Here is a 70,666-nt window from a genome sequence, read left to right on the forward strand (position 1 = left end):
GGTGTGAGGTTGTGCAGATGTGAGGGTGTGGGGGCGTGAACGTATGGGGATCTGGGGATGTGAGGATGTGAGGATGTGGGTGTGCGGAGGGTGAGGCTTTGGGAGTGTGGGGATGTGGGGGTGTGGGGATGTGGGGGTGTGGGGATGTGGGGTGTGGGGGTGTGGGTGTGTGGGGGTGTGAGGGTGAGAGGGTGTGAGGGTGTGGGGGTGTGAGGGTGTGAGGGTGAGAGGGTGTGAGGGTCTGGGGGTGTGAGGGTGTGAGGGTGAGAGGGTGTGAGGGTGTGAGGGTGTGAGGGTGGGCAGATGTGAGGATGTGGGTGTGTGGAGGGTGAGGCTTTGGGAGTGTGGGGATGTGGGGGTGTGGGGATGTGGGGGTGTGGGGATGTGGGTTGTGGGGATGTGGGTGTGTGGTGGTGTGAGGGTGAGAGGGTGTGAGGGTGTGGGGGGGGTGGGGGGTGTGAGGGTGAGAGGGTGTGAGGGTGTGTGGGTGTGAGGGTGAGAGGGTGTGAGGGTGTGGGGGTGTGAGGGTGTGAGGGTGAGAGGGTGTGAGGGTGTGAGGGTGGGCAGATGTGAGGATGTGGGTGTGTGTGGGGCGAGGCTTTGGGGACATGGCAGTGTGAGGTTGTCCAGATGTGAGGGTGTGGGGGCGTGAGCGTATGGGGATCTGGGGGTGTGAGGGTTGGGGGTGTAGGGGTGTGGGTGTTTGGGGATGTGAGGGTGTGGGGGTGTGAGGGTGTGGTGGGTGTGAGGGTGTGAGGGCGTAGGGATGTGGGGCTGTGAGGGTGTGTGCTTTGCAGGTGTGGGGATGTGAGGGTGTGGGGGTGTGGTGGTGTGAGGGTGTGGGAGCATGAGCGTATGAGGATCCGGGGTGTGAGGGTCTGAGGGTGTGGGGGTGTAGAGGTGTGGGTGTTTGGGGATGTGCGGGTGTGAGGGTCTGAGAGTGTGGAGGTGTGGGGGTGTGAGGGTGTGTGGGTGTGAATGTTTGGGTGTGTGTGGGTGTGAGGGTGTGGGGGTGTGGGGGTTTGAGTGTATGAGGGTGTGGGGGTTTGGGGATGTGAGGGTGTCGGGGTGTGTGGGTGTGAAGGTTTGAAGGTTTGAGTGTGTGGGTGTGTGGGTGTAGGGGTGTGAGAGTGTGAAGGTTTGAAGGTTTGAGTGTGTGGGTGTGTGGGGGTGCGAGGGTGTAGGGGTGTGAGAGTGTGAAGGTTTGAAGGTTTGAGTGTGTGGGTGTGTGGGGGTGCGAGGGTGTGGGTGTGTGTGGGGTGTGTGGTTGTGAGGGTTGGAAATGTGAAGATGTGGGGGTTTGGGGATGTGAGGGTGTAGGGGTGTGAGAGTGTGAGGGTGTGAAAGTGTGGGGTTGTGGGGTTGTGAGGTTGTGAGGGTGGGCGGATGTGGGGTGTGAGGGTGTGGGGGTGTGAGGTTGTAAGGGTGGGCGGATGTGGGGGTGTGAGGGTGTGGGGGTGTGGGTGTGAGAGTGTGAGGGTGTGGGGGTGTGGGGGTGTGAGAGTGTGAGGGTGTGGGGGTGTGGGGATGTGGGGTTGTGAGGTTGTAAGGGTGGGCGGATGTGGGGGTGTGAGGGTGTGGGGGGGTGGGGGTGTGAGAGTGTGAGGGTGTGGGGGGTGTGGGGGTGTGGGGATGTGGGCGTGTGGGGCGTGAGTCTTTGGGGATGTGGGGGTGTTAGATTGTGCAGTTGTGAGGGTGTGGGGGCGTGAGCGTATGGGGATACGGGGGTGTGAGGGTTGGGGGTGTAGGGGTGTGGGTGTTTGGGGATGTGAGGGTGTGGAGAAGTGAGGGTGGGGGGTGTGAGGGTGTGGGGGTTTGAGGGTGTGGGGATGTGTGTGTGGGGGTGTGTGCGGGTGTGAGGATGTGAGGGTGTGATGGTGTGAGGGTGTGGGGGCATTAGTGTATGAGGATCTGGGGGTGTGAGGGTGTAGGGATGTGGGGCTCTGAGGGTGTGGGGGTTTGAGGGTGTGGGGATGTGTGTGTGGGGGTGTGTGCGGGTGTGAGGATGTGAGGGTGTGGGAATGTGAGTGTGAGGATGTGGGGGGTGTGAGGGTGTGGGAGTGTGGGGGTGTGGGGGTGTGGGTGTTTGGGGATGTGAGGGTGTGGGGAAGTGAGGGTGGGGGGGTGTGAGGGTGTAGGGATGTGGGGCTCTGAGGGTGTGGGGGTTTGAGGGTGTGGGGATGTGTGTGGGGGTGTGTGCGGATGTGAGGATGTGAGGGTGTGGTGGTGTGAGGGTGTGGGGGCATTAGTGTATGAGGATCTGGGGGTGTGAGGGTGTGAGGATGTAGGGGTGTGGGTGTTTGGGGGTGTGAGGGTGTAGGGGTGTGGGGGTGTCGGGGTGTGAGGGTGTAGGGGAGTGGGGGTGTGGGGGTGTGGGGGTGTGAGAGTGTGAGAGTGTCAGGGTGTGAGGGTGTAAGGGTGTGGGGGTGTGAGGGTGTGGGGGTGCAAGTGTGTGGGGGTGTGGGGGTGTGAGGGTGTGAGAGTGTCAGGGTGTGAGGGTGTGAGAGTGTGAGGGTGTGGGGGTGTGAGGGTGTGAGAGTGTGAGGGTGTGGGAGTGTGAGGGTGTGGTGGTGTGGGGGTGCAAGGGTGTGGGGGTGTGGGGGTGTGAGAGTGTCAGGGTGTGAGGGTGTAAGAGTGTGGGGGTGTGAGGGTGTGGGGGTGTGAGGGTGTGAGAGTGTCAGGGTGTGAGGGTGTGGTGGTGTGGGGGTGTGAGGGTGTGGGGGTGTGGGGGTGTGAGGGTGTGAGAGTGTCAGGGTGTGAGGGTGTGAGGGTGTGGTGGTGTGAGGGTGTGAGGGTGTGAGAGTGTGAGGGTGTGGGGGTGTGAGGGTGTGGTGGTGTGGGGGTGCAAGGGTGTGGGGGTGTGGGGGTGTGAGGGTGTGAGAGTGTCAGGGTGTGAGGGTGTAAGGGTGTGGGGGTGTGAAGGTGTGGTGTGTGGGGGTGTGAGGGTGTGAGGGTGTGAGAGTGTCAGGGTGTGAGGGTGTAAGGGTGTGGGGGTGTGAAGGTGTGTGTGTGGGGGTGTGAGGTGTGAGGGTGTGGGGGTGTGAGGATGTGGGTGTGGGGGGTGAGGCTTTGAGGATGTGGGGGTGTGAGGTTGTCCAGATGTGAGTGTGTGGGGGCGTGAGCGTATGGGGATCTGGGCGTGTGAGGGTTGGGGGTGTAGGGGTGTGGGTGTTTGGGGATGTGAGGGTGTGGGGAAGTGAGGGTGTGGGGGTGTGAGTGTGTGGGGGTGTGAGGGTGTGGGGTTTGCGGGTGTGAGGATGTGGGGGTGTGGGGGTGTGAGGGTGAGAGGGTGTGAGGATGTGGGGGTGTGAGGGTGGGCAGATGTGGGGGTGTGAGGGTGTGAAGGTGTGAGGATGTGGGTGTGTGTGGGGGTGAGGCTTTGGGGGTGTGGGGATGTGGGGATGTGGGGATGTGGGGTTGTGGGGATGTGGGTGTGTGGGGGGGCGAGGCGTTGGGGACATGGCGGTGTGAGGTTGTGCAGATGTGAGGGTGTGGGGGCGTGAAGGTGTGAGGATGTGGGTGTGTGGGGGGTGAGGCTTTGGGGGTGTGGGGATGTGGGGATGTGGGGATGTGGGGTTGTGGGGATGTGGGTGTGTGGGGGGCGAGGCGTTGGGGACATGGCGGTGTGAGGTTGTGCAGATGTGAGGGTGTGGGGGCGTGAACGTATGGGGATCTGGGGGTGTGAGGGTGTGGGGGTGTGAGGGTGTGGGGGTGTGAGGGTGTAGGGATGTGGGGCTGTGAGGGTGTGGGCTTTGAAGGTGTGGGGATGTGAGGGTGTGGGGATGTGGTGGTGTGAGGGTGTGGGGGCATGAGCGTATGAGGATCCGGGGTGTGAGGGTCTGAGGGTGTGAGGGTGTAGAGGTGTGGGTGTTTGGGGATGTGCGGGTGTGAGAGTCTGAGAGTGTGGAGGTGTAGGGGTGTGAGGGTGTGTGGGTGTGAATGTTTGGGTGTGTGTGGGCGTGAGGGTGTGGGGGTTTGAGTGTATGGGGGTGTGGGGGTTTGGGGATGTGAGGGTGTGGGGGTGTGAGGGTGTGAAGGTTTGAAGGTTTGAGTGTGTGGGTGTGTGGGGTGCGAGGGTGTGGGTGTGTGGGGGTGTGTGGTTGTGAGGGTTGGAAATGTGAAGTTGTGGGGGTTTGGGGATGTGAGGGTGTAGGGGTGTGAGAGTGTGAGGGTGTGAAAGTGTGGGGTTGTGGGGTTGTGAGGTTGTGAGGGTGGGCGGATGTGGGGGTGTGAGGGTGTGGGGGTGTGGGGGTGTGAGGGTGTGGGGGTGTGAGGGTGTGGGGGTGTGAGGATGTGGGGGTGTGAGGGTGTGAGGGTGTGAGGATATGGGGGTGTGAGGGTGTGGGGGTGTGGGGGTGTGAGGGGTGGGGGTGTGAGGATGTGGGGGTGTGAGGGTGTGAGGGTGTGAGGATATGGGGGTGTGAGGGTGTGGGGGTGTGGGGGTGTGAGGGTGTGGGGGTGTGGGGGTGTGAGGGTGTGAGGATGTGGGGGTGTGAGGGTGTGGGTGGGGGGTGTGGGGGTGTGGGGGGTGGGGGTGTGGGGGTTGGGGTGTGGGGGTGTGGGGTGTGTGAGGATGTGGGGGTGTGAGGGTGTGAGGATGTGGGGGTGTGAGGATGTGGGGGTGTGAGGGTGTGAGGGTGTGGGGGTGTGAGGATGTGGGGGTGTGAGGGTGTGGGGGTGTGAGGGTGTGAGGGTGTGGGGGTGTGGGGGTGTGAGGGTGTGGGGGTGTGGGGGTGTGAGGATGTGGGGGTGTGAGGGTGTGAGAATGTGGGGGTGTGAGGATGTGGGGGTGTGAGGGTGTGAGGGTGTGGGGGGGTGTGAGGATGTGGGGGTGTGAGGATGTGGGGGTGTGAGGGTGTGAGGGTGTGGGGTGTGGGGGGTGTGAGGGTGTGGGGGTGTGGGGGTGTGAGGGTGTGGGGGTGTGAGGATGTGGGGGTGTGAGGGTGTGAGGGTGTGAGGATATGGGGGGTGTGAGGGTGTGGGGGTGTGTGGGGGTGTGAGGGTGTGGGGGTGTGGGGGGTGTGAGGGTGTGAGGGTGTGAGGATGTGTGGGGGTGTGAGGGGTGTGGGGGGTGGGGGGTGTGAGGGTGTGGGGGTGTGGGGTGTGAGGGTGTGGGGGTGTGAGGATGTGGGGGTGTGAGGGTGTGAGGGTGTGAGGTTGTGGGGGTGTGAGGGTGTGGGGGTGTGGGGGTGTGAGGGTGTGGGGGTGTGAGGATGTGGGGGTGTGAGGGTGTGGGGGTGTGAGGGTGTGGGGGTGTGGGGGGTGGGGGGTGTGGGGGTGTGAGGATGTGGGGGGGGGTGGGGGTGTGGGGTGTGGGGGTGTGAGGATGTGGGGGTGTGAGGGTGTGTGGGTGTGGGGGGGTGTGGGAGGTGGGGGTGTGTGGTTGTGGGGTGTGAGGGTGTGAGGGTGTGGGGGTGTGGGGGTGTGAGGGTGTGGGGTGTGTGGTGGTGTGAGGGTGTGGGGGTGTGAGGATGTGGGGGTGTGAGGGTGTGAGGGTGTGAGGATATGGGGGTGTGAGGGTGTGGGGGTGTGGGGGTGTGAGGGTGTGGGGGTGTGAGGATGTGGGGGTGTGAGGGTGTGAGGGTGTGAGGATATGGGGGTGTGAGGGTGTGGGGGTGTGGGGGTGTGAGGGTGTGGGGGTGTGGGGGTGTGAGGGTGTGAGGGTGTGAGGATGTGGGGGTGTGAGAGTGGGCGAATGTGGGTGTGTGGGGGTTGAGGCTTTCGGGATGTGGGGGTGTGGGGATGGGGGGGCGTTAGCGTATGGGGATCTGGGGGTGTGAGGGTGTGGGGATGGAGGGGTGTGGGTGTTTGGGGATGTGCTGGTGTGTGGAAGTGAGGGTGTGGGGCTGTGAGGGTGTGGGGGTTTGGGGAAGTGAGGGTGTGGGTGTGTGATGGTGTGAGGGTGTGGGAGTGGTGGTGTTGGTGTGGGGGTGTGGGGTTGTGTGGGGGTGTGAGGGCGTGGGGGTGTGGGGGTATGGGTGTGACGGTGTGGGTGTGGGGGTGTGGGGGGGGAGCCCGTTCCCCCTCAGTTGGGGGTGTGGGGGGTGTGAGGGCGTGGGGGTGTGGGTGTGACGGTGTGGGTGTTTGGGTGTGGGGGTGTGGGGGTGTGGGTGTGACGGTGTGGGTGTTTGGGTGTGGGGGTGTGTGATGGTGTGAGGGTGTGGGTGTGATGGTGTGGGTGTGGGGGTGTGGGGGGGAGCCCGTTCCCCCTCAGTTGGGGGTGTGGGGGGTGTGGGGGAGCCTTGTCCGATCGGGGAGGGCGGTGCTGAGACCGCTGCCAATGGAGTAAATGACATTGTCGAGCTGCAGGGTGCAGTTTGGTGGTTATCCTCAGGCTGGACATCACCCTGAAGGCAAGGTCCGAATATTGTCAGGGCTCCATGAACACGAGATACAATCAGCCTGGTTTACATATCACTTTGAACACAAAATACACTGAAAGTGAGCAGTGTGATGCATCCTCAGCACCAGGCACAGGATACAGAGTAGTTTGGATATTCAGCCTGAACACCAAGAGAGATCCAGTATGGTTTATATAACAGCAGTGACCGTGTGCCCTGACCGTCAGCTGGGCAAGACTGGGTGCCTCCTCAGTGCAGTTTGTGCACTGAGAGTTAATGAGGGCTGTCTGTCTGTCTGAACGCACCGAACACAGGTACAATGTGGTCTGTGTATCCATCTGAATACAAGATATATTGCCGTCTGATTTTTATCTCAGGCTGAAGACTCGATACAATTAGTCACGCTGACATCGCCGCTGGGAAAGCAGGCAGTGCGGAGTCGATATCTCAGACTCAAACCCAGATTCAGCTGCAGCGTGGTTTGGGTATTCCCTGAAATATCAAATACTGTCTGCTTCTTTCTGAGATAAGAATAGAGTCCCTTCGGTGTGGAAACAGGCTGTTCAGCCCAACGTAAGACCATAAGAAATAGGAAGGGAAGTAAGGCCATTCGGCCCATCGAGTCCACTCAATCATGGCTGATGGGCATTTCAACGCCACTTACCCACACTCTCCTCATAACCCTGAATCGCTTGCGAGACTTACCTGATTGATGAGTCTAACAAGTCCACAATAATCTGTTGAAGAGCATCGCACCACACCCCTAGCCTATAGGCCTGCATTTCCCATGGCTAACACACCCTAACCCACACATCGCAGAGCGCTCTGGGGAAATTTAGCATGGCCAATTCAACCTAACCACATCTTTGGACTGTGGGAGGAAACCGGAGCACTCAGAGGAAACCCACACAGACACGGGGAGAATGTGCAAACTCCACATAGACACTCACCCGAGGCTGGAATCAAGCCTGGGACCTTGGCTGGGAGGCAGCGGTGCTAACCACTGAGCCACCATGCTGCCTAGATTAGCTTGAATGCAAGATACATTTGAAATGTGGCTCCAGTATTGGTGTTACTAGCAGATGCAGTGTCGGTTTGGTCTGTGTGAGTAATGATGACACGCAGGCAAATGGGGCTCAATCAATTGGTGAAAATGGGGCGGCATGGTCAAGTTGGGCCGAAGGGCCTGTTTCCTTGCTTTAAATCTCTGTGACTCAATGACTAGATATCACAGAACCCTGGAGCACTCACCTGAACCCTGAAGTCTCCCAGACACAGACCCTCTGGAAAGACTGATTCATGGGAACACCCTCCTGACACAGTCTCTGAGCTGCAGAGAGAGGCAGAAACTGACACCCAGGCAGGTGGGGAGCCATTGCAAACTGAAACCTGAAGCTCAAAGAAACCAAAAAGAAATCTCTTGCATTGAAGTAGCACCCTCCACCTGCTGCCTCAAAGCATTTAACAGCCATTCAAATTCTTTTGTAAGTAAGGTCATCACTGAAGGGACGCAGACACAACAGAATTCCCCATGACCGGCACACTTGGGGTTTTTGGGATGTTTCTTTATCCAATCAGAACCTGGGCTTTGTGAGTCAAGCCTGTCCCTGGATGTAGACTTTGTTTTGAAGGAGAGGTATTGATACTGGGATGCTGTCAATGACACCCCACTATCCTCATTCCACTCTGAGGGAAAGAAGGACACACCACATCTTTCCAATCCAAGTAGGAAGAAGGTTGAATGACTCATTTGGAATGTAGGACATCAGGAAGTGTGACACCGCACTGACCATCCGAGAATCCCTCAGAACTGACCCTCTGACCGTGCAGTACTCCATCAGCACTAACCCACTAACAGTGCAGCAATCCATCAGCACTGACCCTCTGACAGTGCGGCACTCCCTCAGTAATGACCCTCTGACAGTGCAGCACTCCCTCAGTACTGACCCTCTGACAGTGCAGCGCTCCCTCAGCACTGACCCTCTGACAGTGCAGCACCCCCTCAGTACTGACCCTCTGACAGTGCAGTACTCCCTCAGCACTGACCCTCTGATAGTGCAGCACTCCCTCAGCACTGACCCTCTGACAGTGTGGCACTGCCTCAGCACTGACCCTCTGACAGTGCAGGACTCCCTCAGCGCTGACAATCTGACAGTGTGGCACTCCCTCAGCACTGACCCTCTGACAGTGCATCACGCCCTCAGCATTGACCCTCTGACAGTGCAGCACTGCCTCAGCACTGACCCTCTAACAGTGCAGAGCCCCTTCAGTACTGACGCTCTGACAGTGTGGCACTCCCTTAATACTGCCCTCTGACAGTGCAGCACTCCCTCAGCACTGACCCTCTGACAGTGCGGCACTCCCTCAGCACTGACCCTCTGACAGTGCGGCACTCCCTCAGCACTGTCCCACTGACAATGTGGCACTCCCTCAGCACTGGCCCTCTGACAGTGCGGCACTCCCTCAGCACTGGCCCTCTGACAATGCAGCACTCCCTCAGCACTGACCCTCTGACGTGCAACACTCCCTCAGCACTGACCCTCTAACAGTGCAGCGCCCCTTCAGTACTGACGCTCTGACAGTGTGGCACTCCCTTAATACTGCCCTCTGATAGTGCGGCACACCCTCAGCACTGACCCTCTAACAGTGCAGCACTCCCTCAGTACAGACCGTCTGACAGTGCGGCACTCCCTCAGCGCTGACCCTCTGACAGTGCGGCACTCCCTCAGCACTAACCCTCAGAGAGTGCAGCGCTCCCTCAGCAATGACCCTCTGACAGTGCAGCACTCCCTTAGCACTGATCCTCTGACAGTGCGGAATCCCACAACACTGACCCTCTGATAGTGTGGCACCCCCTCAGCACTGATACTCTGACAGTGCGGCACTCCCTCAGCGCTGACCCTCTGACAGTGCGGCACTCCCTCAGCACTAACCCTCGGAGAGTGCAGCGCTCCCTCAGCAATGACCCTCTGACAGTGTGTCACTCCCTCAGCACTGACCCTCGAACAGTGCAGCACTCCCTCAGTACTGACGCTCTGACAGTGTGGCACATCCTTAGTAGTGACGCTACGACAATGCAGCACTCCCTCAGCACCGACCCTCCAACAGTGCAGCGCTCCCTCAGCACTGACCCTCTGACAGTGCAGCACTCCCTCAACACTGACCCTCTGACAACGCAGCACTCTCTCAGTACTGACCCTCTGACAGTGCAGCACTCCCTCAGCGCTGACCCTCTGACAGTGCAGCACGTCCTCAGTAGTGACCCTCCAACAGTGCGGCACTCCCTCAGTACTGACGCTCTGACAGTGTGGCACTCCCTCAGCACTGACCCTCTGACAGTGCAGGACTCCCTCAGCACTGACCATCTGACAGTGCGGCACTCCCTCAGTACTGACCCTCTGACAGTGCAGCACTCTCTCAGTACTGACCCTCTGACAGTGCAGCACTCCCTCAGCACTGACCCTCTGACAGTGCAGCACTCCCTCAGCGCTGACCATCTGACAGTGCGGCACTCCCTCAGCACTGACCCTCTGACAGTGCAGCACTCTCTCAGCACTGACCCTCTGACAGTGCGGCACTCTCTCAGCACTGACCCTCTGACCGTGCAGCACTCCCTCAGCACTGACCCTCTAACAGTGCAGCGCCCCTTCAGTACTGACGCTCTGACAGTGTGGCACTCCCTTAATACTGCCCTCTGACAGTGCGGCACTCCCTCAGCGCTGACCCTCTGACAGTGCGGCACTCCCTCAGCACTAACCCTCAGAGAGTGCAGCGCTCCCTCAGCAATGACCCTCTGACAGTGTGTCACTCCCTCAGCACTGACCCTATAACAGTGCAGCACTCCCTCAGTACATACCCTCTGAAAGTGCGGCACTCCCTCAGTACTGACCCTCAGACAGTGCAGTACTCCAGCAGCACTGACCCTCCGACCGTGCAGCACTCCCTTAGCACTGACCCTCTGATAGTGTGGCACCCCCTCAGCACTGATACTCTGACAGTGCGGCACTCCCTCAGCACTGATACTCTGACAGTGCGGCACTCCCTCAGCACAGACCATCTGACAGTGCGGCACTCCCTCAGAACTGACCCTCTGACAGTGTGGCACTCCCTCAGTACTGACCCTCTGACAGCACGGTACTCCCTCAGCACTGACTCTCTGACAGTGCGGCACCTCCTCAGTACTGAGGGTCAGTACTGAGGGATCGCTGCACTGTCGGAGGGTCAGTGCTGAGGGAATGCTGCACTGTCAGAGGTTCAGTGCTGAGGGAGTGCCGCACAGTCAGAGGGTCAGTGCTGAGGGAGTGCCGCACTGTCAGAGGGTCACTGCTGAGGGGGTGCTGCACTGTTGGAGGGTCAGTGTTGAGGGTGTGCCGCACTGTCAGACGGTCAGTGCTGAGGGAGTGCCGGACTGTCAGAGGGTCAGTGCTGAGGGAGTGCTGCACTGTCAGAGAGTCAGTGGTGAGGGAGTGCCGCGCTGTCAGAGGGTCAGTACTGAGGGAGTGCCGCACTGTCAGAGGGTCAGTGCTGAGGGGGTGCTGCACTGTTGGAGGGTCAGTGCTGAGGGAGTGCTGCACTGTCAGAGGGTCAGTACTGAGGGAGTGCTGCACTGTCAGTGGGTCAGTGCTGAGGGTGTGCCACACTGTCAGAGGGTCAGTGGTGAGGGGGTGCTGCACTGTTGGAGCGTCAGTGCTGAGGGAGTGCTGCACTGTCAGAGGGTCAGTGCTAAGGGAGTGCCGCACTGTCAGAGGGTCAGTGCTAAGGGAGTGCCGCACTGTCAGAGGGTCAGTGCTAAGGGAGTGCCACACTGTCAGAGGGTCAGTGCTGAGGGAGTGCTGCAATGTCAGAGGGTCAGTGCTGAGGGAGTGCTGCAATGTCAGAGGGTCAGTGCTGAGGGAGTGCTGCACTGTCAGAGGGTCAGTGCTAAGGGAGTGCTGCACTGTCAGAGAGTCAGTGCTGAGGGAGTGCTGCACTGTCAGAGGGTCAGTACTGAGGGAGTGCCGCACTGTCAGAGGGTCAGTGCTGAGGGAATGTCGCACTGTCAGAGGGTCAGTGCTGAGGGAGTGCTGCAATGTCAGAGGGTCAGTGGTGAGGGGGTGCCGCACTGTCAGAGGGTCAGTACTGAGGGGGTGCTGCACTGTCAGAGGGTCAGTACTGAGGGAGTGCTGCACTGTCAGAGGGTCAGTACTGAGGGAGTGCTGCACTGTCAGAGGGTCAGTGCTGAGGGAGTGCCGAGTGTTAGCTTCTGTTGTTCTGTTGAGGATGCCCCGGATCCAGGGTTGAGGGCGAGGAAAGGTAATTGATTATTGGTAATTTACTAATTGGTAATTTATTAATTAACATTGGTACACTGGTGATCCTTACTTTCTTACTGGAAGAGCCGGTAATTTGGTGAATGAGTTCCACTGCTCCCACTTGTCCTTCTGGTTTCACAGGGGAGCTGCAGCCTGTACGTGTCTCCATGCCTTATCTGCATTTGGTTCCTCCTGCGCTTTCCTCTGGGTTACTGGAAGCCGTGATCTTGGACTTCGAGAGTGCGAGAGTCTGTCAATCATTGCTTCCGAAACTGCCTTGGCAGCCAGAGGAGGGAAGCATTAACCAGGCACGTTGCAAAACTTGGCATCGTCCTTGCTGATGACCGAAAGAATTCGCCCGTCTGCCTCAGTGAGATCACTGCTTTCAATGAGTCATCACCAGGAACTCTGCTATAAAAGCAGGACTCGTCTGTTCTGTCACACACACAAAGCTCCTGCTCTGTCCTGGAGAATGCCAGCAGACACTGAGTGCAGCATCTGTTACTGCCCCTATGCCAGGGGCACTCGGAGTCCCAGGATCCTGCCCTGTGGGCACATCTTCTGCAGCCAGTGCCTCCTCACCCTGCTGTCCTCGGCGGAGCCCAGGAGCCCGGGCGTTTATGAGTTGCCGTGCCCGCTGTGCCGCCAGCCAGCCCAGGCCTCGCCAGCGGACGGCGAGCTCCCGTTCCCTGTGGACCCAGCCCTCGACCGCCTGGCGCTGACCGAACCAGGCTCTGAGCCGATCACCGAGCGAGGGCCCAGGCGGTGGGTGAGGAGCCTGAAGAGGAGGCTGGGACTTGGCAGCCTGAGACACCCGAGCTCTGACGGTGAGGATAAGGGGCTGGGAAGGTGTGGGGGTGCGGGGGTTGGGGGTGGTGAGGAGGGGGGGGGGGAGGGTTTGGGAGATGCGGGGTGCAGGTTTCGGGTCCTCGGCCCGGGCGATTGGCGCCCAATCCGTACAGGTGGGAAGCCAGCAGGAGATCAGCTCGTCGAGTGGACTAGAGGGGCCGAATGGCCTCCGCTCCTGCAGGAGGCAAGCGGCCGGGCAGCTGGCCACATCGACCGCGGTTTTAAGGGCGAGCAAGTCGGGGATGGCGTCGGCTGAGAGACTTGGGGAGAGGTCGCTCCCTATCCCACTTGCCCATCGGTCTCAGGGTTGTCACTGAGGTGTGGGGGAGGGGACTGAGCTGAACCAGCCAATGGGATGCTCCTACCTGCCCCAACCCCCACCCACCCACATTGAGATGATAGCGTGCAATGTTCACGCTGTTGCCCCAACCACTCCCTGGCTCCATCATGCTGTCCTTTGGACATCCCACTCTCATGACAACTCATCACGACATCTAACTGCTGCTCCAACTTGCCGAATGAATGGCGGGGTGAGCCACGTTGGTTTGGGGCGAAATCTATTACTTCCAACAACACCCCGTGTCCTTTACCAAAGAAACCTGATGTCCATCGCTGGGGACCGAGAAGGAGCCCCCTCCACCCATTTCCCTCAGTCAAAGACAGATCGAACTAACTCCACTGACACCACAGCTACAAACCCATCAAGGTTAGACTGGGCAGGGGCAGGAGTACTCACAGAAAGTGCGAAGGGAATGGCACTTCAGTTGACCAGGGTTTAGTTTAAAGTAAAAAGTGAGGTCTGCAGATGCTGGAGATCAGAGCTGAAAATGTGTTGCTGGTTAAAGCGCAGCAGGTCAGGCAGCATCCAAGGAACAGGAGAATCGACGTTTCGGGCATAAGCCCTTCATCAGGACCCAGATGTCTAGTTGGCAAAGTAAAATGGTGCCAGAAACGCAGGTTCAATTCCCCATTCTGACTGACCCCTCACACCTGAAGTGTGGTGATCTGCAGGTTGGATTATCATCGGTCCTCTCTCTCTCTCTCCCTGAGAGAGCAGTCGAATGATTCCCTGGGATTATGACCATCTCACCTCAGGAGATAGAAGGTGATTCGGGATAAATGGCACAATTTTACCGGGGAGCATGGGAAGAGGGACACCTCGGGGTGTACAGTCCTGAGAGAGGGCCAGCTCCAATTCAGCAGATTGTTCATAAAAAAGGCAGGAGGGAGCAACTGCTAGGTTTTCCACATCAACGCTAACTGACGGGACGCTACACAAAACCTCTTCTGCAACATTGGTTAGTCCCAAGTCAGGGAATTCCTTCAGGGAAGGCAGAGGAGGTGGGACGGCTGCTGCCTGGGGCAGAGAGGATGAAGAAGTGATTTAATCACTATCCTCCATAATCTGGGAGAGTTTCGATGGAGGGAACGGGCAGAAACTGTTTGTACAAACTTGGAGGAGCCGGTGTTGGGCTGGGTGGGTGGTGGGGTGTACAAAGTGAAAAATCCCACAACGCCAGGTTAGAGTCCAACAGGTTTATTTGGAAGCACTAATTTTTGGAGCACCCCTCCTTCCTCGAACGGTTGTGGATCATACTCACAGAATTTATAGTCAAAGGAGTCTGGCGCCATGGAGATGTGACACAGTAAACACTCGCAGATTAAAGCTTTCATCTTTCAGAATGGGATTGGCTGGTTTCTGTTCTTTGATATGTAAATCCCAGGACTTCTTTTAAATTCCATTCTCAAGATAGCTCAGGTTTGCACAGGTGGTGTTTTGGTAACCATGGCGACCTAGCTTTAAGATAGTCAGTCAGGACATGGCCTGGGGCGACCCGAGGGGAATGTGTATAACTCAGTGAGTTGTCAGGAGCTACAAACACGCTGCTTTGGAAGGGCGGTTTCAACAGGAGCTTTCAAACAAGGGAAAACATCACGGGAATGACACAATATGAAGGAATGGTGCTCTTGGGGCGGCACGGTGGCTCAATGGTTAGCACTGCTGCTACATGGCACCAGGGTCCCAGGTTCGATTCCAGCCTAGGGCAACTGTCTGTGTGGAGTTTGTACATTCTCCCGGTAAAAAATGAGGTCTGCAGATGCTGGAGATCACAGCTGCAAATGTGTTGCTGGTCAAAGCACAGCAGGTTAGGCAGCATCTCAGGAATAGAGGTGCCTGTGTGGGTTTCCTCCAGGTGCTCCGGTTTCCTCCCACAATCCAAAGATGTGGATTGGCTGTGCTAAATTGCCCAAAGTGTTTGGGTAAAAAATGAGGTCTGGAGATCACAGTTGAAAATGCGTTGAAAATCCTATTCCTTGGATGCTGCCTGACCAGCTGTGCTTTAACCAGCAACGCATTTTCAACTGCCCAAAGTGTTTGTTGTATTAGTCGGAGGGGAGTGGGTTACTCGTCGGTGGCGATTGGTTGGGCTGAAGAGTCTGTTCTCATAGCGTAGGGAAGCTAACCTAATCTGATCTCTGTTTTTCCAGCTGTGTGTGTGGACATGCGCGATATGGTTCTGATGGCGAGTTTTCAGCTCATTTAATGTGAGTCGGAAGAGAGCCGCGCCCCCTCCCCAAACACCCTGGGGTGAAGCCGGGAGCAGGAGCGGGTTGACTGACCAGAGAGCCCAGGAGGAGGCAAGGAGTAGTGGACGTCCGCTGCTCTCCTGTGCGGGGGGACTGAGCTTGTGCGGAAATCATGAACATACTGCAGGCGCTGGCGTCCAAAGTAGACAGACTGCAGGCCGGAAGAACACAGCAAGCCAGGCAGCATCCGGGAGGTGCGGAAGTTGTGAGAGCAGTCAACTTCCCACCCACCCACCAAAAACAAATCCCGAAACAACCTCCCCTTCCTGGAGAGGGTTTCCCTCCCAGCCAAACAGGCCGAAGACTGCTAGACCTCACTGTCAAGTGGGACTGTGGGAGCTAGATTTAGGCCTGGGGCCTATATTGCTTCACTCAGAACTGGGCCTGAGATGGCAGCGTTTATGTACAGTACAGAAGTCCTTAGAGGTGCCAGTTCAGCAGATTGTTCATAAAATGAGAGGAGTGCTCAGTTTCACACAAAGAGGAACGCAGTCTAAATGATGTTATGTGAAATCTCTTATGAAATGTTGGTAAGTCCCAAGTCGGGTTCCTGAATTCCGTCAGGGAAAGCAGAGGAGCTGAAAAAGCCCACACTGATGCTCTGAAGCTTATCCCACCCAGACCCATTATCCTATCACTCCACATTAACCCCTGATTGATGTATCTGACCTATACATCCCTGAACACTCAGGGGCAATTTAACATGGCCAATTTACCTAATGTTTTTGGACTGTGGGAGGAAACCCACGCAGACACGGGGAGAATGTGCAAACTCCACACAGACAGTTGCCTGAGGCTGGAATCGAACCTGGGCCCCTGGCGCTATGAGGCAGCAGTGCTAACCACTGAGATCATGCCCCTCCCCAACACTGTGGTGATCTTTCATTTTTGGGGTTTTGAGGGTGATGTTGAGTTCAGTGACCAACCCCTAGAGTGAGATGTTGCACCAGGCTTTATGGTGAGTTTAGGCCTTTCAATCTCACTTAGCCTGCGATCCACATTGAAGACTTTTAATTGCAGCTGTTTATTTTAAACGGTGGTGTTTTCCTGTTGGCATGGAACAGCCCACTGTCTGCCTCAATTTCATCAAAGCCGAAACTGTGTTGCTGGAAAAACGCAGCAGGTCAGGCAGCATCCAAGGAGCAGAAGAATCGACGTTTCGGGCATGAGCCCTTCTTCAGGAATTTCATCAAAATCATCAAATCCCTACAGTGTGGCCCTTTGGCCCATCAACTCAGCAGAGAACCTCTGAAGAGCATCCCATCCATACCCACCCACTATCACCCTGCATTTCCCACCTAACACTCTGGGCAATTGAGCACGGTCAATTCACTCAAACCTGCACATCTTTGGACTGTGGGAGGAAACCGGAGCAAACCCACACAGACACGGGGAGAATGTGCACACTCCACACAGCCAGTCACCCTCAAAGCTGGAATCGAACCCAGTCCCTGGCGGTGCGTGAGGCAGCGGTGCTAACCACTGAGTCCCCATGCCTTCTCGTGCGGCGTGCTTCCAAGTCTGTGAGTCATAGCCATGATGAAAGTGCTTTCCAAGCTGTCAGGGAAGACAACTTGTTAATGTTTAATCAGCTCTTCAGCTGCCCAAGTTGCCAAGTGCTACAGAGACGTGTGGGCGGCCCGGTGGCACAGTGGTTAGCACTGCTGCCTCATAGCACCAGAGATCCGGGTTCGATTCCAGCCTCGGGCGACTGACTGTGTGGAGTTTGCACATTCTCCCCGTGTCTGCGTGGGCTTCCTCCGTGTGCTCCAGTTTCCTCCCACAGTCCAAAGATGTGCGGGTCAGGTGAATTGGCCATGCTAAATTGTATCTAGTGTTAGGTAAGGGGTAAATGTACGGGTCTGGGTGGGTTGTGCTTCAGCAGGTCGGTGTGGACTTGTTGGGCCGAAGGGCCTGTTTCCACACTGTAATGTAATGTAATCTAAAAAAAATACACACTGGCTTTGGGGAGTCTGGGGTCTCCAATACCTGTGATAGATAGAGCCCGCCTGGTCACAGCAGACTGGGGCTGGAGGGGTGTGGAGTTGTGGGGGGGATAGGGGATAGGGGATAGGGGATGGGGAATGGGGGGGTGGTCCCGTCATACAGTAGGAGAGGGAATAAAAGAGATACCACACTCAAGTTCTGATGAGGAGTAGGCCGGCTTGAAATGTCGACTCTGCCCAACCACTCGAGCTTTTCCTGTTTCGGCAACAAATTCTAAAACTGATTATTGCCGGCTTACCAGCACATTATTTTTAATACCTGCTCCCTCCCCAGTTGTATGTGTACCTCTAACAAGCTGGTCAATCCTTAAGTAGTTAACAAACTGAAGAAACTCTTCCCCCAAACCAAACTCTGCCGCACCCCCCCCCCCCCCCCCACATTTTGTTTCCTTTTGATTAAGTAAAATCGGAATTGTGGTGGTGGGGGGGGGAGGGGAGATCCGTCATGGAGTCGCTGTCATCCTCCCAACTGTTTATATTCATGATTCGTCGGCTCTGGCCAGGGAAATCCCCCGAGTGGTTTCAGAGGAAGGCTCTCAGTTCCTCCCCAAGTAAACGACCAGCTCGGACGCAATTAAGGATAGTCCCTACTTGAATCTTGAGTCACTTTGCCATCCTGTGTGGTGGGAAACGGTTGGGTTCAGCCACTGCTTAGAAATGGACAAAAACAAGGAACCCAATGCGTGCTGCTACCCAAGGTCACATTTCACCCCATAACCGGGTGTGGAGTAGGTGGAGTCGGACTGTTCCAGCCTGCAATTTCCAATATTTTGTGTTTTCGAATGAATTGCTTGACTTTACCAGCACTGTAAATCATATCATATTGGTAAATGTACAGAATTTGTATGAAACTGGAAGGAAGTAATTATGTATTTAATTGTTATTTAACAAATAAAAAGGCACATTGTGAAATGAGTAATTTCATTTCAATTTTATTTGGTTTAGGGTGAGAGGGGAAAGGTATAAAAGGGACCCAAGGGCCAACTTTTTCACACAGAGGGTGGTACGTGTATGGAATGAGCTGCCAGAGGAAGTGGTGGAGGCTGGTACAATGGCGACATTTAAGAGGCATTTGGATGGGTATATGAATGGGAAGGGTTTGGAGGGATATGGGCCGGGTGCTGGCAGGTGGGACTAGATTGGGTTGGGATATCTGGTCAGCATGGACGGGTTGGACCGAAGGGTCTGTTTCTGTGCTGTACATCTCTGAGACTCAATTATCCCCAGCCCTGGTAGGCCATCTGGATGCTTGTTGAGGGCTGTTAAACATATTCCCCTCCTGCCCCAGCGCCATCCCTCTGATCACCCATCGGAATGCTCCCCAATTGGTCAAACGGCCTGAACTACCTGTGGCTTGAGCGGGGAGGTGGAAGATACCATTCTGCCACTGACCCGTTTGAAGTTCACAGGACTGAGGAGCCGGCCATTCAGCACCTTCAGCAGATTCTGTCCCCCTTTCTGCTATCGAAACTGATGTCACACTTTTCTTGATTAATCAAAAAAAATTTTTTTAACTTTACAAAAATATAAAGTTATTGAAAATACAACCGATAACAAATACTAGTGTAATAAAGAGGGGAAAAATACATGAATTACAATACAACTACTGTCTACTAAGTACTAACCTGCCCTATAATAAAAAGCAAAACCTAACACTGTGCAAATAGATCAAAAAAAAGGAAGAAAAGCAAAAGAAAACACAAAAAAACCCTCACAAAATACCTATGCTTGGCACAAAGCTCCAAAACCATAGAACGGGAGTGTTGTATATATACCTGCATTAACTCAGGAGTCCCCCCTCCACCAGGACCCAGAACTCAACAAACCTAACCAGCTGAGTTAGACAGACGCCCTAGTTAAGATAGCTGACAAATCTACATCCAAAGAATTCAAATTGGGAACACTTTGCCATGACTCCAACCTGTCACAACCGAAAATGGCAGAGTGTGCTGGGTTCCCCAATGTGAAATGACACTTCATTATTTTGCAAAAAAAATGCAATTCTGCTGGATTGAAAAGTCAGATGGTGACTGAGGAGGAACATTGGACTGGGAGGAGAGCAGCCAACCCCATGAGCTGATCCAGAATCCACCGCTGTTCGTGAAAGAGAGTTCCAAACCCTTTGTGTGTGAAAATGCTTCTTAATATCTCTCCTGAATGATCTGGCCTTAAAGTTCTAACAGATGAGGGGCAATGCTCTTAATATTTTTGTGTCTGAACAAATGTGTGGCTGTTTAATGAATTGTTTAAACTCAGCAGTAATAGTTTGAACGGCTGTTTTAAAGTAGACAGAGTGCACAGGATGAAAAAGTGGTTGTTTATCAGCGAAACTGGGAGTGTTTGATCACAGAGTCACACTTTCTCAGTAGTGGATCGACCTCAATGTGGTAACAGCATAAGCGAGTTCAGTCTGAAGTCAAAGTTTATTAAAACTGTGAGCTAATTCTCCTCCTGGCAATGATTAACAAATCCTGATGAGGTGCTGACCATGGGGGTTGGCACATTTGTCGTTTGCGTCAGTGGTCAAAATTGCCACGCTGCTGGAAGTGCATTGGCTAATTGAGGGAATAAAAGCTGACAGCTCCTTCCTTGTGTGGTCTCCAGTCTTGGCTGACCAACGCCATCCTGACCCAGTGAGCACAGTGCCAGGTCCACTCGAGGGGGGGGGGGATGGGGGGGGGCATGCAATGAGAGTCCTTCAGGGGCTGATCATACCCCCACTGCCTGGCACAGCAGCTCTTTTCACAGATTGGAATCCCCACTGTGTGGAAACAGGCCCTTTGGCCCAACAGGGCTACACCGACTCTCAGAAGAGTAACTCACCTAGACCCATTCCTGACCGAGAATCCGAAATCTACCCCTAACCTACACATCCCTGAACACTATGGGGTAATTTAGCATGGCCAATCCACCCCAACCTACACATCCCTGAACACTATGGGGCAATTTAGCATGGCCAATCCACCCTAACCTACACATCCCTGAACACAATGGGGTAATTTAGCACGGCCAATCCACCCTAACCTACACATCCCTGAACACTATGGGGTAATTTAGCATAGCCAATCCACCCCAACCTACACATCCCTGAACACTGTGGGGCAATTTAGCATGGCCAATCCACCCCAACCTACACATCCCTGAACACTATGGGGTAATTTAGCACGGCCAATCCACCCCAACCTACACATCCCTGAACACTATGGGGCAATTTAGCACGGCCAATCCACCCCAACCTACACATCCCTGAACACTATGGGGTAATTTAGCACGGCCAATCCACCCTAACCTACACATCCCTGAACACTATGGGGTAATTTAGCATGGCCAATCCACCCTAACCTACACATCCCTGAGCACTATGGGTAATTTAGCATGGCCAAACCACCCTAACCTACACATCCCTGAACACTATGGGGTAATTTAGCATGGCCAATCCACCCTAACCTACACATCCCTGAACACTATGGGGTAATTTAGCATGGCCAATCCACCCTAACCTACACATCCCTGAACACTATGGGGCAATTTAGCATGGCCAATCCACCCCAACCTACACATCCCTGAACACTATGGGGTAATTTAGCATGGCCAATCCACCCTAACCTACACATCCCTGAACACTATGGGGTAATTTAGCACAGCCAATCCACCCTAACCTACACTTCCCTGATCACTATGGGGTAATTTAGCACGGCCAATCCACCCTAACCTACACATCCCTGAACACTATGGGGTAATTTAGCATGGCCAATCCACCCTAACCGACACATCCCTGAACACTATGGGGTAATTTAGCATGGCCAATCCACCCTAACCTACACATCCCTGAACACTATGGGGTAATTTAGCACGGCCAATCCACCCTAACCTACACATCCCTGAACACTATGGGGTAATTTAGCACGGCCAATCCACCCTAACCTACACATCCCTGAACACTATGGGGTAATTTAGCACGGCCAATCCACCCTAACCTACACATCCCTGAACACTATGGGGTAATTTAGCACGGCCAATCCACCCTAACCTCCACATCCCTGAACACTATGGGGTAATTTAGCATGGCCAATCCACCCTAACCTCCACATCCCTGAACACTATGGGGTAATTTAGCACGGCCAATCTACCCTAACGTACACATCCCTGAACACTATGGGGTAATTTAGCACGGCCAGTCCACCCTAACCTACACATCCCTGAACACTATGGGGTAATTTAGCACGGCCAATCCACCCTAACCTACACATCCCTGAACACTATGGGGTAATTTAGCACGGCCAGTCCACCCTAACCTACACATCCCTGAACACTATGGGGCAATTTAGCACGGCCAATCCACCCTAACGTACACATCCCTGAACACTATGGGGTAATTTAGCACGGCCAATCCACCCTAACGTACACATCCCTGAACACTATGGGGTAATTTAGCACGGCCAATCCACCCTAACCTACACATCCCTGAACACTATGGGGTAATTTAGCACGGCCAGTCCACCCTAACCTGCACATCCCTGAACACTATGGGGTAATTTAGCACGGCCAATCCACCCTAACGTACACATCCCTGAACACTATGGGGTAATTTAGCACGGCCAATCCACCCTAACCTACACATCCCTGAACACTATGGGGTAATTTAGCACGGCCAGTCCACCCTAACCAACACATCCCTGAACACTATGGGGCAATTTAGCACGGTCAATCCACCCTAACGTACACATCCCTGAACACTATGGGGTAATTTAGCATGGCCAATCCACCCTAACCTACACATCCCTGAACACTATGGGGTAATTTAGCATGGCCAATCCATCCTAACCTACACATCCCTGAACACTATGGGGCAATTTAGCATGGCCAATCCACCCTAACCTACACATCCCTGAACACTATGGGGTAATTTAGCATGGCCAATCCACCCTAACGTACACATCCCTGAACGCTATGGGGTAATTTAGCATGGCCAATCCACCCTAACGTACACATCCCTGAACACTATGGGGTAATTTAGCACGGCCAATCCACCCTAACCTACACATCCCTGAACACTATGGGGTAATTTAGCACGGCCAGTCCACCCTAACCCACACATCCCTGAACACTATGGGGTAATTTAGCACGGCCAATCCACCCTAACGTACACATCCCTGAACACTATGGGGTAATTTAGCACGGCCAATCCACCCTAACCTACATATCCCTGAACACTATGGGGTAATTTAGCACGGCCAGTCCACCCTAACCCACACATCCCTGAGATATGTGAGTGCGGTTTGGTAAGGCACGCCACAAACTGCTCGGGTTCGTGGGGAAAATGCCCAGAAACCACCAGCTCACAGTCAGGGGTTACTCGAGGTCAGGAGTAACACTTCTGCACACTTCTGCTGTGAAGGGAGACATGCTTTCCTGTACACACACCCTCACACACACACCCTCACACACACCCTCACTCACACCCTCACACACACCCTCAATCACACCCTCACACACACCCTCACACACATCCTCATAAACCCTCACACACACCCTCACACACACCCTCACTCACACCCTCACACACACCCTAAATCACACCCTCACACACACCCTCACACACATCCTCATAAACCCTCACACACCGCCTCACTCACACCCACACACGCACCCTCACACACACCCTCACACACACCCTCACACACACCCTAAATCACACCCTCACACACACCCTCACACACATCCTCATAAACCCTCACACACCGCCTCACTCACACCCGCACACGCACCCTCACACACACCCTCACACACACCCTCACACACATCCTCATAAACCCTCACACACACGCTCACTCACACGCTCACACACACCCTAAATCACACCCTCACACACACCCTCACACACATCCTCATAAACCCTCACACACACCCTCACACATACCCACACACACCCTTAATCACACCCTCACACACATCCTCATAAACCCTCACACACACCCTCACTCACAACCTCACACGCACCCTCATACACCCTCACACACGCCCTCACACGCACCCTCATACATCCTCACACTCACTCGCACACACACCCTCACACACACTCACATTCACACACATACTCACACACAATCACACACACACACACACACAGTCTCACTCACACGCACACACTCACACTCACACTCACACACTCACACACTCTCTCTCTCAGACACACACATACACCAGCTCTCACTGACTGACTCCATCCTGAAACCCTGAGTGAACCTGCGGCTGGCCTTTCTCAGTAATGTTTGAGTGCTGTCATGTGCAGACAGGCATTCGGGAAGGAATCATCCCCACAGCAATGACTCACCAGCAAGTGAGCTCTTCAAGGCTGATGGTTAACCTCACGTCCCACACATTTGGTGAAGAGGGTGGGGTGGGATGGTGCATTGGTCGGGGGGCGGGAGGGGCTTACTGTTTAACCTCACTATGGACACTCAGTAGGATTTGTTCCAAATGGGCCAGGAATGTGACAGATCAGGGCAGCTAGGCACTGAAATTATACAACATCAGAAAATAGGCCATTTGGCCCACCAACCCTGTACTATCTCTCAGTCAGGGTTGTCCACTCTCTCTCATTCTTAGGCTCCCCAATCCACGCTCCATTTCAGTTTTAAATGTCTGTTGCTTATTCTCTGAACGCAAAGGAGGATATTTGGCCCATCGGGTGGGTGCTGGCTCTCTATCAGAGGGATTCACCGTGGGCCATTTCCCAGCTTCGCATTGTAACCCTGTGCATTTATTGAACCGTCTCAGTGCCAGTGGGAAATCTCAGTCCAAGCTGCCTAATCTCCGGACGCCAGTGTTGGACTATGGGGGTGTGGGGGAGGGGGGATGGGTTGGGGGAGGGTGGTGGTGGATAAAATTAAAAATCACACAACACCAGATTTTAGTCCAACAGGTTTATTTGGAAGCACTAGCTTTCGGAGCGATGCTCCTTCATCAGGTGGTTGTGGAGAATAAGATTGTAAGACACAGAATGTATCGCAAAAGTTTACAGTGTGATGTAACTGAAATTATATTTTGAAAAAGACCTGGATTGTTTGTTAAGTCTCTCATCTTTTACAATGATTGTGCTGATTCATCTCAGGCAGTGCATTCCAGACTCGAGCCACTCGTGGTGAGAGATGGGGTGTCTCTTTTCTGCTGGCCTTGCCTGTCTTGTCAAATTACTTTGAAGCCGCAGTCTCTCCACCCTCCCAGCAGCCAGAAAGGTTTGTCCCTGTCTGGTCAGAAGCCCCGTGGTGATGGACATCCCCAGGGTGAAAGTGAGGACTGCAGATGCTGGAGACCGGAGCCAAGATTAGAGAGTGGTGCTGGAAAAGCACAGCAGGTCAAGCAGCATCCGAGGGGCAGGAGAAGCGAGGTTTCTGGTCGGAGTCCTTCATCAGGAATGAGGCAGGGAGCCTCTTGGGGTTGGAGAGATAAATGGGAGGGGGATTGGGACTGGGGAGAAGGTAGGTGAGAGTGCAATAGGTGGAGGGAGGTGGGGATCCTATCCCAGTCTCCCTGAGAGCTCTGCTCAGTTTTCTTTGAAAAGTTCTTTCACAAGATGGGGGTGCTTCTAGCTGGGCCAGCATTTATCGTCCATGCCTGATTGCTCAGAGAACAGTCAGCCACATTGATGTGTGCAGTCTCTCTCCAATTCAAGCTAAAATACAGTAGCAATGAGGATCTGTGATCCACTGTGACTCCTAAACATTCACCCAGTCCTTTGGATGGAATCAAAAGGTGGGTGGCACGGTGGCACAGTGGTTAGCACTGCTGCCTCGCAGTGCCAGGGACCCGGGTTCAATTCCCGCCCCAGGTAACTGTCTGTGTGGAGTTTGCACATTCTCCCCGTGTCTGCGTGGGTTTCCTCCCACAGTCCAAAGATGCGCAGGTTAGGGTGGATTGGTCTTGGGGAAATTGTCCTGTAGTGCCCAGGAATGTTGTGAAACTTGAAAGGGCTCAGAAAAGATTTACAAGGATGTGGCCAGGGTTGGAGGGTTTGAGCTACAGGGAGAGGCTGAACAGGCTGGGGCTGTTTTCCCTGGAGCATCGGAGGCTGAGGGGTGACCTTATAGAGGTTTACAAAATCACAAAGGGCATGGATAGGATAAATAGACAAAGTCTTTTCCCTGGGGTGGGGGAGTCCAGAACTAGAGGGCATAGGTTTAGGGTGAGAGGGGAAAGATATAAAAGGGACCTAAGGGGCAACTTTTTCACACAGAGGGTGGTATGTGTATGGAATGAGCTGCCAGAGGAAGTGGTGGAGGCTGGTACAATTACAACTTCAGGGATGTGTAGGTTGGGGTGGATTGGCCGTGCTAAATTGCCCCATAGTGTTCAGGGATGTATAGATTAGGGTGGGTTGGCCGTACTAAATTGCCCCATTGTGTTAGGTGCATTAGTCAGAGGGAAATGGGTCTGGGTGGGTTACGCTTTGGAGGGTTGGTGTGGACTTGGTGGGCCGAAGGGCCTGTTTCCCCACACTCCACCTTCCAAATCCATGCCCTCCTGACTCCCTGTCCACCATCTACCAGGCACAAGTCAGGAATGTGAGGGAACACATGGATGAGTGCAGGGCATGTGGGGAGCAACACCTGAGAAGCCCAACACCATCCCTTCCTGAGGAAGGGCTCTTGACCGAAAGGTCGACTCTGCTGCTCCTCGGGCGCTGCCTGACCTGCTGTGCTTTTCCAGCACCACACTCTTTGACCATTCAGGACAAAGCAGCTCTCGCTTGATTGGCACCACATCCACAAACATCCCCTCCCCCCGCCACCAAAGCACAGTAAGATCAGTGTATACTCTGAGATACAATGCAGAAATTCACAAAGGATTCTTAGACGGCACCTTCAAAACCCTTGGCCACCTCCAAATGGTAAGGTCCTAGGGAGTGTTGCTGAACAAAGAGACCTTGGAGTGCAGGTTCATAGCTCCTTGAAAGTGGAGTCGCAGGTAGATAGGATAGTGAAGAAGGTGTTTGGTATGCTTTCCTTTATTGGTACAGGAGTTGGGAGGTCATGTTGCGGCTGTACAGGACATTGGTTAGGCCACTGTTGGAATATTGTGTGCAATTCTGGTCTCCTTCCTATCGGAAAGTGTTGTGAAACTTGAATGGGTTCAGAAAAGATTTACAAGGATGTTGCCAGGGTTGGAGGGTTTGAACTACAGGGAGAGGCTGAACAGGCTGGGGCTGTTTTCCCTGGAGCGTCAGAGACTGAGGGGTGACCTTATAGAGGTTTATAAAATCATGAGGAGCATGGATAGGATAAATAGACAAAGTCTTTTCCCTGGGGTGGGGGAGTCCAGAACTAGAGGGCATAGGTTTAGGGTGAGAGGGGAAAGATATAAAAGAGATCAAAGGGGCAACTTTTTCACACAGAGGGTGGTACGTGTATGGAATGAGCTGCCAGAGGATGTGGTGGAGGCTGGTACAATTGTAACATTTAAGAGGCTTCTGGATGGGTATATGAATAGGAAGGGTTTGGAGGGATATGGGCCGGGTGCTGGCAGGTGGGACTAGAATAGGTTGGGATATCTGGTCGGCATGGACAGGTTTGACCGAAGGATCTGTTTCCATGCTGTACATCTCTATGACTCTGTGACTCAATGGCAGCAGATATATTACCTTCGTTCATTCCGTACCCTCATTCACCATCCCAACTTCCCAACTTCATGACAGCACATGGACTGCAGCTGTTCAAGAACACAGCTCACCATCACCTTCTCGAGGGAGAATGAGGGATGGGCAATAAATGTTGGCCAAGCCTGTGTTAATCAGTGAAAGAAGCTTTAAAAGTTGACATTGGCTTCATTCTCGAACTGCTCTCGTCCTTGAGATGTAGAGACACCCACAATACCATAAGGAAAGGTGCTCCATAACTATGACCCAGTGACAGTGAATGAATGTTGATATGATTCAGTTGACTGACTGTCTGGCTGACAGTTTTAAGTCCACAATTATCTTTTGTTGTTGAAGGATGGTGCTGGAAAAGCACAGCAGGCCAGGCAGCTTGTGAGGAGCAGGAGAGTCAATGTTCCAGGCATAACCCTTCATCAGGACTCAGTTATCCAACATTGCTGGTGTTGAACACTAACACATTTCCTCCAGCCCTGAAATGTACGTCTCAAACACCTCCATCTATCTCGCTTCCTTTAACTGATAGAAGAATAGAAGGAGGCCATTCAGCCCCTCAATGCCTGTCGATCATTATTGTTCTGGATGCTAGCCCATTGACATGGCTTGGGTCAATGGTCCAATAAGGAAATGACCCCACACATTTTGATGTTCTTCAGTTGTCGCCCAGCCTCAACAGTGTTTTGAGGAAGAATATTTTCAGAAGCTGGTACATTCATGCCCAAGAGGGCGACCATCCAAGAAAGAGTCCATTCTACCCATCGTGCCAGTTCTGTCTCTTTAAAACGATCAATCCACTTAGTTCTACTTCCTCATCTGCTCTTGCCCCCCACCCAGGTCTCTGCACATTCCTCCTTGAGAAAGTTCCTCATGAATCTGCGTTCACCGCCCTTTCAGGGCAGTTCGATGGGGGTCATGGTATTCCCACTGGACTGTTAGTCCAGAGACCATAAAGTGTGACACTGGAAAAAACACAGCAGATCGGGGTAATTCAGCCAATGTTGCATCAGGATTATTAATCCAGAGACCCAGGTAATGGACTGGGGTCCCTCGTCAGATGGTGGATTAGGATTTAATAAAAGTCTGGAATTAAGTCCATTGACAGATGTTGGAAAAACCCATCTGATTCACCAATGTCCTTCAGGGAAGCAAACTGTCCTCCCTACCCTGGTCTGGCCTACATGTGACTCCAGACCACAGCGATGCGGTTGGCTCTTCACTGCCCTCTGGGCAATTAGGGATGGGCAATAGATGCTGGTAGAGCCAGGGACGCCCTCATCCTGTGAATGATGTTCCAGATGACAACACGTCACTACCTCATAAAACAAACTCCGCTCCCCCTCGCATTCCCCTTGGCTGACTCTCTGTTGTGTTCCCTCTAGTGACTGAGCAACCCACCCCCAGAAACAGCTTCCCCTCAATCACTCGATCGAAACGCCTTTGTGATTTTGGACACCTCGATTCAATGTTCCCCCTTAGCCTTCTCTGTCCCAATCCCAGTCTCTGCAGTCCTGCCGTGGTCCTTTTCTGGATGTTGACCTGATTGGCTCAATACAGGAGACTCTTTAATAATGCCAGGAGCTAAGAAAGGCACAGCACTACAAACAAGAGCTGTTTGCACTGTATCTACTGATGTGCATTAACAAGAGGACTCGAGGGAATGGGAGGTGTGGAAAATCACAAGCTCCTGCAGGGCAGGGAATTGTCCCAGAGCTGTCACAGTCACTGCTGAGGTCTGGATTGAGAAGAGCTAATCCTGAGCTTGAGATATTTCCAGGTGGACAATTCCTCCCTTCCTTCTGTGACGAGGCACCAGACGTTGACTCCATAAGCATCCGAAAGTCCTGTTTAATTGAGGATACTCCCGATACAGTGGCAACACCTGTGGAAGGTAAGCACACAGTGACAATGGCAAGTTGTGTCTGACATCTCACACTCCTTGTAATCCCGAGGCTATGGGAATGATTCGGGATGGCTGATGCTCAAACAGGCTTATGGATCAGGACAGAATGGGGAGGGGTTTAGGCTTTGGGGGGCTCAATGCACACACGAATTAGGAGCAGGAGAAGGGAATCCAGCCCCTCTTCTACCATTCAATAAGCTCGCAGTGCTGGCTCAATGCCAATTTTCCTGGAGGTGCCGGTGTTGGACTGGGGTGGACAAAGTTAAAAATCACACCGCACCAGGTTATAGTCCAACAGGTTTATTTGGAAGCACACGCTTTCGGAGCGACGTTCCTTCATCAGATGGTTGTCTCCTGATTGTCAATCACCTGATGAAGGAACGTCGCTCCGAAAGCTAGTGCTTCCCAATAAACCTGTTGGACTCTAACCTGGTGTTGTGGGATTTTAAAATGTTCCTGTCTGATCCCCCTCCCCAACCTCCTGAAACCCTCGCTCCCTGACCAATATCCAGATGACAACAGGCTGTGAATCTGACAAATTCAACCCTCACTACATTCAATGATACAGGCTCCCCTTTCGCCCAGGTTGGGGCTGGTTGTAAGATTAGGGGGCATTTGAAAATGAGAGGAGAAAGATTTTAAAAAGACATGAGGGGCAATTTTTGTTTGCACAGAGGGAGAGGTTTGTATGCGGAAAGATCTTCCAGAGACTACAGGTACGGTTGCATTTAAAAGACGTTCAGATTAGATTCCCTAGAGTGTGGAAACAGGCCCTTCGGCCCAACCAGGCCACACCGACCCTCCGAAAAGTAACCCACCCAGACCCATTTCTCTCTAACTAATGCACCTTGCACTCTGGGACAATTTAGCATGGCCAATTCACACATCTTTGGACTATGGGAAGAAACGGGAGCACACCCACACAGACACAGGGAGAATGTACCAACGCCACACTGACAGTCACCCGAGGCTGGATTCGAACCTGGGACCATGAGGCAGCAGTGCTAACCACTGAGCCACCATGCCACCCTGAAGAAGAAATGTTTGGAGGGATTATGGGCCAAGTGCAGGCAGGTGGAGCAAGTTTAGTTTGGGATGATGGTTGGCATGAACTGGTTGGACCAAGATCCCATAAGCACGCAAACCTGAGGGAAAAAGATTCCTTCCCACCTCCATCTTAAGAGGGAATCCTTCACATCCGAGTCTCTCCCATTATCCTCTGAGCATGTTAAGTCTGGTCAGGGGCTTATATTTATATCAATAAGATCACTTGTTATTTTGATAACCCCGTCCCGAACCCCAACCGTAATGGGCACAGGCCCGGCCTGTCCAGTGTTTCTTCATGAGACAATCCCAGCAATCGGTCGAGTGAAATTCCTCCAAAATGTTGCCAACACATTTCCATCCTTCCTAAAATCAGGAGAGTTAACTGGACTCAGTGCCCCGGATATAATGAGGAGGAAACTTATAGGAGGTGCGAGAAGCGGGGAGATGGAGGGAAGGAATTCCAGTGACAGCTGCAGGTCTGAGTGCCAACAGGGGGCTGATGGGAATCGGGGGATGTGAGACAGGCCAGAACCCCTCACACAGTGTCTCGGAGTAATAACACAGGGGACGCTGTGTGCAGTCTCAGTGGGGTCACAGATATGGACACAGTGAGCACACAGTCCCCCTGTTTCCCCACTCCCCTGTGGCTGTGTCAACGGGATCTGCTTCAGCCAGTTCCACATGTGACTGACTGGAGAGAGTCAACTGTGATGGCCTCACCTCCTGCTCCTGCACAGTTAACTTCACATTGACGCGAGAGACACTGACCTCACTCTGTCAACGTCCCTCCAGGTCTCAGTCACCTGCACCAGACCCGACACCCCTTCCCTAACTCTGTAACCCCCTCCAGCCCCTACACCCCTCCCTATCTCTGTAAACCCCTCCAGCCCCTACACCCCCTCCCTATCTCTGTAACCCCCTCCAGCCCCTACACCCCTCCCTATCACTGTAACCCCCTCCAGCCCCTACACCCCCTCCCTATCTCTGTAACCCCCTCCAGCCCCTACACCCCCTCACTAACACTGTAACCCCCTCCAGCCTCTACACCCCTCCCTATCTCTGTAACCTCCTCCAACCCCTACACCCCCTCCCTATCTCTGTAACTCTCTCCAGCCCCTACACCCCTCCCTATCTCTGTAACCCCCTCCAGCCCCTACACCCTCTCCCTATCTCTGTAACCCCCTCCAGCCCCTACACCCCATCCCTATCTCTGTAACCCACTCCAGCCCCTACACCCCTCCCTATCTCTGTAACCCCCTCCAGCCCCTACACTCCCTCCTATCTCTGTAACCCCCTCAGCCCCTATACCCCTCCCTATCTCTGTAACCCACTCCAGCCCCTATACCCTCTCCCTATCTCTGTAACCCCCTCCAGCCCCTAAAAACCTTCCCTATCTCTGTAACCCCCTCCAGCCCCTAAATACCCTCCCTATCTCTGCAACCTCCTCCAGTCCCTACACCCCCTCCCTATCTCTGCAACCTCCTCCAGCCCCTACTCCCCTCCCTATCTCTGTAACCTCCTCCAGCCCCTACTCCCCTCCCTATCTCTGTAACCTCCTCTAGCCCCTACTCCCCTCCCAATCTCTATCCCTTCCTGTGACTCCAGCCCCTGACACCCTCTGCTTTCCATCACTCTGCCATTGGTGGGTTTGCCTGGAGCCAAGCTGTAGAATTCCCTCCTGACTCCTCTCCCCCTTCACCCTCTCTCCCCCTTCAGAATCCTGCTGGAAACCAACCTCTTTGACCAAGGCCTGTCCATCTGTGGCTGTCTGTCGAAAAAAATATTTATTATTATTCTTGCTGTTTTCCTCTGCTGTGTTCGAGGCTCTACATAGAGTCTGATTGTTGTTGGCATCCTGGAGTCATGGGAATGAACCAGGAGGGATTCGGTCCTTGGAGATTCCCTGTCATGGGAATGGGATGATCTCTTTTGGGATGTCTCTTTGCGAGGCTGCATGGGAATGGGCCCAGACTTTGAGGGGGTACAGCAGGAACGAGTGGGGAAGGGGTCAGTGTGTGAGATTAGATTACTTACAGTGTGGAAACAGGCCCTTCGGCCCAACAAGTCCACACCGACCCACTGAATCATATACCACCCAGACCCATTCCCCTACATTTACCCCTTCACCTAACACTACGGGCAATTTAGCATGGCCAATTCACCCTGACCCGCACATCTTTGGACTGTGGGAGGAAACGTTGCCGTCCACTGGAGCTCTGTCTACGAGTCTGTTCCTCTTAGAGATGTAATCGATGTCTCTGAAACCAAGAGCAGCCTGAATGGGGGAGGGGTGAGTGGGGGGGTTGGGGGCGGGGGGGGGGGTGGGGTTCGAGAGGTGGGTCCTGCTCATTTCATCAACAGGAACGGGGAGTGATCTGCAAACGAAGCCACGCTGATGGGAGGGGAAACTTTCACATTCAGTGGGTTCTGGGGACGCACCGTCTGTGAAGGCGTTGGAGGCAGATACAAGTGAGGCATTTCACAGGGAGGGGGTTACAGAGATAGGGAGGGGGTGTAGGGGCTGGAGAGGGTTACAGAGATAGGGAGGGGTGTAGGGGCTGGAGGGGGTTACAGAGATAGGGAGGGGTATAGGTGCTGGAGGGGGTTACAGAGATAGGGAGTGGGTGTAGGGGCTGGAGAGAGTTACAGAGATAGGGAGGGGTGTAGGGACTGAAGGGGGGGGTTACAGAAATAGGGAGGGGGTGTAGGGGCTGGAGAAGGTTACAGAGATAGGGAGGGGTGTAGGTGCTGGAGGGGGTTACAGAGATAGGAAGGGGGTGTAGGGGCTGGAGGGGGTTACAGAGATAGGGAGTGGGTGTAGGGGCTGGAGAGGGTTACAGAGATAGGGAGGGGTGTAGGGGCTGGAGGGGGTTACAGAGATAGGGAGAGAGAGTAGGGGCTGGAGGGGGTTACAGAGATAGGGAAGGGGTATAGGGGCTGGAGGAGGTTACAGAGATAGGGAGGGGCTGTAGGGGCCGGAGGGGGTTACAAAGATAGGGAGAGGATGTATGGGCTGGAGGGGGCTACAGAGGTAGGGAGGGGTGTAGGGGTTGGAGGGGGTTACAGAGATAGGGAGTGGGTGTAGGGGCTGGACGGGGTTACAGAGACAGGGAGGGGTGTAGGAGCTGGCGGGGGTGACAGAGATAGGGAGGGAATTTATGGGCTGGAGGGGGTTACAGAGGTAGGGAGGGGTGTAGGGGCTGGAGGGGGTTACAGAGATAGGGAGGGGTGTAGGGGCTGGAGGGGGTTACAGAGATAGGGAGGGGGTGTAGGGGCTGGAGGGGGTTACAGAGATAGGGAAGGGGTGTAGGGGCTGGAGGGGGTTACAGAGATAGGGAGGGGGTGTAGGGGCTGGAGGAGGTTACAGAGACAGGGAGGGGGTGTAGGAGCTGGAGGGGGGTGTTACAGAAATAAGGAGGGGGTGTAGGGGCTGGAGAGGGTTACAGAGATAGGGAGGGGGTGTAGGGGCTGGAGGGGTTACAGAGATAGGGTGGGGGGTGTATGGGATGGAGGGGGCTACAGAGTTAGGGAGGGGTGTAGGGGCTGGAGCGGGTTACAGAGATAGGGAGTGGGTGTAGGGGCTGGAGAGGGTTACAGAGATAGGGAGGGGTGTAGGGACTGGAGGGGGGGTTACAGAAATAGGGAGGGGGTGTAGGGGCTGGCGAGGGTTACAGAGATAGGGAGGGGTGTAGGGGCTGGAGGGGGTTACAGAGATAGGGAGGGGTATAGGTGCTGGAGGGGGTTACAGAGATAGGGAGTGGGTGTAGGGGCTGGAGAGGGTTACAGAGATAGGGAGGGGTGTAGGGGCTGGAGGGGGTTACAGAGATAGGGAGGGGTATAGGTGCTGGAGGGGGTTACAGAGATAGGGAGGGGTGTATGGGCTGGAGGGGGCTACAGAGATAGGGAGGAGGTGTAGGGGCTGGAGGGGGTTACAGATTTAGGGAGGGGTGTAGGGGCTGGAGGGGGTTACAAAGATAGGGAGGGGATGTATGGGCTGGAGGGGGATACAGAGATAGGGAGGGGGTGTAGGGGCTGGAGGGAGTTACAGAGATAGGGAGGGGGTGTAGGGGCTGGACGGGGTTACAGAGACAGGGAGGGGTGTAGGAGCTAGGGGGGTGACAGAGATAGGGAGGGAATTTATGGGCTGGAGGGGGTTACAGAGGTAGGGAGGGGTGTAGGGGCTGGAAGGGGGTTACAGAGATAGGGAGGGGTGTAGGGGCTGGAGGGGGTTACAGAGATAGGGAGGGGGTGTAGGGGCTGGAAGGGGGTACAGAGATAGGGAAGGGGTATAGGGGCTGGAGGAGGTTACAGAGATAGGGAGAGAGAGTAGAGGCTGGAGGGGGTTACAGAGATAGGGAAGGGGTATAGGGGCTGGAGGGGGTTACAGAGATAGGGAGGGGTGTAGGGTGTGGAGGAGGTTACAGAGATAGGGAGGGGGTGTAGGGGCTGGAGAGGGTTACAGAGATAGGGAGGGGTGTAGGGACTGGAGGGGGGTCACAGAAATAAGGAGGGGGTGTAGGGGCTGGAGAGGGTTACAGAGATAGGGAGGGGTATAGGTGTTGGAGGGGGTTACAGAGATAGGGAGTGGGTGTAGGGGCTGGAGAAGTTTACAGAGATAGGGTGGGGTGTAGGGGCTGGAGGGGGTTACAGAGATAGGGAGGGGTATAGGGGCTGGAGGGGGCTACAGAGATAGGGAGGAGGTGTAGGGGCTGGAGGGGGTTACAGAGACAGGGGGGGGGTGTAGGGGCTGGAGGGGGTTACAGAGACAGGGAGGGGTTGTAGGAGCTGGAGGGGGGTGTTACAGAAATAAGGAGGGGGTGTAGGGGCTGGAGAGGGTTACAGAGATAGGGAAGGAATGTAGGGGCTGGAGGGGGTTACAGAGATAGGGAGGGGGTGTAGGGGCTGGAGGGGGTAACAGAGATAGGGAGGGGGTGTAGGGGCTGGAGGGGTTACAGAGATAGGGAGGGGGTGTAGGGGCTGGAGGGGTTACAGAGATAGGGTGGGGGGTGTATGGGATGGAGGGGGCTACAGAGTTAGGGAGGGGTGTAGGGGCTGGAGGGGGTTACAAAGATAGGGAGGGGTGTAGGGGCTGGAGGGAGTTACAGAGATAGGGAGGGGGTGTAGGGGCTAGTGGGGTGACAGAGATAGGGAGGGAATTTATGGGCTGGAGGGGGTTACAGAGGTAGGGAGGGGTGTAGGAGCTGGAGGGGGTTACAGAGATAGGGAGGGGTGTAGGGGCTGGAGGGGGTTACAGAGATAGGGAAGGGGTATAGGGGCTGGAGGAGGTTACAGAGATAGGGAGGGGCTGTAGGGGCCGGAGGGGGTTACAAAGATAGGGAGGGGATGTATGGGCTGGAGGGGGTTACAGAGATAGGGAGTGGGTGTAGGGGCTGGAGGGGGTTACAGAGATAGGGAAGGGGTATAGGGGCTGGAGGAGGTTACAGAGACAGGGAGGGGGTGTAGGAGCTGGAGGGGGGTGTTACAGAAATTAGGAGGGGGTGTAGGGGCTGGAGAGGGTTACAGAGATAGGGAGGGGTGTATGGACTGGAGGGGGCTACAGAGATAGGTAGGGGGTGTAGGGGCTGGAGAGGGTTACAGAGATAGGGAGGGGTGTAGGGACTGGAGGGGGCGTTACAGAAATAGGGAGGGGGTGTAGGGGATGGCGAGGGTTACAGAGATAGGGAGGGGTGTAGGGGCTGGAGGGGGTTACAGAGATAGGGAGGGGTATAGGTGCTGGAGGGGGTTACAGAGATAGGGAGTGGGTGTAGAGGCTGGAGAGGGTTACAGAGATAGGGAGGGGTGTAGGGGCTGGAGGGGGTTACAGAGATAGGGAGGGTTATAGGTGCTGGAGGGGGTTACAGAGATAGGGAGGGGTGTATGGGCTGGAGGGGGCTACAGAGATAGGGAGGAGGTGTAGGGGCTGGAGGGGGTTACAGATTTAGGGAGGGGTGTAGGGGCTGGAGGGGGTTACAAAGATAGGGAGGGGATGTATGGGCTGGAGGGGGCTACAGAGATAGGGAGGGGGTGTAGGGGCTGGAGGGAGTTACAGAGATAGGGAGGGGGTGTAGGGGCTGGACGGGGTAACAGAGATAGGGAGGGGGTGTAGGGGCTGGAGGGGTTACAGAGATAGGGAGGGGGTGTAGGGGCTGGAGGGGTTACAGAGATAGGGTGGGGGGTGTATGGGATGGAGGGGGCTACAGAGTTAGGGAGGGGTGTAGGGGCTGGAGGGGGTTACAAAGATAGGGAGGGGTGTAGGGGCTGGAGGGAGTTACAGAGATAGGGAGGGGGTGTAGGGGCTAGTGGGGTGACAGAGATAGGGAGGGAATTTATGGGCTGGAGGGGGTTACAGAGGTAGGGAGGGGTGTAGGAGCTGGAGGGGGTTACAGAGATAGGGAGGGGTGTAGGGGCTGGAGGGGGTTACAGAGATAGGGAAGGGGTATAGGGGCTGGAGGAGGTTACAGAGATAGGGAGGGGCTGTAGGGGCCGGAGGGGGTTACAAAGATAGGGAGGGGATGTATGGGCTGGAGGGGGTTACAGAGATAGGGAGTGGGTGTAGGGGCTGGAGGGGGTTACAGAGATAGGGAAGGGGTATAGGGGCTGGAGGAGGTTACAGAGACAGGGAGGGGGTGTAGGAGCTGGAGGGGGGTGTTACAGAAATTAGGAGGGGGTGTAGGGGCTGGAGAGGGTTACAGAGATAGGGAGGGGGTGTATGGACTGGAGGGGGCTACAGAGATAGGTAGGGGGTGTAGGGGCTGGAGAGGGTTACAGAGATAGGGAGGGGTGTAGGGACTGGAGGGGGCGTTACAGAAATAGGGAGGGGGTGTAGGGGATGGCGAGGGTTACAGAGATAGGGAGGGGTGTAGGGGCTGGAGGGGGTTACAGAGATAGGGAGGGGTATAGGTGCTGGAGGGGGTTACAGAGATAGGGAGTGGGTGTAGAGGCTGGAGAGGGTTACAGAGATAGGGAGGGGTGTAGGGGCTGGAGGGGGTTACAGAGATAGGGAGGGTTATAGGTGCTGGAGGGGGTTACAGAGATAGGGAGGGGTGTATGGGCTGGAGGGGGCTACAGAGATAGGGAGGAGGTGTAGGGGCTGGAGGGGGTTACAGATTTAGGGAGGGGTGTAGGGGCTGGAGGGGGTTACAAAGATAGGGAGGGGATGTATGGGCTGGAGGGGGCTACAGAGATAGGGAGGGGGTGTAGGGGCTGGAGGGAGTTACAGAGATAGGGAGGGGGTGTAGGGGCTGGACGGGGTTACAGAGACAGGGAGGGGGTGTAGGGGCTGGAAGGGGGTACAGAGATAGGGAAGGGGTATAGGGGCTGGAGGAGGTTACAGAGATAGGGAGAGAGAGTAGAGGCTGGAGGGGGTTACAGAGATAGGGAAGGGGTATAGGGGCTGGAGGGGGTTACAGAGATAGGGAGGGGTGTAGGGTGTGGAGGAGGTTACAGAAATAGGGAGGGGGTGTAGGGGCTGGAGAGGGTTACAGAGATAGGGAGGGGTGCAGGGACTGGAGGGGGGGTTACAGAAATAAGGAGGGGGTGTAGGGGCTGGAGAGGGTTACAGAGATAGGGAGGGGTGTAGGGGCTGCAGGGGGTTACAGAGGTAGGGAGGGGTATAGGTGTTGGAGGGGGTTACAGAGATAGGGAGTGGGTGTAGGGGCTGGAGAAGGTTACAGAGATAGGGTGGGGTGTAGGGGCTGGAGGGGGTTACAGAGATAGGGAGGGGTGTAGGGGCTGGAGGGGGCTACAGAGATAGGGAGGAGGTGTAGGGGCTGGAGGGGGTTACAGAGACAGGGAGGGGGTGTAGGGGCTGGAGGGGGTTACAGAGACAGGGAGGGGTTGTAGGAGCTGGAGGGGGGTGTTACAGAAATAAGGAGGGGGTGTAGGGGCTGGAGAGGGTTACAGAGATAGGGAAGGAATGTAGGGGCTGGAGGGGGTTACAGAGATAGGCAGGGGGTGTAGGGGCTGGAGGGGGTTACAGAGATAGGGAGGGGGTGTAGGGGCTGGAGGGGTTACAGAGATAGGGAGGGGGTGTAGGGGCTGGAGGGCTTACAGAGATAGGGTGGGGGGTGTATGGGATGGAGGGGGCTACAGAGTTAGGGAGGGGTGTAGGGGCTGGAGGGGGTTACAAAGATAGGGAGGGGTGTAGGGGTTGGAGGGAGTTACAGAGATAGGGAGGGGGTGTAGGGGCTAGGGGGGTGACAGAGATAGGGAGGGAATTTATGGGCTGGAGGGGGTTACAGAGGTAGGGAGGGGTGTAGGAGCTGGAGGGGGTTACAGAGATAGGGAGGGGTGTAGGGGCTGGAGGGGGTTACAGAGATAGGGAAGGGGTATAGGGGCTGGAGGAGGTTACAGAGATAGGGAGAGAGAGTAGGGGCTGGAGGGGGTTACAGAGATAGGGAGTCGGTGTAGGGGCTGGAGAGGGTTACAGAGATAGGGAGGGGTGTAGGGGCTGGAGGGGGTTACAGAGATAGGGAGGGGTATAGGTGCTGGAGGGGGTTACAGAGATAGGGAGGGGTGTATGGGCTGGAGTGGGCTACAGAGATAGGGAGGGGGTGTAGGGGCTGGAGGGAGTTACAGAGATAGGGAGGGGGTGTAGGGGCTGGACGGGGTTACAGAGACAGGGAGGGGTGTAGGAGCTAGCGGGGTGACAGAGATAGGGAGGGAATTTATGGGCTGGAGGGGGTTACAGAGGTAGGGAGGGGTGTAGGGGCTGGAAGGGGGTTACAGAGATAGTGAGGGGTGTAGGGGCTGGAGGGGGTTACAGAGATAGGGAGGGGGTATAGGGGCTGGAGGAGGTTACAGAGATAGGGAGAGAGAGTAGAGGCTGGAGGGGGTTACAGAGATAGGGAAGGGGTATAGGGGCTGGAGGGGGTTACAGAGATAGGGAGGGGTGTAGGGTGTGGAGGAGGTTACAGAGATAGGGAGGGGGTGTAGGGGCTGGAGAGGGTTACAGAGATAGGGAGGGGTGTAGGGACTGGAGGGGGGGTTACAGAAATAAGGAGGGGGTGTAGGGGCTGGACAGGGTTACAGAGATAGGGAGGGGTGTAGGGGCTGCAGGGGGTTACAGAGATAGGGAGGGGTATAGGTGCTGGAGGGGGTTACAGAGATAGGGAGTGGGTGTAGGGGCTGGAGAAGGTTACAGAGATAGGGTGGGGTGTAGGGGCTGGAGGGGGTTACAGAGATAGGGAGGGGTGTAGGGGCTGGAGGGGGCTACAGAGATAGGGAGGAGGTGTAGGGGCTGGAGGGGGTTACAGAGACAGGGAGGGGGTGTAGGGGCTGGAGGGGGTTACAGAGACAGGGAGGGGTTGTAGGAGCTGGAGGGGGGGGTTACAGAAATAAGGAGGGGGTGTAGGGGCTGGAGAGGGTTACAGAGATAGGGAAGGAATGTAGGGGCTGGAGGGGGTTACAGAGATAGGGAGGGGGTGTAGGGGCTGGAGGGGGTTACAGAGATAGGGAGGGGGTGTAGGGGCTGGAGGGGTTACAGAGATAGGGAGGGGGTGTAGGGGCTGGAGGGCTTACAGAGATAGGGTGGGGGTTGTATGGGATGGAGGGGGCTACAGAGTTAGGGAGGGGTGTAGGGGCTGGAGGGGGTTACAAAGATAGGGAGGGGTGTAGGGGCTGGAGGGAGTTACAGAGATAGGGAGGGGGTGTAGGGGCTAGGGGGGTGACAGAGATAGGGAGGGAATTTATGGGCTGGAGGGGGTTACAGAGGTAGGGAGGGGTGTAGGAGCTGGAGGGGGTTACAGAGATAGGGAAGGGGTATAGGGGCTGGAGGAGGTTACAGAGATAGGGAGAGAGAGTAGGGGCTGGAGGGGGTTACAGAGATAGGGAAGGGGTATAGGGGCTGGAGGAGGTTACAGAGATAGGGAGGGGATGTATGGGCTGGAGGGGGCTACAGAGGTAGGGAGGGGTGTAGGGGTTGGAGGGGGTTACAGAGATAGGGAGGGGGTGTAGGGGCTGGACGGGGTTACAGAGACAGGGAGGGGTGTAGGAGCTGGGGGGGGTGACAGAGATAGGGAGGGAATTTATGGGCTGGAGGTGGTTACAGAGGTAGGGAGGGGTGTAGGGGCTGGAGGGGGTTACAGAGATAGGGAGGGGTGTAGGAGCTGGAGGGGGTTACAGAGATAGGGAGGGGGTGTAGGGGCTGGAGGGGGTTACAGAAATAGGGAGGGGGTGTAGGAGCTGGAGGGGGTTACAGAGATAGGGAGGGGGTATAGGGGCTGGAGGAGGTTACAGAGACAGGGAGGGGGTGTAGGAGCTGGAGGGGGGTGTTACAGAAATAAGGAGGGGGTGTAGGGGCTGGAGAGGGATACAGAGATAGGGAAGGAATGTAGGGGCTGGAGGGGGTTACAGAGATAGGGAGGGGGTGTAGGGGCTGGAGGGGGCTACAGAGATAGGGAGGGGTGTAGGGGCTGGAGAGGGTTACAGAGATAGGGACGGGTGTAGGGGCTGGAGGGGTTACAGAGATAGGGTGGGGGGTGTATGGGATGGAGGGGGCTACAGAGTTAGGGAGGGGTGTAGGGGCTGGAGGGGGTTACAAAGATAGGGAGGGGATGTATGGGCTGGAGGGGGCTACAGAGATAGGGAGGGGGTGTAGGGGCTGGAGGGAGTTACAGAGATAGGGAGGGGGTGTAGGGGCTGGAGGGGGTTACAGAGATAGGGAGGGGTATAGGTGCTGGAGGGGGTTACAGAGATAGGGAGTGGGTGTAGGGGCTGGAGAGGGTTACAGAGATAGGGAGGGTTGTAGGGGCTGGAGGGGGTTACAGAGATAGGGAGGGGTAGAGTTGCTGGAGAGGGTTACAGAGATAGGGAGGGGTGTAGGGGCTGGAGAGGGTTACAGAGATAGGGAGGGGTGTAGGGGCTGGAGGGGGGATTACAGAAATAGGGAGTGGGTGTAGGGGCTGGAGAGGGTTACAGAGATAGGGAGGGGTGTAGGGGCTGGAGGGGGTTACAGAGATAGGGAGGGGGTGTAGGGGCTGGAGGGGGTTACAGAGATAGGGAGTGGGTGTAGGGGCTGGAGGGGGTTACAGAGATAGGGAGGGGTATAGGTGCTGGAGGGGGTTACAGAGATAGGGAGTGGGTGTAGGGGCTGGAGAGGGTTACAGAGATAGGGAGGGGTGTAGGGGCTGGAGGGGGTTACAGAGATAGGGAGGGGTATAGGTGCTGGAGGGGGTTACAGAGATAGGGAGGGGCTGTAGGGGCTGGAGGGGGCTACAGAGATAGGGAGGGGGTGTAGGGGCTGGAGGGGGTTAGAGAGATAGGGAGGGGGTGTAGGGGCTGGAGGGGGTTACAGAGACAGGGAGGGGGTTTAGGGGCTGGAGGGGGTTACAGAGACAGGGAGGTGGTGTAGGTGCTGGAGGGGGGTGTTACAGAAATAAGGAGGGGGTGTAGGGGCTGGAGAGGGTTACAGAGATAAGGAAGGAATGTAGGGGCTGGAGGGGGTTACAGAGATAGGGAGGGGGTGTAGGGGCTGGAGGGGGTTACAGAGATAGGGAGGGGATGTATGGGCTGGAGGGGGCTACAGAGATAGGGAGGGGGTGTAGGGGCTGGAGGGAGTTACAGAGATAGGGAGGGGGTGTAGGGGCTGGACGGGGTTACAGAGACAGGGAGGGGTGTAGGAGCTAGGGGGGTGACAGAGATAGGGAGGGAATTTATGGGCTGGAGGGGGTTACAGAGGTAGGGAGGGGTGTAGGGGCTGGAGGGAGTTACAGAGATAGTGAGGGGTGTAGGGGCTGGAGGGGGTTACAGAGATAGGGAGGGGATGTAGGGGCTGGAGAGGGTTACAGAGATAGGGAGGGGTGTAGGGACTGGAGGGGGGGGTTACAGAAATAGGGAGGGGGTGTAGGGGCTGGAGAGGGCTACAGAGATAGGGAGGGGTGTAGGGGCTGGAGGGGGTTACAGAGATAGGGAGGGGGGGTAGGGGCTGGAGGGGTTACAGAGATAGGGAGGGGGTGTAGGGCTGGAGGGGGTTACAGAGATAGGGAGGGGGGGTAGGGGCTGGAGGGGTTACAGAGATAGGGTGGGGGGTGTATGGGATGGAGGGGGCTACAGAGTTAGGGAGGGGTGTAGGGGCTGGAGGGGGTTACAAAGATAGGGAGGGGATGTATGGGCTGGAGGGGGCTACAGAGATAGGGAGGGGGTGTAGGGGCTGGAGGGAGTTACAGAGATAGGGAGGGGGTGTAGGGGCTGGAGAGGGTTACAGAGATAGGGAGGGGTGTAGTGACTGGAGGGGGTTTACAGAAATAGGGAGGGGGTGTAGGGGCTGGAGAGGGTTACAGAGATAGGGAAGGGTGTAGGGGCTGGAGGGGGTTACAGAGATAGGGAGGGGTATAGGTGCTGGAGGGGGTTACAGAGATAGGGAGTGGGTGTAGGGGCTGGAGAAGGTTACAGAGATAGGGAGGGGTGTAGGTGCTGGAGAGGGTTACAGAGATTGGGTGGGGTGTAGGGGCTGGAGGCGGTTACAGAGATAGGGAGGGGTGTAGGGGCTGGAGGGGGCTGCAGAGATAGGGAGGAGGTGTAGGGGCTGGAGGGGGTTACAGAGACAGGGAGGGGGTGTAGGGGCTGGAGGGGGTTACAGAGACAGGGAGGGGTTGTAGGAGCTGGAGGGGGGTGTTTCAGAAATAAGGAGGGGGTGTAGCGGCTGGAGAGGGTTACAGAGATAGGGAAGGAATGTAGGGGCTGGAGGGGGTTACAGAGATAGGGAGGGGGTGTAGGGGCTGGAGGGGGTTACAGAGATAGGGAGGGGTGTAGGGGCTGGAGGGGGTTACAGAGATAGGGAGGGGGTGTAGGGGCTGGAAGGGGGTACAGAGATAGGGAAGGGGTATAGGGGCTGGAGGGGGTTACAGAGATAGGGAGAGAGAGTAGGGGCTGGTGGGGGTTACAGAGATAGGGAAGGGGTGTAGGGGCTGGAGGAGGTTACAGAGATAGGGAGGGGCTGTAGGGGCCGGAGGGGGTTACAAAGATAGGGAGGGGATGTATGGGCTGGAGGGGGCTACAGAGGTAGGGAGGGGTGTAGGGGTTGGAGGGGGTTACAGAGATAGGGAGGGGGTGTAGGGGCTGGACGGGGTTACAGAGACAGGGAGGGGTATAGATGCTGGAGGGGGTTACAGAGATAGGGAGGGGTGTAGGGGCTGGAGAGGGTTACAGAGATAGGGAGGGGTGTAGGGGCTGGAGGGGGGGGGTACAGAAATAGGGAGGGGGTGTAGGGGCTGGAGAGGGTTACAGAGATAGGGAGGGGTGTAGGGGCTGGAGGGGGTTACAGAGATAGGGAGGGGTATAGGTGCTGGAGGGGGTTACAGTGATAGGGAGGGGTGTATGGGCTGGAGGGGGCTACAGAGATAGGGAGGGGGTGTAGGGGCTGGAGGGAGTTACAGAGATAGGTAGTGGGTGTAGGGGCTGGAGGGGGTTACAGAGACAGGGAGGGGGTGTAGGGGCTGGAGGGGGTAACAGAGATAGGGAGGGGTGTAGGGACTGGGGGGGGCTACAGAGATAGGGAGGGGTATAGGTGCTGGAGGGGGTTACAGAGATAGGGAGTGGGTGTAGGGGCTGGAGAGGGTTACAGAGATAGGGAGGGGTGTAGGGGCTGGAGGAGGTTACAGAGATAGGCAGGGGCATAGATGCTGGAGGGGGTTACAGAGATAGGGAGGGGTGTAGGGGCTGGAGGGGGTTACAGAGATAGGGAGGGGTGTAGGGGCTGGAGGGGGGTTACAGAAATAGGGAGGGGGTGTAGGGGCTGGAGAGGGTTACAGAGATAGGGAGGGGTGTAGGGGCTGGAGGGGGTTACAGAGATAGGGAGGGGTATAGGTGCTGGAGGGGGTTACAGAGATAGGGAGTGGGTGTAGGGGCTGGAGAGGGTTACAGAGATAGGGAGGGGTGTAGGGGCTGGAGGGCGTTACAGAGATAGGGAGGGGTATAGGTGCTGGAGGGGGTTATAGAGATAGGGAGGGGTGTATGGGATGGAGGGGGCTACAGAGATAGGGAGGGGGTGTAGGGGCTGGAGGGAGTTACAGAGATAGGTAGTGGGTGTAGGGGCTGGAGGGGGTTACAGAGACAGGGAGGGGGTGTAGGGGCTGGAGGGGGTTACAGAGACAGGGAGGGGGTGTAGGAGCTGGAGGGGGGTGTTACAGAAATAAGGCGGGGCGTGCAGGGGCTGGAGAGGGTTACAAAGATAGGGAAGGAATGTAGGGGCTGGAGGGGTTTACAGAGATAGGGAGGGGGTGTAGGGGCTGGAGGGGGTTACAGAGATAGGGAGGGGGTGTAGGGGCTGGAGGGGTTACAGAGATAGGGAGGGGGTGTAGGGGCTGGAGGGGTTACAGAGATAGGGTGGGGGGTGTATGGGATGGAGGGGGCTACAGAGTTAGGGAGGGGTGTAGGGGCTGGAGGGGGTTACAGAGATAGGGAGGGGGTGTAGGGGCTGGAGGGTGTTACAGAGATAGGGAGTGGGTGTAGGGGCTGGACGGGGTTACAGAGACAGGGAGGGGTGTAGGAGCTAGTGGGGTGACAGAGATAGGGAGGGAATTTATGGGCTGGAGGGGGTTACAGAGGTAGGGAGGGGTGTAGGGGCTGGAGGGGGTTACAGAGATAGGGAGGGGTGTAGGGGCTGGAGGGGGTTACAGAGATAGGGAGGGGGTGTAGGGGCTGGAAGGGGGTACAGAGATAGGGAAGGGGTATAGGGGCTGGAGGAGGTTACAGAGATAGGGAGAGAGAGTAGAGGCTGGAGGGGATTACAGAGATAGGGAAGGGGTATAGGGGCTGGAGGAGGTTACAGAGATAGTGAAGGGCTGTAGGGGCCGGAGGGGGTTACAAAGTTCGGGAGGGGATGTATGGGCTGGAAGGGGCTACAGAGGTAGGGAGGGGTGTAGGGGTTGGAGGGGGTTACAGAGATAGGGAGTGGGTGTAGGGGCTGGACGGGGTTACAGAGATAGGGAGGGGTGTAGGAGCTGGGCGGGGTGACAGAGATAGGGAGGGAATTTATGGGCTGGAGGGGGTTACAGAGGTAGGGAGGGGTGTAGGGGCTGGAGGGGGTTACAGAGATAGGGAGGGGGTGTAGGGGCTGGAGGGGTTACAGAGATAGGGAGGGGTGTAGGGGCTGGAGAGGGTTACAGATATAGGGAGGGGTGTAGGGGCTGGAGGGGTTACAGAGATAGGGAGGGGGTCTAGGGGATGGAGGTGGCTACAGAGTTAGGGAGGGGTGTAGGGGCTGGAGGGGGTTACAAAGATAGGGAGGGGATGTATGCGCTGGAGGGGTCTACAGAGATAGGGAGGGGGTGTAGGGGCTGGAGGGAGTTACAGAGATAGGGAGGGGGTGTAGGGGCTGGAGGGGGTAACAGAGATAGGGAGGGGTGTAGGGACTGGAGGGGGTTACAGAGATAGGGAGGGGTATAGGTGCTGGAGGGGGTTACAGAGATAGGGAGTGGGTGTAGGGGCTGGAGAGGGTTACAGAGATAGGGAGGGGTGTAGGGGCTGGAGGGGGTTACAGAGATAGGGAGGGGTATAGGTGCTGGAGGGGGTTACAGAGATAGGGAGGGGTGTAGGGGCTGGAGGGGGTTACAGAGATAGGGAGGGGTGTAGGGGCTGGAGGGGGGGTTACAGAAATAGGGAGGGGGTGTAGGGGCTGGAGAGGGTTACAGAGATAGGGAGGGGTGTAGGGGCTGGAGGGGGTTACAGAGATAGGGAGGGGTATAGGTGCTGGAGGGGGTTACAGAGATAGGGAGTGGGTGTAGGGGCTGGAGAGGGTTACAGAGATAGGGAGGGGTGTAGGGGCTGGAGGGCGTTACAGAGATAGGGAGGGGTATAGGTGCTGGAGGGGTTTACAGAGATAGGGAGGGGTGTATGGGCTGGAGGGAGTTACAGAGATAGGTAGTGGGTGGAGGGGCTGGTGGGGGTTACAGAGACAGGGAGGGGGTGTAGGGGCTGGAGGGGGTTACAGAGACAGGGAGGGGGTGTAGGAGCTGGAGGGTGGTGTTACAGAAATAAGGCGGGGGTGTAGGGGCTGGAGAGGGTTACAAAGATAGCGAAGGAATGTAGGGGCTGGAGGGGGTTACAGAGATAGGGAGGGGGTGTAGGGGCTGGAGGGGGTTACAGAGATAGGGAGGGGGTGTAGGGGCTGGAGGGGTTACAGAGATAGGGAGGGGGTGTAGGGGCTGGAGGGGTTACAGAGATAGGGTGGGGGTGTATGGGATGGAGGGGGCTACAGAGTTAGGGAGGGGTGTAGGGGCTGGAGGGAGTTACAGAGATAGGGAGTGGGTGTAGGGGCTGGACGGGGTTACAGAGACAGGGAGGGGTGTAGGGGCTGGAGGGGTTTACAGAGATAGGGAGGGGGTGTAGGGGCTGGAAGGGGGTACAGAGATAGGGAAGGGGTATAGGGGCTGGAGGAGGTTACAGAGATAGGGAGAGAGAGTAGAGGCTGGAGGGGATTACAGAGATAGGGAAGGGGTATAGGGGCTGGAGGAGGTTACAGAGATAGGGAAGGGCTGTAGGGGCCGGAGGGGGTTACAAAGATCGGGAGGGGTGTAGGAGCTGGGGGGGGTGACAGAGATAGGGAGGGAATTTATGGGCTGGAGTGGGTTACAGAGATAGGGAGGGGGTGTAGGGGCTGGAGGGGGTTACAGAGATAGGGAGGGGTGTAGGGGCTGGAGTGGGTTACAGAGATAGGGAGGGGGTGTAGGGGCTGGAGGGGGTTACAGAGATAGGGAGAGGGTGTAGGGTGTGGAGGAGGTTACAGAGATAGGGAGGGGGTGTAGGGGCTGGAGGGGGTTACAGAGATAGTAAAGGGGTATAGGGGCTGGAGGAGGTTACAGAGATAGGGAGGGGGTGTAGGGCCTGGAGGGGGTTACAGAGATAGGGAGGGGTATAGGGGCTCGAGTAGGTTACAGAGATAGGGAGGGGTGTAGGGTGTGGAGGAGTTTACAGAGATAGGGAGGGGTGTAGGGGCTGGAGTGGGTTACAGAGATAGGGAAGGGGTATAGGGGCTGGAAGAGGTTACAGAGATAGGGAGGGGTGTAGGGTGTGGAGGAGGTTACAGAGATAGGGAGGGGGTGTAGGGGCTGGAGGGGGTTACAGAGATAGGGAGGGGTGTAGGGTGTGGAGGCGGTTACAGAGATAGGGAGGGGTGTAGGGTGTGGAGGAGGTTACAGAGATAGGGAGGGGTGTAGGGGCTCGAGGGGATTACAGAGATAGGGAGGGGGTGTAGGGGCTGGAGGGGTTTACAGAGATAGGGAGGGGTGTAGGGGCTGGAGGGGGTTACAGAGATAGGGAAGGAATGTAGGGGCTCGAGGGGATTACAGAGATAGGGAGGGGGTGTAGGGGCTGGAGGGGTTTACAGAGATAGGGAGGGGTGTAGGGGCTGGAGGGGGTTACAGAGATAGGGAGGGGGTGTAGGGGCTGGAGGGAATTACAGAGATAGGGAGGGGTGTAGGGGCTGGAGTAGGTTTCAGGGACAGGGAGGGGTGCAGGGGTTGGTGTGAGGTATCGAGATAGGGAGGGGGTGTTGGTCCTGGTTTTTGTCACTTGTATAAATGATTTGGATTTAAATGTTGGAGACATGGTTAGTAAAATTGCAGTTGACAACAGGGTGGCCTGTCAGTCCCGTGGTTAACACCGCTGCCTCACAGCCCCACCTCCACCATCCCTGCTTCGATACCAGCCTCGGGCGACTGACTGTGTGGAGTTTGCACGTGCTCCACGTGTCTCTGGGGCTTTATCCAGGTGCTCCAGTTTCCTCTCACAGTCCACAAACGTACCGGTTGGGGTGGATTGGCCATTTAAGCTCAATGGGCTGAGAAGTGGCAAATGGAGTTTAATTCAGATAAATGTGAGGTGCTGCATTTTGGGAAAGCAAATCTTAGCAGGACTTATACACTTAATGGTAAGGTCCTAGCGAGTGTTGCTGAACAAAGAGACCTTGGAGTGCAGGTTCATAGCTCCTTGAAAGTGGAGTCGCAGGTGGATAGGATAGTGAAGAAGGTGTTTGGTATGCTTTCCTTTATTGGTCAGAGTATTGAGTACAGGAGTTGGGAGGTCATGTTGTGGCTGTACAGGACATTGGTTAGGCCACTGTTGGAATATTGGGTGCAATTCTGGTCTCCTTCCTATCGGAAAGATGTTGTGAAACTTGAAAGGCTTCAGAAAAGATTTACAAGGATGTTGCCAGGGTTGGAGGATCTGTGCTACAGGGAGAGGCTGAACAGGCTGGGGCTGTTTTCCCTGGAGCATCGGAGGCTGAGGGGTGACCTTATAGAGGTTTATAAAATCACGAGGGGCATGGATAGGATAAATAGACAAAGTCTTTTCTCTGGGGTGGGGGAGTCTAGAAGTAGAGGGCATAGGTTTAGGGTGAGAGGGGAAAGATATAAAAGAGACTAAGGGTCAACTTTTTCACGCAGAGGGTGGTACGTGTATGGAATGAGCTGCCAGAGGATGTGGTGGAGGCTGGTACAATTACGGCATTTATCTGATGAAGGAGCGGCACTCCGAAAGCTAGTGCTTCCAAATAAACCTGTTGGATTATAACCTGGTGTTGTGGGATTGGATGTGGGCTGGGTGCTGGCAGGTGGGACTAGATTGGGTTGGGATATCTGGTCGGCATGGACGGGTTGGATCGAAGGGTCTGTTTCTGTGCTGTACATCTCTATGACTCTGAATTACTCAATATCAGGATTTGTAGGGGCCAGTGTTGATCTAGGAGTGGACAAAGTGAATAATCACACAATTCCAGGTTATAGTCCAACATTTGGAAGCACTAGCTTTCGGAGCACTGCTCCTCCATCAGGCGGTTGTGGGGTATTAGATCGTAAGAAACAGAATTTATCACAAAAGTGTGATGTAACTGAAATTATTTATTGAAAAAGACCTGGATTGTTTGTTCAGTCTGTCATCTTTGAGAATGATTGCCAGGGGGTCTGGCTGGTCACCCAGGAGACAAGATGGGTGGGCACAGACTTGAACTGATTTGATTTTATTATCACGTGAACCAAGACACAGTGAAAAGCTTTCCCTTGTGAGCAATACAGACAGGTCACAGAGTTAAGTGATACAGATAAGTAAATAACAGGTAAACAGCGGCAAAAACATAAACACAGGGACAGGCAAATGTTCAGAGTTTGTGAGTCCATTCAGTATTCTAACGACAGTAGGGTAGAAACTGTTGTGAAACCAGCTGGTGTGTGTGTGTGTGTGTGTGTGTGTGTGTGTGTGTGTGTGTGTGTGTGTGTGTGTGTGTGTGTGTGTGTGTGTGTGTGTGTGTGTGTTCAGGCTTCTGTACCTTTTCCCCGATGGTAGAGGGTGTAGAAAAACATTGCCAGGGTGGGATGGATCTTTGAGAATGCTGGCGGCTTTTCCTTGACAGCGGGCCTGGGAGGTGGATTCTCTCGATGGGAGGTTGGTCTTTGTGATTGTCCGGGCCCAGTTCACCGCTCTCTGTAACCGTTCCCAATCCTGAATGGTACGATTGCCATCCCAGGTAGTGACACATCCAGACAGAAAGCTCTCGATGGCACACCTATAAAAGTTGGTAAGGGTATTCACCGTCATGGCAAATGTCCTCAGCTGCCTGAGGAAGGAGAGACATTGGGCCTTTGTACTTGCCTGACTTGAACTGGGTTCTCCAAAATGGAGGACCATCTCAGCTTGTGCCTTTGTTTCCAAGTCTTGCTGGTTTTCAACTAGTTCCCCACAAGACCAGCAGATACCAGCAGAAGTGAGCCGTCCAGCACTCAGTGAGATCGCGGCTGATCTGGTAATCCTCATCTATATTTTCCCACCTTTTCCCCAGAACTTTTGATTCCTTTCGATTGATTAAAAACCTGCCTATCTCAGCCTTGAATATACGTCAGCCTCGACAGCTGTGATTCGGAATTCCGTAGATTGACTGCGCTCCAAGAGATGAAATTCCTCCCAGGGTTGGGGAATCGAGGACGAAGGTGAGAGGGAAAAGAATAAAAGGGATCCTGAGGGTGGTACGCAAATGGAATGAGCTGCCAGTGGAAGTGATAGAGGCGGGTACATTAACAACATTTAAAAGGCATTTGGACAAATACATGGATAGGGAAGGATTAGGAGGATATGGGCCCAGTGCAGGGAAATGGGGTTAGTGTGGACGGACATTGTGGTCAGCATGGACCAGTATGGGCCAAATGGCCTGTCTCTGTGCTTTTAGATTAGGTTAGGTTCCCTACAGCGTGGAAACAGGCCCTTCAGCCCAACAAGTCCACACCAACCCTCTGAAGAGTAACCTACCCAGACCCATTCCCTACATTTACCCCTGACTAACACAATGAGGCAATTGAGCATGGCCAATTCACCGGATTGTGGGAGGAAACCGGAGCACCCAGAGGGAAACCAACACAGACACGGGGAGAATGTGCAAACTCCACACAGACAGTCACCCGAGGCTGGGATTGAACCTGGGTCCCTGGCGCTGGAAGGCAGCAGTGCTAACCACTGAGCCAACCATGCTGCATGACTCTATCTCTGTCATAGATGGTGCAAGCCTTCATATTGTGCTCACAAGGGGAACCACCCTCCCCACATCTTCCCCAGTTCGGCCCCCACCCCGAAATCTGAGCTCTCAGAACGTTGTCGAAATGGAGGTAATGGTTTGTTTCAGGAATTCCAAGGCCTCAGTGACTGACACTTCACCTTCTGTTTTTTTCAGGCTCTGTGTCGGTGGGAAGGCCCAGAGAGAAATATCCCAGAGTCAACCCTCCAAACCCGGTCAACCCTCCCACCTGGAGCAGCGTGCAAACGACAGCGACTGAATCAATTAGAGAGACGCTCTGCTCAGTTTGGTCAAACAGCGAGCGAGAGAGAGAGAGACCTTCACTATCCTCTATTGGACTGAGACACTGAATTGTAGAGAAGGAGAATGGACCCGCTTTCGAAATCTCCTCTTTGAGCATCGAGCCAGAATTTGTGTCACAGTGAGGGTAAAGCCTCTCTCTCCATCGTCCCTCACAAAATCGGGAGTTAAGGCATCTGAGCGATCTAGTTTGTTGCTATAGTAACGTGTGGTGATTGAGATTGGCCCATCTTGAGGAGGGGGGGTGGGGGGGAAGACAGAGATTGAGTTCCTTGCTCCTTCCTCACGCGTACACCCAGTGGCCTTCTCTGGTTCCTTTTCAATCTGTTCCCAGGGAGGGGAAGGGTATCACCAACGCACCCAGGGCCAAGTACGGGTTACATCACCGGCCAAGGGCCCTGGGGCCAACCTGCTCAGCAGCAAGGAGTTTGAGTTTGTGAGTGAGAAACCCCGCAAAGGTCTCGGGTGACAGCCTTGAGGCTTGGTGGGAAGCACCCGTGGGTGCTGTTTGAGGAGGGTGTGGCTTGGCGGGTCAAATGGAAGCAGCAAAGATGGTGGCACATCTCCCTTGGCACCAGGCTAGCCAAGGCCTGGACACGCACAGCTAGGCCTCTGTGCATGTGAGAGAGAGAGAAAGAGAGAGATAGAGAGGGAGAGAGAGAGAGAAAGACAGAGACACAGAGAGGAGCAGAGATATAGGGAGGGAGGGAGGGAGGCAGAGGGAGAGAGAGAGAGTGAGAGAGAGAGAGGTGGAGAGAGAGATAGATAGAGAGGAGCAAAAAGAGAGGGTGAGAGGGGGGAGGGAGGGAGAGACAGAGAGAGAGGGAGAAAGACAGAGAGAAAGACAGAGAGAGAGAGAGAGAGAGAGAGGGAGAGGGGGAGGATACAACCTTAAGGCAACAAACCCAGCTCCAGGTTTTGAGAATCTTCAGGGAGCTGTGATCGTCCTCCTCTCTGGCCTCTCACGCAGGAGATCCACGCACTTTGAGTCTCTGGGCAGTTAACCACCCAATTCCAGACGGGCTGTCCACAGGCTTCACCCTGCGACCATTCATTGCAAAGTGCAACAAGGCAGCGGGGACAGGTCCTGGGAGAGACATTGTCAACACCCGCTGGAGAGCGCGGTGAAACAGGTGACACCTTGGGAGCACATTCCGACCAACAGTCAACACTGAGCCAAAGAAGAAGAGTTTAGGACAATTCGCAAACACAGGATGAAGGAGCTTTAAGCAACATTGCAAAGGGATGGAGGGATTTTGGGAAGGCTTTAGGGCCTAACTAGCTGACTGCTATCTCTCTATTGACCATCAAGAGATTGGGAACAGCCACAGAATTTGGCTACTTTCTTGTGTGAACAGTCCTGATCTTGCGAGGTTAAGGAGAATTAATTAGTTGCTTCACGTTTTTGAAGAAACAAACCATATCAATTGGCCTGAAGGCCTCAGGCTTTTGGCGTGGGCCTCATTCAGGCCAACCGGGGGGACAGATGGCCATGAAGGCAGCTGGGCCTTCCGAGTTACTTGACAGTGAGTCAGAAAAGGTGGATCTAGAATGTTCCATCTGCTGCCATGATTACGACTGGACCGACAAGTGTCCCCGGGAGTTGGAATGCCTCCACACTTTCTGTACTGAGTGCCTCACCAAAATGGAGGGGCAACTTCCCAATGCGGGCCGCCATATCCCTTGCCCTCTCTGCAGGCACTCCACCGAGCTCACGGCTTCAGGGACCCTGGGCCTACCCCGCCAGGAGGAGATTCTCTCCGAGATTCTCTCCCTGCGGCCAGGAGAGCAGGGCGGCTCCTCGGCTACCCTGAGCCAGCAGCTGATCCTCACCCTGGACTCGGGAGAGACCACCGTCATCATGCTGCCCACGGTCAGCCTGAGCGTGGAGCGGGGGGATGGGCAGCGGGCTTCCAGGGCCTGGAACCTCCGAGAGCATTCGCTCGTCCGCCAGAACCAGAAACAGCAGGCTGCGGTGTGCCTGAGGAAGGCCTCCTGGAGGGTGGTCACTCTCCTGATCCTGTTCTGCATTGCTGCTTTCGTTCTTGGCCCACGACTCTTTTAGTCCACCACAGCGCCCTAGAGAGTGCCCCCTCATCCCGAACCCCCAGGGGGTACAGGCGGAGGTGGGCAAAACTCCCTCGGGGAACAGTAACGTTCAGACTTCTCCTCGCCCTCTCCATTGCGCCCCATCGGTGTCACCTTTGGGATATAACCAAACCTGGTCTTCCATCCTCCGCCCATCTCATCTGGTGGTTAGTCACACCAAACAATACGCCAAGTTCGTCACTTACCCCCAGGCTAACCAACCTTCTCCTCTCTCTCTCTCTCTCTCCCTTACACTCTCACCTAATTCCTCTCCCTCACACTCTCTTACTGCTGCACTCTCCCCTTTCTCTCTCCTCTCCATGCTCACATTCACGCTCTCTCTCTCTCTCTCCCTTCTGCTGTCACGCTCTCCCTTCACCCTCTTCTCCAGCTCTCTCCCATGCTCTCCCTCCTGTCTGCTCTCTCTAATTGCGCTTTCATTCTCTCTCTGCTGTGCTCTCTATCTCTCTCCCCCCACTCTCTCTTACACTTCCTCCGCAGTCTGTAATCCTTGAATCGCTGCTGTTCCCTCTCAGCCCCTCTTAATCTGTCTCTCACATGCTCCCCCTCTGCTCTGCTATCTCGCTAATCACTCTTTCATATGCTCTCTCCCATCTCTCTCTCACTCCTTTTTGTGCTTTCCTTCCTCCCATTCCCTCTTTCTCTCTCTCCTCCCTCGACTCTCTATCTCTCTTTTTCTCTCTCCCTCTCTCACACTCAGTCTTTCTTTCCAACTCCTCTCAATTTCTTCCCCCTCCTCGTACACTCTTCCCTCCTTTTCTCATCTGCTTTACCTATTTCCATCTCCCCGCTGTGGTTTCGATTGAGGTGAGGTCAGTTCCAGGAGGTTTAGGGTAGAACCTCAGTTCCAGGAGGGTGCGGGTGAGAGAGAGAGACTTCCTGAGCTGGGTGACCCGGTACCAACCCCGTACCACCTCCCCCAGAATGAGTTTCTGGGAAGGATGGGTGACCATTGATGTCCCGGCCTCACAGCCTGTTGGAGGCCTGGTCCTTGACCGCGTGATTGGGCCTCGTACTATCCCTGATGAAGGGCTTTTGCCCGAAACGTCGATTTTGCTGCTCCTCGGATGCTGCCTGAACTGCTGTGCTCTTCCAGCACCACTGATCCAAACTCTCGTACTATCCCAGTTGAGCCCAGACCAGTTTTGGGGTCCTGTGACCAGGGGCTGAGCAGAGCAGCTGTCACCTCGTGGCCATGTCAGGGAGCAGAGGAATCCTCAATCAGAGGCTGCGGCCTTCGCTCCTGCCCTCCCTTCTCCCACAGCAGGAAACGGTCAGTCAGTGACCTTTGCCCCTCGTGGCCCACTCTGCAGTTGCCCCTGGGGTAGTCATGGCTTTCCTGATTGGCCGTCGGCCATTGCTCTCCAGGAGTCCTGTTCCCTAGCCGGGAGGCGGCGCCGGAACCTGTAACCCTGACAATCAGCCACCCCCTCCCACTCCTCAACACGTTCCCCCTGAAGTGGGGACCACTGCCTAACACCAGACATCCCCAGCACCCTTCTGAAACAGACTGCCCCAAACAGGAGAACCTCCAACACAAAACCATGCGCTCCCCCGTTTCACACAGGACCCTACTGAAACAAGGTTCCCCTCAACATGAAGCCTGCTCTCCCCACCCCCCCGACCCTCAACATGGGTCAGCAACGCATGTGACCGCATCGCAGGAGCCTGAACACAGAACCCCAAATATAGGCTCCCCCCTCATCCTGACTCGGGAACCCCAAACACAGGACCCGCCCTCCCCCTCCCCCCATCACGAGAACATCCATCATTGGATCCCAACCCAATCCCAAAGGCTCCCCTGCGAACCCACCCACCCTCCCAACATGGGCTACCCCGACAACTCAACAAGACTCTGACATTGGAACGGACTCAATAACTCCCAATCTCTCAAACTGTCCAATGCCGATATTCTTCCAAAGGAAAACTGGGAGGAGAGCTAGACAAGGAATCGTGGAGAGGGAGCTTTACTCTGGATCTGACTCTGTGCTGTCCCTGTCCTGGGAGTGTTTGATGGGGACAGTGTAGAGGGAGCTTTACTCTGTACCTAACGCCGTGCTGTACTGCTCTTGAGAGTGTTGAGTGGGGACAGTGCAGAGGGAGCTTTCCTCAGACCATAAGGAATAGGAACAGGAGGAGGCATTTGTTTCCTCAAGCCTGCTCTGCCACCCAAGAGGATGATGGTTGATCCAACATTCCTCGTACCTACCTCTCTGTCTTTTCACTGCAACCCTTGATCCCCTGGCTGATCGAGCTTTAAACATACACAACGACTCTGCCCCACACCTCTCAATGGAAAGGATCTCCAAGGACACTCAATCCTCTGTGAGATGAAATCCTTCGTCATCTCTGTCTGCAGTTGGCGTCCCTTTGTTCTGAGACAACGTTCTCTGGTCCTTGACTCTCCTCTGAGAGCAAACATCCTCTCCACGTTGACTCCATGTTCATTTTTCACCCGAAATGTCGATCCTCCTGCTCCTCGGATGCTGCCTGACCTGCTGTGCTTTTCCAGCGCCACGCTCTCTAATCCTCACTTTTCTCCCAGCCTGCTCTGGGAGGGTTGACAGGGGGCGTGTCTCCTTGACAGAATAGACGACAAAGGCGTGTTTTTCCTTCCGGGGCTCCTCGAAAACTGGTGCATACTGTTTGGAACTGAGGCCAAAGCAAGAGAAACATCTCTCGCGGAGAGCCGCGAGTCTGTCGAGGTCAGTGGGTCATCAAAGCTAATTTCGGGAGATTTTGTTTTAACCGGCGAAGGTTGGGAGAGGCTGGCAGGAAGCTGGGGTTGAGGCCAGGATCGAATCAGCCATAAAATCTATGAAGTGACCGACCAGGCTTAGAATAGTCTACTCTTGCTCTGAATTCATAAGGTCTTGTGTGATAGTTTGTTGCGTGAATACTTTACTGAATGGTTTGTGTAAATGTAAATTCACCACATCCCCTGCATCCAGCCTCAACATTAATAAACTCTCAATCTCAGCAACCATGAACTCTGAACAGATTTGTCCATTTCCTTTGTTCTTCCTCCTGGGAATAATTGGATTATGTTAGATTAGATTACTCTGCAGTGTGGAAACCCTTCGGCCCAGCAAATCCACACCGACCCTCCGACGAGTAACCCACCCAGACCCATTCCCCTCTGACCTAACACTATGGGGCAATTAAGCATGGCCAATTCACCCTGACCTGCACATCTTTGGACTGTGGGAGGAAACCGGAGCACCCGGAGGAAACCCACAAGCTGCCTTCTAATCTGTTGAGAATCTTCCAGAAGGTCAGGACCTCCTGCAGGTTAAACCCAATGCAGCAAACCGTCTCTGTAGCCCATAAAAATCGAAAGAACTGCGGGATGCTGTAAATCAGAAATGAAAACTCTGGGCAAGGGTCACGCAAGCTGAAATATTAACTCAGATTTCTCTCCACAGATGCTGCCAGACTTGCTGAGCTCTTCCAGCAATTTCTATTCTCGTTTTTTCATCTATGGAGCTCCTCAAATACAACAAAAATATCCAGATTTTCACATCCCCAGAAATTTGTGGTGAATTAGTTCCCTCATTTTTCCAGAGGTGGAAGGTTTTGTGACTCCTTCCCATGGAGGACCTGTTCAGATGTCTTTACCGGTGCGGACTTCCATTCCCACCTTCAATCCATCATTGTCCACATATTCCAGCTTGGTTTTCCTGTCCTCCGCCATTCCAATTCCTGTGTGATGGACTAGGGACAGGCAGTATGCGTCACACTGTGGATAGACACAAGGTAATGGCCATTGTCACAGGGGGCAGCTCAGTGGTTAGCACTGCTGCCTCCCAACGCCAGGGACCTGGGTTCGATTCTAGCCTCGGGCGACTGACTGTCTGGGTGGAGTTTGCACATTCTCCCCGTGTCTGCATGGGTTTGCTCCAGGTTCCTCCCACAGTCCAAAGATGTGCAGGTTAGCTGTGTTAAATTGCCCCGTTGTGTCCAAGGATGTGCAGGCTAGGTGGATTAGTCATTGGAAATGTAGGGTTGCGGGGATGGAGTGGGATGCTCTTTGTGTGAATTCAGTGAGCCACACTGTAGAGATTCTACAATGGCTTAATAGGTCACATTCCCACTGACAAATAACAAATCACAGAGATGTACAGCACGGAAACAGACCCTTCGGTCCATTGAGATATCCTAATCCAACCCAGTCCCACCTGCCAGCACCCGGCCCATATCCCCCCAAACCCTTCCTATTCGTATACCCATCCAGGTGCCTCTTAAATGCTGTAATTGTACTAGCCTCCACCACTTCCTCTGGCAGCTCATTCCATACACACACCACCCTCTGTGTGAAGATGTTGCCCCTCAGGTCTCCATTACATCTTTTCCCTCTCACCCTAAACCTGAGGGCGGTATGGTGGCTCAGTGGTTAGCACTGCTGCCTCCCAGCGCCAGGGACCCAGGTTGGATTCCAGCCTCGGGTGACTCTCTGTGTGGAGTTTGCACATTCTCCCCGTGTCTGTGTGGGTTTCCTCCGGGTGCTCTGCTTTCCTCCCACAGTCCAAAGATGTGCAGGTCAGGATGAATTGGCCATGATAAATTGTCTATAGTGTTAGGTACGTTAGTCAGGGGTAAATATAGGGTAGGGGAATGGGTTTGGGTGGGTTACTCTTCAGAGGGTCGGTGTGGAATTGTTGGGCCAAAGAGACTGTTTCCACACTGTAGGAAATCTAATCTATGCCCTATAGCTCTGGACTCGTCCAGCCCAGGGAAAAGACTTTGTCTATTTATCCGATCAATGCTCCTCATGATTTTATAATCCTCTATGTATGAACAAGTGTCGATCAGTCTGTGTGCCTGTTTGAGTCTGTGAGTATACCTGAGTGTGTGTCACAAGATACTGGCCTCCACAGTTATTGTGTGTGTGTGTGTGTGTCTGTGTCCACCATTTACACAGACACACACAGACAGATAGACAGACACACATACCCACAGATACATTCACATATAGAAACACATACACTCAGATATAGAGTCATAGAGATGTACAGCACGGAAATAGATCCTTCGGTCCAACCCGTCCATGCCGACCAGATATCCCAACCCAATCTAGTCCCACCTGCCAGCACCCGGCCCATATCCCTCCAAACCCTTCCTATTCATATACCCATCCAAATGCCTTTTAAATGTTGCAATTGTACCAGCCTCCACCACATCCTCTGGCAGCTCATTCCATACACCTACCACCCTCTGTGTGAAAAAGTTGACCCTTAGGTCTCTTTTATATCTTTCCCCTCTCACCCTAAACCTATGCCCTCTACTTCTGGACTCCCCGACCCCAGGTAAAAGACCTTGTCTATTTATCCTATCCATGCCCCTCATAATTTTGTAAACCTCTATAAGGTCACCCCTCAGCCTCCGACGCTCCAGGGAAAACAGCCCCAGCCTGTTCAGCCGCTCCCTGTAGCTCAGATCCTCCAACCCTGGCAACATCCTTGTAAATCCTTTCTGAACTCTTTCAAGTTTCACAATATCTTTCCAATAGGAAGGAGACCAGAATTGTACGCAATATTCCAACAGTGGCCTAACCAATGTCCTGTACAGCTGCAACATGACCTCCCAACTCCTGTACTCAATACTCTGACCAATTAAGGAAAACATACCAAACACCTTCTTCACTATCCTATCTACCTGCGACTCCACTTTCAAGGTGCTATGAACTTGCACTCCAAGGTCTCTTTGTTCAGCAACACTCCCTAGAACCTTACCATTAAGTGTATAAATCCTGCTAAAATTTGCTTTCCCAAAATGCAGCACCTCGTATTTATCTGAATTAAACTCCATCTGCCACTTCTCAGCCCATTGGCCCATCTGGTCCAGATCATGTTGTAATCTAACCCTCTTCGCTGTCCACTCCACCTCCAATTTTGGTGTCATCTGCAGACTTACTAACTGTACCTCTTATGCTCGCATCCAAATCATTTATATATATGATGAAAAGTAGTGGACCCAGCACCGATCTGTGTGGCACTCCACTGGTCACAGGCCTCCAGTCTGAAAAACAACCCTCCACCACCACCCTCTGTCTTCTACCTTTGAGCCAGTTCTGTATCCAAATCTGAAAATGTGTGACTGGAAAAGCGCAGCAGGTCAGGCAGCACCCAAGGAGCAGGAGAATCAACCTTTCGGGCATAAGCCCAACGAAACGTCGAAATTCCAAATAGCAAGGTTAGATCTCATGGAATACAGGGAGAACTAGCCATTTGGATACAGATCTGGCTCAAAGGTAGAAGACAGAGGGTGGTGGTGGAGGGTTGTTTTTCAGACCTGGAGGCCTGTGACCAGTGGAGTGCCACACAGATCGGTGCTGGGTCCACTACTTTTCATCATTTACATAAATGATTTGGATGCGAGCATAAGAGGTACAGTTAGTAAGTTTGCAGATGACACCAAAATTGGAGATGGAGTGGACAGTGAAGAAGGTTACCTCAGATTACAACAGGATCTGGATCAGATGGGCCAATGGGCTGAGAAGTGACAGATGGAGTTTAATTCAGATAAATGCGAGGTGCTGCATTTTGGAAAAGCAAATCTTAGCAGGACGTATACACTTAATGGTAAGGTCCTAGGGAGTGTAGCTGAACAAAGAGACCTTGGAGTGCAGGTTCATTGCTCCTTGAAAGTGGAGTCGCAGGTAGATAGGATAGTGAAGAAGGTGTTTGGTATGCTTTCCTTTATTGGTCAGAGTATTGAGTACAGGAGTTGGGAGGTCATGTTGCGGCTGTACAGGACATTGGTTAGGCCACTGTTGGAATATTGCATGCCATTCTGGTCTCCTTCCTATCGGAAAGATGTTGGGAAACTTTAAAGGGTTCAGAAAAGATTTACAAGGATGTTGCCAGGGTTGGAGGATCTGAGTTACAGGGAGAGGCTGAACAGGCTGGGGCTGTTTTCCCTGGAGCGTCGGAGGCTGAGGGGTGACTTTATAGAGGTTTATAAAATTATGAGGAGCATGGATAGGATAAATAGACAAAGTCTTTTCCCTGGGGTCGGGGAGTCCAGAACTAGAGGGCATAGGTTTAGGGTGAGAGGGGAAAGATATAAAAGAGACTAAGGGTCAACTTTTTCACACAGAGGGTGGTAGGTGTATGGAATGAGCTGCCAGAGGATGTGGTGGAGGCTGGTACAATTTCAACATTTAAAAGGCATTTGGATGGGTATATGAATAGGAAGGGTTTGGAGGGATATGGGCCGGGTGCTGGCAGGTGGGACTAGATTGGGTTGGGATATCTGGTCGGCATGGACAGGTAGGACCGAAGGATTTGTTTCCGTGCTGTACATCTCTATGACTCTATAAATACATGTACATCCTGTCCCTCAGGATTCACTCCAACAACTTGCCCACCACCGAGGTCAGGCTCACCGGTCTATAGTTCCCTGGCTTGTCTTTACCACCCTTCTTAAACAGTGGCACCGCATTTGCCAACCTCCAGTCTTCCAGCACCTCACCTGTGACTACCGATGATACAAATATCTCAGCAAGAGGCCCTGCAATCACTTCTCTAGCTTCCCACAGAGTGCTAGGGTACACCTGATGTAGGGTTTTTGCCCGAAACGCTGATTTTCCTGCTCCTCAGATGCTGCCTCAGATGATGTACTTTTCCAGCACCACTCTAATCTACACCTGATCAAGTCCTGGGGATTTATCCACTTTTATGCGTTTCAAGACATTCAGCACTTCCCCCTCTGTAATATGGACATTTTTCAAGACGTCACCATCTATTTCCCTATATTCTTTCTCTTCCATGTCCTTTTCCACAGTAAATACTGATGCAAAGTAATCGTTTAGTGTCTTCCCCATCTCTCACAGATACACACACACACACACACACCACAATTCCTCTGGAGGCCAGTATGCTGTGACACTGACCCAGCTCCCTCAGAGCCAAGTCTCAGAGCGAACATTATGTCGGACACTCCAGTCCTTTTTATTCCAAGTTCAACACAAGATCTTTATTTCAATACTTACAGGCCAGCAATTGAATTTGTTCCAAATTCCTTCTTCCTGGGGAGATTTCAATCATTCCCTGGGAAATTTGGGTGCAGTCACAAACCAGGGGCCTATGTACATAAGCAGTACACCATGCCGTGCTAACTGCTGTGCTCCGGTGAGACCCGGTCAAACAGGTAACTCTGCCATCCCATTCTCAGGAGCTCCCAGTTGGTGTATAGTCCCCAAGTTACTTGCTGATCTCAAGCTCCTCATTCAAATAGTGAGTCTCCAGGAAGTCACATGGATGAGGGTCAGTCTGGACAAGTTGGTGCTGATGCTGAGTAGCCAGCATTGCCTGTAGGCCGTTAGCCCACTCATCCCTCAATGGCTTCTTCACATTCTGCTTCCACGCTGATTCTGGAATTTTAGCACCTTCTCCACATGTTGGTAAGCCTGTTCTTTTGATTTCTTTCTTTTTTATTTAAATCTTGTTTTCCCCACACCATCGCCTAACTGCTTATATTTCCCCCCACACCCATGTTGTGTGTGGACACAGTGAAAAACAGCGAGTGTGTAAATCTTTGTTCAGTTTCTACCACCAGGAAGAAAGGAAAGCACCCGAGTGGCCAGTGACAAGCAGTGCCTTTCACATCAAAGGGCAATGCTGTGTGATCAAACAGTGAGGGGGAAGGGCAGGGACTAAATCAAAATAGAGTTGGAGGGGGAAATGATGCACTCCACTCCCTGCGGCGCCCACCTCTCCCTGAACAACTCCAGGGTGTTCCTTCTCCAAGGACACCCGGGCCCTAACGTAACCGCGGAAGAGGGGCAGGCAGTTGGCCCTAACGACCCCCTCCACGGCCCGCTGCCTGGACCTGTTTATGGCCAGTTTGGCCAGGCCCAGGAGCAGACCCACAAGGTGGTCTTCAGACCTGCCCTCCCTCCTCCGTACCGGGTGCCCAAAGATCAGGAGCGTGGGACTGAAGTGCAACCAAAAGCAGAGGAGGAGGCTTTTCAGAAAATCAAAAAGGGAGTGCAAACGCCCACACCCAACATACACATGGTCCACGGACTCCACAGCACCACAGAACAAGCAGTTGGGCTGGGAGTCCGTGAACCACCGCAATCTGCGGTTGCAGGGGACCGCTGCATGCAGCACCCTCCACCCCAGATCCCCGAGAGAAAGGGGGAGGACTCCTGTGTAGAGGGCCCTCCACTGGGGAGCCCCACCACCCGATGGCAAATGGGCACGCCAGGGCGTGTCCTGGCAGTGGGTGAGGGAGAAGAGGTGGACGGGGTGCAGCAGCAGTCTATACAGGGCATAAACCTGTTCTTATCTGACAGCCAGGGCTCCTTGATTGGATGAGCTTCATCGCCCCAGTCAGAAAACTCATATTCTAGAGGTCCACCTGGTTGACCCCATTACGATCACAACAACCCTCACTCACTCCCTCGCACACACCTTCGGAACACGGTCACAAATCCAGGTTTTAAGTGGTTTTCCCCCTTTATGGAGGGCAGCTTCCGTATCCTTATTGGAACCATCCCCCCCCACCTCAAAATCGGTCAATTCCACAATCCCTCCTCCCCCCACACACTATCAAACGCAGGAGTGTTTTTAATCTCAGGCTGGTTTGGTTTCATTAAGGAGAGTAAGTGAAGACATTGAGGCCCTTGTCTGGCTTTGGGAAGGACTGTCTCGATGCCATGCTGAGGGCTGCAGGGAGGGGCTGGGGTGGAAGGGGACTGAGTTCTCCCTGGTGTCCTGGGGCCAGTAGTTATCCCTCGACCCTGGCCATTGGAAAAACAAAATGGCCTGGCCAAAGTCACGGTGCTGTTTGCAGCATCTGATGCATCTCATGATCTCTGCATCACCACAGTGACTCCGTACTTCATTGTCTGTGAAGCACTGAGGCAGGTTCGGAGGGTGCTACAGAAATGAAAAATCTGATTTCTATCTTTGTATTCTCCTGCTGGAGAGGGCACGACACTACGCTGAATCCTGGCTCCAACTGACATTGTGCAAGGAAAAGTCTATCTTCATCACCTCTGACATCCAACGGTGTTACCATCGCTGAGTCTGTTCACAGCGCATTGACCGAAACCGAGCTGGAATGGTGATATAAATACCGGCGCTACAAGACAAGCAGAGCCAGGAGCAGGAGGTGACCATTCAGCCCTTTGAGCTCGCTCTATCATTCAATACGATCATGACGGATCTCATCACTTTCCAGCCCACTCTCCATCACCCTTTAACCCATTATGAATTAAAAACCTCTCTGCCCCCTCCCTAAATTTGTTCCCCCTTCAGGGGTAGTGATTTCCACAGCTCCACGACCATTTGAGAGAAATAATTCCTCCTCGTTTCTATTTTTCATTTGTTACCCCCTTATCCTAAAGGGCAGATAAATCAATTCAATGTAGTTTTTATAGGAGTGTTAACTTCTGTTATGACCCCGGTGATAGAAGGGCTTGATTTCCAGCACACTACCCCGAGTCCGCAAAACATGTCAGGAGTGTGTGGTAGAGTACTAGGGGAAAGGAAGGACTGCAGATGCTGGAGATCAGGGTCGAGAGGGTGGGGCTGGAAAAGCACAGCAGGTCAGGCAGCATCCGAGGAGCAGGAGAGTCAACATTTCGGGCCTATGCTCTTCATCACAAACTTCCAGAATCTTGCTCCTTCTTCAGGTAGTTAGTGAGACAGGATACATTGGATATAGAATTTATAAATAAAAGATCAAACGGTCATACACCTGATGCGAATGTAGTGAACAAGCCTCGATGGCGATTGAGTCTTTAATCACTTCAAACAGGGATGCAGGTTTTGGTTGAAGCATATGTAGAGCCTAGAATTCCTTTCAAGTCACTGCCCCAAGGTACTATCTGCATAAAAGAGGTAACATCTCAGGTCAGACAGTGCATTTTAGCAGTGAGGCCTTGTTTCGAGTCTGTCTGTATCTGAACCTGGAGTTAGACTGGTTTTATTTCCAATGTAGGAATTTATAGGATGCCACATTGACTGACTGCCTACAGATTGTGGGCTTTTTGAACAAACTAGAATCTATCTGGAAATGCAAATTTGCAAATGCAAATTCACCTCATGGATTTGCGTGTGTGGGTCTGTGAGTGAGGGAGAGAGAGAGAGAGAGTGTATGAAATAGGGTCTGTGTGAGTGTGTGTTTGTGTCCATGATGAGGAGAAACCTCTTCACCCAGAGAGTGGTGGCTGTGTGGAATGCTCTGCCCCAGAGGGCAGTGGAGGCCCAGTCTCTGGATTCGCTTAAGAAAGGGTTGGATAGAGCTCTCAAGGATAGTGGAATCAAGGGTTATGGAGATAAGGCAGGAACAGGATACTGATTGAGGATGATCAGCCATGATCATATTGAATGGTGGTGCAGGCTCAAAGGGCAGAATGGCCTACTCCTGTACCTATTGTCTATTCTCTATGTATGAGTGTGTGTGTGTGTGTGTGTGTGTGTGTGTGTGTGTGTGTGTGTGTGTGTGTGTGTGTGACATGAACCCAAGTTCCCGTTTGAGGCCATCCTCCTGGGGACGGAACTTGGTTACCAGCCTCTGCTCAGTGACTCCACATTGTTGCTTATCCTGAAGTCCGCCTTGGAGGATGGTCACCCGAAGATCCGAAGCCGAATATTCCTGACCGCTGAGGTGTTTCCTGACTGGGAGGGAACATCCCTGATGATGATTGTTGCATGGTGTCCATTCATCTACTTGGTCTCACCAATAAACTGTACCTCGGGGCAGCCTTACTTGCAGCCAATGAGATAGACAATGTTGACTGAGCCACCTGAGTACCTGCTGTGTGTGTGGGGGGTGGTGTACCCACATGTAATGGTGGTATCCATGTTGACACTGACACGTCTTGCGGAGGTTGCCATGACAGGGATGTATGATGTTGTGGTCAATGTTGTCCTGAAGGTTGGGCAGGTTGTAGTGAACAATGTTCTGTTTAAGGTTTAGAGGTTGTTTAAAGATGAGAATTGGAGCTGTAAGGGGGTCTTGGTGAGGTGCTCATCCTCATCGATGACGTGTTGCAGGCTGCGAAGACCATGGCGTCGTTTCTCCATTCCCAGGACAACGAAGAGTACCCTATCGGTGGTGTCCTGCATCTGTCTCCTGAGGACGTCATTGCTGGGACATGTTGGAACTGGCGATCGATGAGTTGAGCATCGTATCCCGGTCTTATGAGGACGTCCTTCAAACCCTTCAGGTGTCCGTTGCGTTCCTCCTCATCTCAACCGATCCTGTCTATGCGCAGGGCTTGTTCGGAGGGGATGGCTGTTAGGGTGGAAGCTGGAGAAGTGTAGCAGTGTGAGGTGATCCGTGGGCTTGCAGGTAGAGTGAGGTGCTGAGGTTCCTGTCCTTGATGTGTCCAGCACTGATTCTAAAGAGTAGCCCATGGGCAGTGGGATGAAACTTGTGGACGCCACTATGTCATCGTTTCAGCAATTCCTCGCGAGGGGTCCAGAGGAAGAAAATGTCATCAATGTATCCGGTGTATAGTGTTGAGAGGAGGTGGGCTTTGTCCACACCAGTCAGCACCAGCACCTCCACATCCTCATTTCCAAAAGAACTTGCTCCAAAACCTTAACCCACAGATGGCACATAGAAACTCTATATTGATTTTTATTGGTGTCTTTACATTTCCAGTAATGACAAGTTCCAACCTAATACTGATCCTCCATCTAGCTGTCATCAAGAGGAAGCAATGGGGAGCTTCCAAATGAAGTGTTTATCCTTCAAATGTTTTTTTTTGAAATGCTCCATCAGGCAAACTGATTACATGGATAATGGAGTAAAAAGTGAGGTCTGCAGATGCTGGAGATCGGAGCTGAAAATGTGTTGCTGGTTAAAGCACAGCAGGTCAGGCAGCTTCCAAGGAACAGGAAATTCGACGTTTCGGGCCAGAGCCCTTCATCAGGAATGAGGGGCTCTGGCCCAAAACGTCGAATTTCCTGTTCCTAGGATGCTGCCTGACCTGCTGTGCTTTAACCAGCAACACATTTTCAGTACATGGATAATGGATTCTAACTATGGGTGGCACGGTGGCTCAGTGGTTAGCACTGCTGCCTCACAGCACCAGGGTCCCAGGTTCGATTCCAGCCTTGGGCGATTGTCTGTGTGGAGTTTGCACATTCTCCCTGTGTCTGTGTGGGTTTTCTCCAGTTTCCTCCCACAGTCATAAAGACATGCAGGTCAGGGGGGATTGGCCTTGTGTGCTAGTCAGAGGGAAATGGGTCTGGTAAGGTTACTCTTCAGAGGGTCAGTGTTGGGCTGAAGGGTCTGTTTCCATGCTGTAGGGAATCTAACTAATTCTGTATGGCTACACTCAATCCAATTATTTACTGTTTGCGTGATTAGTTGCTCTTAATGATTTTTTTAAACCAAGCTCAAATCTCTTGTAAGAGGTCTCCAATATGTCCCATTTAAACCTGGACCTTCTCAAGGGCTCCCAGGAATTTCTGGGTTTTTTTTTAACTGTTCTTTCAGTTTGTCTTAATCCAATTCCATTTTAAAGGCCATATTAAATGCTGTCACTGATGCATCGTTGCTGGTCTGAGTGCAAAAAGACTTTGCTACCTTTATTAGTTATAGTTTTGTCAATTCTCTTCAGGGTGAATTGGGCTCTATTCCTTTTTTAAAATAAATATTTTTATTGAAAAGATAAAGGTTTTTGGGTTTTTTTTGACAAAATTAACACAAAATAGTGTAACCACTTTACAATATAATAACCTGTATTCCCTTTTTAACACCTTTGGTTATTATCGCTGCCAATCCCAGCGAGAGGGTCTCACAGGGATGGCATGTGCTCAATTCATTTAGGCCTGGTGGGAAGGCCCAAGTCTGTCACACAGCTTTGTTGCCCTGAGGCGGAGTCACATTAGACCTAGTGAGAAACACGGTCAGTTACTCCGAGAAAAGGGATTTGTAGCTTTGGTCATCCCTGTCAAAATCATAAGACGCTCATTTGGACAATGACCGTAATACTGCGTCCCACTGTGAACCAGGTTGCAATCTGCTCATGATTTCTTAACGGACACAAACGTGACTGTCCACAAACGCGAGTGCAGCCAAAACAAAACTTATTCACCGTACTTTGGCAGCAATTGATTCAAAAGACTGTCACTGACAAGTTTAGATTAGACAACCACCTGATGAAGGAGCGTCGCTCCGAAAGCTAGTGCTTCCAATTAAACCTGTTGGACTATAACCTGGTGTTGTGTGATTTTTAACTTTGTCCAACACCGGCATTGCCATATCAAGATTAGATCGGAAACAGGCCCTTCGGCCCAACAAGCCCACACCGATCCTCCGAAGAGTAACCCACCCAGAACCATTCCCCTACTCTATATTTACCCCTGACCCTAACACTATGGGTCAATCCATGCTAACCTGCACATCTTCTGGATTGTGGGAGGAGACTGGAGCACCCAGAGGAGAGCAACCCACCTTCCCCCTTCCCCCACCCCCCCCCCCCACCGTCTGATTAATGCACCGAAAACTACGGGTAATTTAGTGTGGCCAATTCACCCTGACCGGCACATCTTTGGACTATGGGAGGAAACCCACGCAGACACGGGGAGAATGTGCAAACTCCACACAGACAGTCGCCCGAGGCAGGAATTGAACCCGAGACCCTGGCACTGAGAGGCAGCAGTGCTAACCACTGAGCCACCATGCCACCCCATCACTGATCTAACACTGGATCAGCCGAGCCAACTCCACCATCTTCTGAAAACCCTGCCACTGAGTCACAAGCCAAAATCGCTGTTTAAATCAGAGTGATGCTGGAAAAGCACAGCAGGTCAGGCAGCATCCCTGCTCCTCATATGCTGCGCTTTTCCAGCACCACTCTGATCTAAACTCTAGCTTCCAGGGTAAGCAGTCCTCACTTTTAGATTACTTACAGTATGGAAACAGGCCCTTCGGCCCAACAAGTCCACACCGACCCACCAAAGAGTATACCAACCAGACCCATAATCCTACATTTACCCCTTCACCTAACACTATAGGCAATTTAACATGGCCAAGTCACCTAACCTGCTCATCTTTGGGCTGTGGGAGGAAACCGGAGCACCCAGAGGAAACCCACACAGACACGGGGAGAACGTGCAAACTCCACACAGAGAGTCACCTGAGGGGGGAATTGAACCCGGGTCTCTGGCGCGGTGAGACAGCAGTGCTAACCACTGTGCCACCATGCCGCCCATAGGTTTTTGCCTAACTAAAATCACAACCAGGCCCAAAAACATACGAGTGCACACAGCAGTTGTCACCAACTGGTCAGTATTGTCCACCTGGAGTGGATGTGCACCACAGTTGGAGAAATTTGAAGTCCTCTGCTCCGGGAGAACCAATGACCAAACGGTGCTGATCTTCAAACAAACATCTGGGCAAAACTACATTAGTGATTAGAGCTGACTCAAAATTGGAGGCGTAGTGGGACAGCGAAGAGGGTTACCTCAGATTACACCATGATCTGGACCAGATGGGCCAATGGGCTGAGAAGGGGCAGATGGAGTTTAACTCCGATAAATGCGAGGTGCTGCATTTTGGGAAAGCAAATCTTAGCAGGACTTATACACTTAATGGTAATGTCCTGGGGAGTGGTTGCTGAACAAAGAGACCTTGGAGTGCAGGTTCATAGCCTCTTGTAAGTGGAGTTGCAGGTAGATAGGATAGTGAAGAAGGCGTTTGGTATGCTTTCCTTTATTGGTTAGGAGTTGGGAGGTCATGTTGCGGCTGTACAGGACATTGGTTAGGCCACTGTTGGAATGTTGCGTGCAGTTCTGGTCTCCTTCCTATCGGAAAGATGTTGTGAAACTTGAAAGGGTTCAGAAAAGATTTACAAGGATGTTGCCAGGGTTGGAGGATTTGAGCTATAAGGAGAGGCTGAACAGGCTGGGGCTGTTTTCCCTGGAGCGTCGGAGGCTGAGGAATGACCTTATAGAGGTTTATAAAATTATGAGGGGCATGGATAGGAAAATAGACAAAGTCTTTTCTCTGGGGTGGGGGAGTCCAGAACTAGAGGGCATAGGTTTAGGGTGAGAGGGGAAAGATATAAAAAGGACCTAAGGGGCAACGTTTTCAAGCAGAGGGTGGTACGTGTATGGAATGAGCTGTCAGAGGATGTGGTGGAGGCTGGTACAATTTCAACATTTAAGAGGCATTTGGATGGGTATATGACTAGGAAGGGTTTGGAGGGATATGGGCCGGGTGCTGGCAGGTGGGACTAGATTGGGTTGGGATATCTGGTCGGCATGGACGGGTTGGACTGTTTTCCGTGCTGTACATCTCTATGACTCTAAATGCTGTGAATGGTTGTAACATTTGGCCCTGTTCTCTCAGCTCTGAAATGACCAGCTTTCCAGAGGAGACCAAAAGCATAAGCAAGCTCCCTTTGGAGAATGTCGACATTCACCCCGATGACTATGACACGGGACAACATACTCACAACTCTGTGGATAGTCATCCTGGAACGAAGGCCATTATACAGCAATAGTGAGGTCTCTATTATTAGCTTACATCAAGATCCACTCCGTTATGAACTGGAGCAAACTGCATTGCTAGCTTGGCTGATTAGAATTATCAGACAGCGCTTAAGTTTACCAAGAAGGTCAGTTCAGTGTTAGGTGTCTGATAATGTGACTTTAAACTTCAGGATTGGCTCTGCTTTTTTTTTAAATGCTGAAATAGTTTGATGACAGAGACTCCTCTGTGTACATCTGTCTAGGGTTGTATTGTTCCACAGAGGAAGTAGGAGCAGCAATAGCCTATCTGGCCTTTTGAGTCTGTCCTGTCACTTGCTATGGGCCAGACCAAGCCCCCCTCAAAACATATCAAAGAGATAGCCTTGACCCTACTTTTGGCAATAACAAAAATGGTGGATCTTGTAGCTGCTCCTGAGATTGCAAGTTTACTTCTAATTGCTTACAGTTATTAAATTTCAGTAGTTTATTCTGATCCATTTTTGGTTCTTTTAAAAACAATTGGACAGGTATGCCCATAGTGTGAGGTGCATTAGTCAGAGGTATATATGGGGATCGGGTCTGGGTGGGTTACTCTTCGGAGGGTCGGTGTGGACTTGCTGGGCCGAAGGGGCCTGTTTCCACACTGTAGGGAATCTAATCTAATCTAAGAAATGCTCATAGGGATAAGTGCCAAAGTCAGGCAGGTGGTTCTAGTTGAGTCCAGGAATTATTCAGCATGAAGGAATTGGACCAAAGAGTCTGCTTCCTGTCTATGACCGCTCATTTGAGTTTGAAATTCCAGTGTGCTATGATCACTCTTCCCAGGGGGATCTTTCCTATGGGATCATTAATTAATATCACACCTCATTACACAATAACAAATCCAGAATAGCCTGCTCCCTGGTTGGTTCTTCAACAGCTTGTTCTGAGAAACACTCTCCCATACATCAGAATCATAGAACCGTACTGTACAGAAGCGTCCCTTCAGCCCATCGAATCCATACTCCCAAAAATATACTCCGACCTACTTTTTCTGCTGTAGGCCTTGGAAGTTGTGACGCCTCAAGTGCTCATCTAAGTATTTGTCAATGATTGTGAGGTTTCCCACCCCAACCAGTCCCACATCCCAGGCTCCTACCACTGTTGGGTGAAAATGTTTTTCTTCAAATCCCCTCCAAACCTCCTGCCTCTAGACCTCCACAATGTGCATATTTACATCACCCATGATCATTGCTGTGCCTTTCTCCCAAGGACATGGTATTTCCTGGTTTACCCACTGCAGGATTCCTGTTTGGGGGAATGAGCTGCCAGAGGATGTGGTGGAGGCTGGTACAATTACAACATCTAAGAGGCATCTGGATGGGTATATGAATAGGAAGGGTTTGGAGGGATATGGGCCGGGTGCTGGCAGGTGGGACTAGATTGGGTTGGGATATCTGGCCGGCATGGACGGGTCGGACCGAAGGATCTGTTTCCGTGCTGTACATCTCTATGACTCTCTGACAAACTACTCCAACCATGAGTAGTTTGCTATTGCTATTTCCTATGTCTACTCACTCTGATTCTATATCTTCATCTCCAGCGCTGACATCATTTTCTCACTGCAGCAGTGATCTCTCCCTTTACCAACAAAGCTAAAC

At 53.7% G+C, this 70,666-nt stretch overlaps 2 protein-coding genes across 2 annotated transcripts; both read left to right on the forward strand.

Annotated features, from left to right (window-relative positions):
- The first annotated feature begins 12,091 nt into the window (after positions 1-12,091).
- On the forward strand, positions 12,092-17,098 carry LOC132835273 (RING finger protein 225-like). Its single transcript, XM_060854684.1, has 2 exons — positions 12,092-12,459; positions 14,972-17,098. Exons 1-2 carry the CDS (start codon positions 12,105-12,107, stop codon positions 15,025-15,027), a joined length of 411 nt encoding a protein of 136 aa, XP_060710667.1. The 5' UTR covers positions 12,092-12,104; the 3' UTR covers positions 15,028-17,098.
- A 34,860-nt stretch (positions 17,099-51,958) lies between these two features.
- si:ch73-335l21.2 (RING finger domain-containing protein) lies at positions 51,959-52,537 on the forward strand. The gene has a single exon (XM_060854771.1). It carries the CDS (start codon positions 51,959-51,961, stop codon positions 52,535-52,537), a length of 579 nt encoding a protein of 192 aa, XP_060710754.1.
- The last annotated feature ends 18,129 nt before the right edge of the window (positions 52,538-70,666 follow it).

This window comes from Hemiscyllium ocellatum, chromosome 44, assembly GCF_020745735.1.
Source record: "Hemiscyllium ocellatum isolate sHemOce1 chromosome 44, sHemOce1.pat.X.cur, whole genome shotgun sequence".
NCBI classification, from domain to species: Eukaryota; Metazoa; Chordata; class Chondrichthyes; order Orectolobiformes; family Hemiscylliidae; genus Hemiscyllium; species Hemiscyllium ocellatum.

Excerpts from the sequence above, each read along its gene's own strand:
- si:ch73-335l21.2 (XM_060854771.1), top strand. The coding sequence starts at position 51,959 with ATGGCCATGAAGGCAGCTGGGCCTTCCGAGTTACTTGACAGTGAGTCA.
- LOC132835273 (XM_060854684.1), top strand. The coding sequence starts at position 12,105 with ATGCCAGCAGACACTGAGTGCAGCATCTGTTACTGCCCCTATGCCAGG. Across the intron at positions 12,460-14,971 it reads GAGACACCCGAGCTCTGACG|CTGTGTGTGTGGACATGCGC; the intron begins GTGAGGATAAGG and ends CTGTTTTTCCAG.